This window comes from Pyrus communis, chromosome 13, assembly GCF_963583255.1.
Source record: "Pyrus communis chromosome 13, drPyrComm1.1, whole genome shotgun sequence".
Classification (NCBI taxonomy): domain Eukaryota; kingdom Viridiplantae; phylum Streptophyta; class Magnoliopsida; order Rosales; family Rosaceae; genus Pyrus; species Pyrus communis.
This window is the reverse complement of record NC_084815.1, coordinates 21,390,858-21,450,372: the sequence shown is the minus strand read 5'-3', so window position 1 is coordinate 21,450,372 and position 59,515 is coordinate 21,390,858. Positions and strand designations below refer to the sequence as shown.

Genomic DNA, 59,515 nt, shown 5'->3' with positions numbered 1-59,515 from the left:
AAGTTGAAAAGGAAAGGAAGGGACGTAAAGAGCATCAGACTCTAGGTTGTTAGAGATCAAATTCACTTTTCCCTTTCCTAGAACTGAAGCACCCTTGCCATTGGCAACAGATACATAAGAAATACTTGGCAGTTTTTGAAAATCATGCAAGGTTGTAAATTCATTTGTCATATGATCAGTGGCACCTAAATCTATAATCCAATAATCATGCATACTACCAACTTTGAGAGCAGTTGAAAATGAGTTCAAGATACTTGAGATGTCTCTTGATGTTATGCATTCATTTTCAGCCAAAAAACCTGCAAATTGTCCAAGTAGGGCGGTCTGATTGTTGTCACCATGGTTGATTGTCCCTTCATAATCACTACTTCCTTGTTTCTTGTGAAGAAAGGCTGCAAATTCATTGATTAATGCAGTTGGATTGGAAGTGAAGCTTGATATCCCATCTGTAGACAAGGAGACTGCATGATCTTCATGGTTTGCATGATCTGCATGGCTTGCATGGTTGGCTTTGAAAGGACAATGATTGGATTTAAAAGGAGAATTTTGAGAGAATTTTGAGGGGCCCTTCTGATATCTTGGCAACTTTGGTCTTAATTCCGGATGTAGAATCCAACACCAGTCCCTTAAATGTCCACCCGCATTACAATAGCTGCACTTTAAGTCTCTTTTTCCCTTGTAGCTATTTTCCTCGACACCCTTATGATTAGAAGCATAGGCCCTGACTTCTAGCATATTAGGCTTGGCTTCTATGTTCATGACCTTTTTGTGCAACTCATCTGATTGAATAGTAGCACAAACACTGGAGAATGAGGGCAGATCAGGATTCATTAAAATATGGCTTCGAAGATCTTTGAACTCAGAACTTAGACTCGCCAAAAGCTGGAAGATTTTGTCTTCCTCAGCCCTCTTCATTAACACCGTAGCATTAATGGTGTGAGGACGATAAACATTCAATTCATTCCACATGGTTGTTAGCTTTCCAAGATGTTGCACGAAGGATTGTCCTTCCTGCTGCAAGCCAGAAATATCTTTCTTCAGTTGGAAAACACGAGCTGAGTTGTTCTGGTTTCCATACATTTCTTTGAGATTCTTCCAAAGATGCATGGATGACTCAGCATAACTGAAAATCTCAGCAATTTTCCACTCCATTGAGTTGAGCAACCACGAAATAACAAGTTGCTCCTTGCACAACCAAGCATCGTAGCTTGAAGAAGAGATTTCAGGCATTGGAACGGCACCATTGACATAGCCGAGTTTAGACCTTCCCCCTAGAGCTAATGTAACAGCCCTTTCCCAAGGAAGATAATTAAACTCGTTTAAAAGCATTGAACTATTGGTTTGGATTAACCTCAACATCAGAAAAAACTAAAGGTATAGAAATATGGGAACTGTCTCATTCAATGTTTATAGAACTTTCTTCAGCCATGGTTGTGGAATGAAGAACAATTTAGAGAACTATCAGAAAGATATACAGAGACAGGCCTATTAGGGTCACTACTCTGATACCATGTTGTAAATTGAGAGTTTCGATATCCACTTAAATCGTAATGGTACAAGTGACCTAGACAGAATATATGTACAAGAGTAAAAGGAACCAAAACCTATGGCTCTTTAATTTACTCTTAGACCTAAACAGCTAGATATAATCCCTTGAAATAAGGGCAACAGATAACAAGAAGAATCCCTACAAGCTAAAAAAGAGGACGCCATGCCCTGAACACTGATGCCATGCTGCACAGTGCACAGTGGGTGGATACAAGCCTTAACTTTAGGTGACCTTTTTCTTCCAACAGGGATGAATTGTGAGAGTAGCGACAATCCTTATATAATTAAAGGAACGCTCAATTAAACAAACCTGCCGAATCTTTAATATTGTGAAAGTCAGAAACACTCTTTTAAAATACGATTAACCAAACGTTCATTTACCTTTACTTTAAAACTAATTATTCTTAAAGTACAGCAGAAAACAAATTTTTTTTTTTAAATACAACAATTTCAAACTGGCCCTTAGTTTAAAAGAAATTTAAAATGAGGCACCTAATGCAATTGATGGTTACTTCTTCGTCCAAATTAAGATGTCTCTCCTATCTTACGAGACTTGTGACAAGTGACTTCGAACACCGGCCAACGCATTGGTGATAAAAACCAAATTGAGGGGTATACGATAGAAAATGAATGGGTAAATTACACTTTCATTCCTCAGGTTTGGGGTCTATTTCAATTCCTTACAACATCTTCAAAACATTTCACTTTCATACCTTAAGTACTATTTTATTTCAAAATAATACATCCGTTACATTTTCCATCCATTGATCCGTTAAGCGCTGATGTGGCCATCACGTGGCTGCCAAATGTGTGCCTCGTGGCAAAAAAAAAAAAAACAATTTTTTATTTTGTTTAAAAACCCTAAATCTTCTAAATATATTAATTTAAAAAAAAAAAAAAAAAAAAAAAACTGAAGTTAACCTTCCCGTCGTCCCCCCTCCCGCAAAAATCCCGGTTGTTCTCTCAAAACCAAAAACCTAGAATAATCCCCCCCCCCACCCCACCCGTATCCTCCCCCCTCGCCGCCCGCATCTCCCCCACCCCAAAACCAGAAACCCAGAAACAATTAACACCTCCCCCCCACCCGCGACCCTCCCTGCGCACCCTACCCCCAACCCGCGACCCTCCCTCCCTCCGCACCCATCCTCTTCCCTTCTCTACACACCCCCCAACTCCTTAAATCCACATCTATTCCACAAACTTGGCGATGGTGAGACGGGATTGAAGTTAACCTTCCCGTCATCCCCCCCCAATCCCCGTTGTCCTCTCAAAACCAAAAACCCAGAATAATCCCCCCCTCACCCGCGACCCTTCCTGCGCACCCCACCCCCAACCCGCGACCCTCCCTCCCTCCACACCCATCCTCTTGCCTTCTCTACACACCCCCCACTCCTTAAATCCACATCCATTCCACGAACCCGGCGATGGCGAGATGGGATCTGGATTTTTTTTCTTCTGGGTTGCAGGTAGGGGGATCGGGGGAAGAAGATGAAGATGGGGAGAAGAGGGGGGAAGACAGTTTTTTTTTTCTTTTTCTTCTTCTTCTTCTTTTTGGGTTACACGGAAGAAGATGAAGATGGGGGAGATGGGTTTAGGGGTTGCGGGGAGAAGACAGGTTTTAGTTTTTCTTTTCTTTTTTTTTTTCATTGAGAAAATTCAGGTTAAAAAAATAAAAAATTATTATTTTTACCACATGGTAGACATTTGGCAGCCACGTGACATATATGTGACAGCCACATCAACACTTAACGGATCAATTGATGGAAAATGTAACGGAGGTATTATTTTAAAATAAAATAATACTTAAGGTATGAAAGTGAAATGTTTTAAAGATGTTGTAAAGAATTGCAATAGACCCCAAACCTGAGATATGAAAGTGTAATTTATCCTTAAAAAAATAACAAAAATTAAAAATACACAAACCCATCTTCCTTCCCCGAGCCCTTTCTCCTCTTCACCCCCACTCCCTTTCTCCTATTCACACCCGCCGCAAGCTCGACTCCCTCCACGGCGGCAGCCTTTCAAATATCTCGTCTTTCGGCGACCTGGGTTTGCCGTCTGTGGCCAAATCGGTCGGTTCTCAGTTGACGTCATGATCGTCCTCGCCCAGACCTAGGTTTCGAAATCCATGAAATTTCTGGAGCATTGTTATCGACAAGGGCGTCCACGAGAACCCTAGCGAGGAATTTGGAATTTTAGGGTTAGAGAAAGAGGTGCAGAATTAATGGGGGAAAGAGTGGGTGATGGGAGATAGAAGAAGGGGGTGGGCTCGGATGGGGAGGATGAAGATTGGGAATTTTGGTTTTTTTTTTTTTTTTTCAGCCACTTTCATCCCTTCTTCCTTTTCATCGAACACCTTCTCTTCATCTCTTCGTCTTCCTTCTTTTTCTGATAATTTCCGTTTTAGTATATTTTTTATTTATTTAGATGTGCTTGTTTCTTTTCAGTATTTTGCAGATGCTATCGAGCAGATTAAAGTCTATTGTTTCCACCAAACTGACCAGTCTAAGCTCCATGGAAGAGCTCAGGGCCGTACGGATGGTCATAATACTATTTCATATTTTCATAACCATAAAACCCGTTGATCATTTTCGTCGTTGTTCTTGATCTGGGTTGTATTTTTCAATTTTTTTGGTTAGGTTTCAATCAAATGGGGTTTTTGATTTGGGGTTTTTGAATTTGTATACAAGTGAGTGCGAAGGGGGTTTTTTATTTGGTTTCAATCAAATGAGGGTTTTTATTTGGTTCAATCAATTGGGTTTTTTATTTGGTTTCAATCAAAGGGGTTTTCCGAGCCTTCAGTCTATCCACGCTCATATCACCGAAATGGGGTATACAAAACCAGACGCCAAGCAGATTTTGACGCTCAACGAGAAGTAAGTGATGTCGCTGGAAATGGCATTAGAGGTGATTTATCGGAGAATTCTACGTCATGAGGTAGTAGATCGGAGCAACATTTGGAGCTTCTGGGCCGTTCGACCTTCGTTGAAGAACGGAGCCTTGGAGCCGTCAGGAGGGGTGGTGCGCTGGTGATTATGGAGATTGAAGGAGACAAAGGCCCTGTGGTCCGGTGGAAGAAGAGGGGGTGGGCCCCTTTTTATTTTGTTTTAATTTTATTTTGTATTTAAGTTTTTTTATGACATGACAAATGACGTGTCCAATTTTTGGAGGGAGTGGGCTGATGTGTAATGAGGTCTACTACTGCCACGTCAGCTCTTAACGGATTATAAAAAATATAACAGATGTATTATATTAAAATAAAATAATACGTGATGTATGAAAGTGAAATTTTTTGAAGATGTTGTATGAGGTTATAATAGATCTCAAACCTGAAATAATAGAAGTAATTTACCCTAAAAAAATGAGAGAAGAATCTTGAGATTAATCCACAATCAAGAATCTGTAAAATTGATAATCCCTATAGGGGGCGTTTGTTGCGTCGGACTATCTCAGACTGGATTAACTTCAAGGACTAAGCTGGACTGGCTTAGACTAGACTAAACCGGACTAACTTAGTGAAGCGTTTGGTGCAGTATTGGACTAAGAAGCTAGATAATAACAAATTCTAATATTATATTATTTAATATATAAATTATTAATATTTTATTATGATCTTATCTTTTTCTCCATCTTTTCCTACCATTTCCGTCCCACTCTTTTCCTCTTCTCTCATCGTCCCACCCTCTCCCTCTTTTTTTCCTCTTAGACCTCTCAATTCATGTCTCTTTCTCATTCCTGGTCAAACTCCTTATTGATTCCAGTCTCTATTTCTCTGTCCTCCCCCTCTCTCTAGCTATGCGTTGTTCAAACGGAACCTCACGGCTTCAATTGGATGAAGTTAGCACCGCCAAAAAATTCATCACCATCCCTGGACCGAGATCTTAGCTTTGAATGCTCGAATCTGTCATGGATTTGAAGAAGCCCATACAGGCCGAGACTTCCAGGCCATTTTCCGGCCACATTCAACCACATTTTAGCCTCGATTCAGATAAAATCGTAATCTTGTCACTCCCAGCTTCAATTTGGTATATTTTATATGAAAGTTGGTTGTGAAATGGATCTGAAAGAGAGTCGGAAAGTTAATGATTGATCTAGGTGACCGGAGATGACGAGGAATCTGTCGGGAGTGGTCGTTGAGCATGACGAGGACGAGAAAGAGATGATAGTCTTAGTTAGTCCCATGGTTATTGGGGGGTCTCGCTAAGACCTCTTAGTGAAGGGTTTTGTCCATGCTAGTCCCCTTTAATCTCATTAATGTTAGTCCCAGCATGGAACAAACACAGTATTGGACTAATAGCTAGTCCAGTCCAGTCCAGTCCAACTTAATGAGGGCAAACAAACGCCCCCATAAAGTCTTCTTTGTCGATACCATATTGTCAATGGAAATTAATTATTCTCACGACTGGTGGCCGTGGTACCACTATTTCCAAGAAAGAGAATGCTAGCAAAAATACTCGTACATATAATGTATACCAAGTCAAATTAAATATCAAAAATATCAAAAATATATATGACAATATTTGTTAATTTCTTGTATATTCATTAATCTTTAAAATGGAATATATAAGAGTCACAATTAATATTATATATGCACTTCGTCAATGTGAGACAACAAACTACTATTTACAATTTTAACTAATATATAACTCGCCACATGTATGTGATAAATTTTTAAGTTTAGCATTGATATTGTTTTCAATTTAATTATCTATTGTACGTGTGAGATTTTATCACAAATGATCTCTGTGTACATTAGGTGTGACCTCTCACGTTGATCATTTTATGGACCCTACATGGTTCGGGAATGAAGAAGAAATTTACATGATTGAATAATTAATTTAGATTTTTCAAGATTAGTGTTAGTCACACTCTCTTTTTTACCTCTCACACACCATTGTTAACTTTGTCTATTAATATTTTTCAAATCATTGGATCTAACAGCCGAAAATTGAGAGGGTATGTAGGAGGCCCTTGCTCAAAAAGTTAATGGTTTTTTTTTAGGGGCTAAAAAGGTTAACGAATTGCCAATTAATACAACGGTCTAGTTGTATTCCTTTTCACTTGTAAGTGAGAGGTTTTAGGTTTGATTTTCGTCAAAGACGAATTTGAACTACATTATTGCTAGTCCATTATGAATCTAAACTCATCTTCCTCATCGTTTGTTTAAAAAAAAATTAATAATAAAAAATAACGCATTTGGCTTCAACCTAGACTTTTTAGTCCAATAAACTTTCGTTCTCTGTACCACCTCAATAAGCTTTTCCACACTTAAAAGCTATCCTAAAAGAGAGACTTAGGTGAATTTATTCCATATTGTATATCTTGGATTGAGTTTTTACAACATCAAGTATTGTTCGCCTTGGAATATCCACCATCCAAATCAAATCACTGAAACACATCAAGAAGCAGTGCCTAACCAAAGATTGTTCACTTTGATACCATTACACTTTAGATTAAAAACCTTCAAATTCAAATCACTTAACCTATTGACTTATTAATGGAAGAAGAGCATCTCAAATTCAAATCACTTAACCTACTGACTTATTAATGGAACAAGAGCATCATATGATTTCTCAACTAAACATCAACGGACAGCATCTGGCGGTGCTGGAACAAACTGGCTGTGTAATCCACTTCTGCTGGGTGAAGGTGGCTTTGGCAGGTTGTTTGATCTCAGGCTGCGTCGGATGGGCAATATTATAGTAGTTGTCTTGCTAAACGTATTTTGACATCCAAAGCAACCTTCTTTTGTGACCTTTCTCGTGCCATCTTTGTTGTCAACATGCGATATCAAACTATAATGGGGATCACCACCTTCAACCACACAACAAAATCACACCAAGCAAGCAAGAAACTAATTGTTACCAGATGATCCAGTCGAGAAAATAGCGAAGCATAAAAAGAAATAACCATGAGGAAGAGGAAGATAATATTATTTACCATGAGGAACTAATGCACAAGTTGCTCGGAGATCCGCCAAAAGAAGAAGCATTAGTGCTGCAATTACCACCAACTTTCCTGGGAAACCATTCTTCATCACTGGAAGCCAAAACGATAACCGAGAAAAGTCCATTGCGTAACGCAGGGAGAAGCAAAGATTTTAATAGACTTTGGATGAGGAAGAATTCCATGCTTTAATATTTTCAATAGTTGACGAATTTGTCTTTCACACTTGCAAGGATATCCTAAAAGAGAACTGATCATGTGGAACCTTATTAGTCTTGGATTTGACTATTTACAAGTAGGAATTTTTTTTGATCTGTCATATGAACTTATACACTTTTTCAGTTTGTCATATGACCTAAACATTAAGTGATTTGTCATATCAACTTGCGAAATTATTATTTGTCATCTCACCTTAACTCTGTTAAGTTTCCAACCAAAACAATTCATGTGCAAGGTACATGACTTGTGTTCAAGATTATTTCAGACATTTCAACATCTTACTCTCCTTGTAATAAATTGCCTTTGAGGAAAATAATTCTAGGATTTGAGGGTTTGCCATTCAAAAAGGGGAACGACCTGGAGTCACTTCTCTTGTGTTTCGAAGTGAAGATGACTAAAAAAATATAGTCATTACAAAGCCTCCAATCTATGGTGAGGTTAGATGATATTTTAATGTTGAAATGTTAGAAATAACCTTGAATACAAGTCATGTGCAAAGCATGTGACTTATTTTAGATGGAAAATTTGACGGAGTTCGGGTGAGATGACAAATTAATGATTTAAAAAAGTTGATATGACAAATCGCTTAAAAATTTTTTATATGACAAATTGAAATTGAAAAAAAAAATGTATAAGTTCATATGACATTTTAAAAATGTTCCCTTACAAATATTAAATTTTAATTTTTTTAGGGGCAGAATTAATCATGATATTAAATGACTCTCTGAAACTGCAAAAAGTATCCAATCTTGATTTTAACAGAGTATATGAAAATCTCACAGAAATCTGAATGTATTCAATTAGAACTTGAAAGAATTTATAAAGTATATGTGTATTCAATTAGGAATTAGGCTCTGTTTGGAAACAAGTCCATAAAATGAGAAAAATATCTCTCAATGACTCCGTCGCTCTACATCTCAAAAAACATGTACCTAATATAGCAGGTGGCAGCTCTTCCCCTTCTTCTCCTCCTAGCTCTTCATCTCTTCCCCATCTCGCCCAGCCTTCCCTCCCCTTTGTCTCTCTTGGCTTGCTCTGATTTTTTTAGCACCTTCTCTCCTCTTCTGGTTCCTCCTCAACCATTTTGTGATCAGCCGTGTCCAGATCAAGGTGGTACCTATCTTAAGATCTCTTCTTTGTTTTGGGTCTTGATTCGAGCTTAGGGGTGGATTTGTGGTTGTTCGTGGGCAAAGCCACCATTGTCAGCTTGATTTCATGGTGGTAATCCTGTCCTCGAGCCAATTTTGTTGCTACGCCACATTGTACTTTCAGAACTGGTAGTTTTGCCACCCTGTTCAACCAGATATGGCAGCAATGCCACCTTGGGCGACAATATTTGGCGGCTCAGCTGTCCTGTATGTTTGGTCACTGCAAATCTCTCCAAAAGTGATGACGATGCTGTTTTACATTCATTATAAAATGGAGCTGATGGTTGATTCGTTGTTTCTCGGTTTAGATTGGTTTCAGTTTAGTTTGGTGTAGTTGTTTATGCCGCTTAGAGAGTGAAGTGCTCTCACTTTTTGGTGATAACTTTTGTGTTTCTCAGTATTAGTTTATCTTGTCTGCCGCTATTGTGGTAGGTTTATACCCGTGGTTCCCAGTTGTTCTTGTTCATGTGGTGGCCATGTAGAGACTTTACCCTCTTTGTATCTTTTTTCAAATTATTTCCACATCATTTTATTGATCACTTGATTAAAAAATAAAAAAAATAAAATAAAAACTTTAAAAGTGAATGATTTTGAGAGATTTGAGAAATTTTTGTAGTGTATTTTTAGTACATATAGGAGTGTATTTTTGCTCACCCCCACTAAAGCACTGTGATCTCAACCCCCACCCCCTGGTTGATTGTTATTAAAAGGTAATGTTAGGGAAACCAAATTTCTAAATCAAATTTTGTAAACTATATAATGTGGATGTTGATGATTGAATTATTACTTAAGTGTTGATTAATGTTCTTATTTTCTATTGATGACACAATATTTAGTTAGCAAATTTGATTCAAAAATTTGATCTCGCTAGCATTATTTATTGTTAAATTAGTTTGGTTTAATTACACTCATCGAAGACTAAAGTCAACCTTTTCAAAGTCCAAACAGAAACAGAATTGCAGGTAATTCTTATTCTGCAAACCCCACTACTTCTAAGTCAAGTTTTTGATACTGCTATTCGCATTTATATGGGTGGCTAAATGCATTGCACAAGGACTTCATAGACTTCGACGAGGGAAATCTCTTTCACCTGAGCCTTATGACCCACAAATTCAGATCTTTGAAATTTGATCTAACGGCTACAAACAGGAGATCTCATTAAAGTTATAATAACTTTAACCGTTGAATCAAATTTCAAAGATCCGAATTTATGGGTCATGAGGCTCAGATGAAAGGATCCGGAGAGGATCCCTTTCCCTCATCGAAGTCTATGGAGTCCTTGTGCAATGCATTTAGCCACTATATAAATGCGAATAACAGTATCAAACACTTGACTTAGAAGTAGTGGGGTTTGCAGAAGAAGAATTACCTGCAATTCTGTTTCTGTTTGGACTTTGAAAAGGTTGACTTTGGCCTTCCACCTTTGGATCATGGATTCTTTTCTCCCAATTAGGGGTTCCCCTAAATCCTATAATTATAGTCTATAAAATTTAGGTTTTAACCTATAAACAGTTTTTCTGCTCTAATCTTTCTGGCCTAAAATTTTAGTTCCAGATTATTAAAGAATGAATTTAGACTAATTTTTTTTTCTTAAAGTAACTTTTTAAAAATAAAAAATTATGTAAACGATCCTAATTTAATTTTATGAACATTTTAACCCAAAAATATTTAGATTCTGACAAATAATGAAAAAATCACTAACCGACATCAGGAAACTTGTTAAACACTATGAAAAAAATATGAAACAAATGAAAAAAAAACAAATTAATTACTTTAGCTGTTAGATTTAAATTTGGACCGTTAAATCCAGGGCTAAATTTGGCTTCCATTTGAGTTTTAGGTTTTACGCCACATTTTAGCCTTGGGTTAGGTTGAGTTTTGGGGGGTGAATGGAAGTGGAAATTTGAGTTTTAGCCCAGGGTTGGAGAAAGTCTTAGGGCTGGGCAAATACATGCGGTTACCCATCCATTTAAACTTCACAGTTACGGTTATGGGTAACCGTTTAGATAAATACACGATTATGGGTATAACTGTTTACCCTTGAAATTTAAATGGGTAGTTATGGGTATTAACAGCTGTTATAAACGGGTAACCATTTACCCATTTATTTTATGGGTTAAACAACCCAAGAATAATGTCTTCTAAACAGTTTTCGTAACCCAAGAATAATTAGCAAATATTATATTACCTTCATTGGTAACAGTTAAAAATATCTTTCGTAAACTATTATTTCAATTATTGGAATGGTAGAAGGATTTAAAAAATTAAAATACGGAAATGTATGATGAATGTACCTATAACGGTGTTTAATTGTAATAAAATATATATATATATATATGACAATTTTTTTTTTTAATTTTCAAGTTTTTAAAAAACATGTAGACGGGTGAAAAAGGGGTAATGGTAAAAAAAAATGATAAAATGGTTAAAAAGGGTAAATGGGTAAACGGGTATTAAACGGTTATGGTTAAATGAGCATGCAGTTATGGGTATGGGTATAACCGTTTAGGCAATTACCCAACGAGTAAACAGTTATGCAAGTATGAGCATAAACGGTTATGGATAAATAACCGCAATTACCCGCCCGCCATAACCATTGCCCATCCCTACCCCCAATATTTGTTGTTCTCTATCGTACCCCTCAGTTCGGTTCAATCACCAGAGCGCCGGCCGGTGTTCGAAGTCATGTACCAGCTTTAAAAAAAAAAAAAATACCAATTTGGAAATAACATTGTTTTGCTAAGTTTCAATTTAAATGCATACGGAAAATAGAATGTGTTGGTACATTTCAGTTCAAACGTATCCGGAATGTGAGAAAAATGTGAGAAAACTCTTGAGATTAAACAACAGTGAAAAATCTAAAAAGTAATAATCCCTTATTTAGAGAAAGAAAAAAGCTACTGACATGAGAGAAGGCATACTAATTTAGGATTTCTCTCATCTTAACTTGTTTGGCATGTCGCTCATTTTATAGAGATTCTTCATTTTATGCATTAAGATTTCTTGAGCATGCCGGTTTACAGGTTTGTCTCTCATTCTTGATGTGCGATTTTCTTTTTTGACTTAATCTTTTGGATTTTCCTTTTTTGTTTTGTAGTTTGTCTTGTAGGTTTTTACCTTTTAGGTTTTATCTTAGAGGGGTTTGGTTCTATGTCCACCCCTCTTTTTCTTGTATGTTTTTTTTTCAAAGAGGGATAAGATGTATGTCCCCCCCAACCCCAAAAAAAAATCCCCTCCTTTTTATTTCAAGAGGGATAAGGTGTTTGTCCCCCCCCCTCCGGTAAGGTTTATGACCCCCCCCCCCCGGGGCTAGATGTAACTTTTTTTTTTATATCAATAAATTTCTCTTGTACCGTTGAAGTTTTTTGAAAAAAAAAAAAAAAAAAAAAAAAAAAAAGAAGAGAAGAGGCGGCACACAAAGTATATACCGAAAAATTAGTCGAACACATTGACACGCTTTGAAGTTTAAATCGAATAAATTGACATGCCTTGAAGCTTAAGTCGAAAGTGGCTTGCGAATGGTCTGAGAGCCAAACGGACTTGCAAATGAGGCAACAAGTTGAAACACTAACTACCCTTGCATAACGACGTGTGTTCAAACTCCGTCGTTGGCTAATCTAACATATAATATAATAAAATCTATCGTTTGACAAAAAAATAAGAAAATAAAACCTCCATAGGTTCTAATAGGTGCTAGTCGGACTGCGAACATGACGTAGCGTCTTGGCAGTTTTATTAATTTTAACTAAGTTTATTATATAACATAAAGATAAATGTCTACTTATACTTAAAAAAATACATAATTGTATTAAAATACATAAATTGCAAAATGAAATAACATATAAATTATAAAGTACTAGAACAATTATTCAATAAGTCTCTTATAATTTATTAAACAAATAAAAATAAAAATTTTATGTTCCTTGGCGGATGTTTAGACAGATCTAGACACTCTTTTTTATTTTTTAATGCCTATAGAATACGTGGCAGTGCCTTACTGCCTAACGCTTAGAACACTGAATATAAACATACATAGCCATCATCATATAAGAGGTGGAGGAAAAGCAGAGCGGTCCTGTGACTTTGGTGCGTTTTTAATGGGTGAAGGCGGCGACGACGTAACGATTAATCTTAGGCTGCGCCGGACGGGCACAATTTTCTTGCTAACAATCTCACTTTGATATCCACACTTTACTTCTTTTCTTCCAATTATCTTCGTCAAGCCATCTCCACAGCCAACGTGTGATAAAGTATTCTTCTCGTTGCCTTCAGCCACAAGAAAATCGCAGCAAGAAAGAAAATTGTCAGTCGCAAGAAAGTTATCCTTTAAAACTTACAATAAACCGAAAAATACCAACAAAAAAACATCAGTACCATGAGGAAGTGATGAAGAGGTTGCAGGAAAAACACAGAGAAGAAGATACAATGCTGCAACAACTAAAACCAACTTTTCTAGAAAACTGCTCATCTTTGTAAATTGCAGGAACAAGAACTTGTTGAAGCCTTCAGTATGAAATTATTTGCGAATCCAGTGTTCCTACTTAAGGAGATTGAAAATCCTGAAAGCAAGCAGACTTTTTGCGAAATGACATTGCAACATAATACAATTATTATTTTATTTATTTTTGCCTAATTTAATGATCAATTTGGTACAAATTGCATTGTTTAAGGTTTATGTTTAGAGAATATGGAGTTGACATCTACTTTCACACACTTTCACACACGTTTACCTGCTCCCGTTGCTTTCAAGGAAGGCAATATCAGTCACCATATAGTGACACAATTTGACTTGGATTTTTTAATTAAATTTAAAATACACCTGGCACAACTGAAACGATAAAAACCAGCACATTTGTGTGACAATTCTGATAACTTTAGCTTTTGTCGAAGAAGTTGCAAGTGGTTATATATATTCTTCTTGGAAAGCTTTATACTCTCATGCTACCGAAGTTTTATCGTGATTTTTTTTTCAATAAAATTACTCTCATGCTACCGAAGTTTTACGAAGAAAAAAAAACATAGATAGAGCCATCGATCATCACATGATAAGTAGTAGAGGTATATAACCACCCCTTGATTTTGGTAAGCTATATAAGAGCAAACAATAATTAAACTTTTGCGTTTATATAAATTTCTCATCTAATATCACATAAAAGTACTGTTCTAAAAATCCCCGCCTAGGCGCTAGGCGGCTGACCACTGCCCCGATTAATGCCTAGGCGTTTGAAGATTAAGAAAGGGTGCATAGACCTGCTAAGGCGCCCGCCTAAACTACCTAGGCACCCGCCTAGCTTGCGACTCATTTAAACAAAAAATAGATAACTTTCATTGTGCATTTTATTTTTTTCAATAATTTGTAAGAGACTTGTTGCATATTTAAATAGACACACATTATAACTTTTTCCCTCATGTTTCATTATATTCCAATACTTCATAATATATATGTCATTTTATTTTGCAGTTTATGATGAAATTATATATATTTTAAGTATAAGTAGACACTTATCTACATGAAATATAATAGAATTACTTAAATCCGCCTAGTCCGACTAGGCACCTGCCTAGGTCCCACCTAACCGTCTAGGCGCTAGGCCCCAACCCACCGCCTGACTAGCGCCTAGCGTCTTTTAAAACCTTGCATAAAAGTATAACTTTCTCCTTTGATTGAGATACGGTCAATGTAACATTACTCGTGATCAAGAGAGTTAGGATCATTGTATAAAGGCTCGGTGACGCAGTAAAAAACCAAAGAGTCTCGGGAAGATGAGAGATAGATGACTTGGGAATCACTCAACCAGGAGTAACGGAATTACTCACTCCATTAATCGTGGATTCGCTCAATACGACCGAGCCTAAAACTTGATTTAAGAAGGAGAAAGCTCACTCTCTTCTTGGATTAATTTTAATTACTTGCACTTACACTTGGAGCTCTTTTAAATAGGGACATAGCTACATTGATTTAATTATAAAAAGAAGAAATATAACAGTTACTAGGCAACTCCATTAATAGGAGAAGATGACAATAGCTTTGAGAGATGAAAAGTCAAGAAAGCCTCAAATATATTTGTTCTCCATGCATTGCATCATTCTCATCTTCTCGAAAAAAAAACTCGTTCTCAAGTCTTGTTTTTAATTTTCCACAATATTTCGGATGACCTTTCAAATTTCTCAATAACAGCCACAATAGAAAAAGCAAATTTAGAGTTGTCAAGTTGTTCCATCCCACAAAATATTCATTTGAACTTCACTTCCACGTATGTTATTAGCAAGTATAACTCAGCTCCTTGTTAATAGAAATTGACTTCAAATCAAGCACATAGGGATTTCCAAATTATTGTTTGTTGTGATTAGGGTTGGAGGGATATTGAGGAACCACAATCAAATTCACTGATTCTTTTCTTCAAAAAATTTCCTCTCTAGATCGTCAGTAATGAAATCTTCCCAAACGCAATCACTTTACACATGCAATGTTTTTACCTTTTATGAAGCTGTACGTAAAACGCTTCCACAAATGTACTCATATTAGGTGGATAACCCCAATCCACAAAGCCTTATGATCTCCTAGCAGCAGATAAACCTCTTGATGAGCCACATCAACAGTACACTCGTCATCATCAACGTACTTGTCATAAACTGGTGAAGAATTCAAATCGACTAAGCTAATCTCTTCAACCATTTTATATTCAAACCAATTGAAAATATCATCGATGATCTTCTAACCTAACGGAAAACCTACTCTGATGCTACTTGACACAGTAAGAACCCAAGGAGTCTCGGGGAGAGGAATGATAGATGACCTGGGAATCACTTAATCAGGGCCAATGGAATCACTCATGTCGTTAATCGTGGATTCGCTCAGCACAACCAAGCCTAACACTTGATTTAAGAAGGAGGAAACTCACTCTCTTCTTGGATTAATCATAATTCACTAAATTGACTGTCTTGCACTTGCATTTGGAGCCCTTTAAATACGGACATTAGCTACATTGATAGAATAAATTTAATTACAAAGAGAAGAAATATTATAGTTACTAGGCAACCCTATTAATATCGAGAGATGAGAAATCACGAAAACCTTAAATATAAGGGCGCTTTACTAGATTTCTGGTGGGCGAGGTGGATTCGGCGGGGTGACTGGTCTTAGGCTGCGCCCGATGGTGACTATTGTATTACAATGGCTACGAATCTCACTTTTGAATCTACATTCAACATGCGCTACGAAGATTTTGTCATGATCACCACCTTCAGCTGTACAAGAAAATCATAGCAATCGAGAAACTAATTCCTACCAGATGATTGAGTCAAGAAAGTGAAAAAGCATCAAATGAAATGTAGTGTAACTATCTAACACGTTACATACATACATATCTCAAGGGAAGATACTATACAGTTAAGTACGATGAGGAAGTAATGCACAAGTTGTTCGGAAATGGGCCAAAACAAGCAACATTACTAATGCTGCAATTGTCACCGACTTTGCTGGGAAACAATTCTTCATCATCGGGAGCAGGAACAGTTACCTTTGAAAAATCCCTCAACATATTGACATGAAGTGAATGAGAAGTAAGATTTATAGACTACTTCAGCCTAATTTTTTCAAAAATTAGACTTCTACCTTGGACTTTTTTAGTCCCCCATAGCTTTCGCTTTCTACCCCTTGGTTAGTGCTTTCACGTTGAAATTTGCAACTTAAAACTACCTCTAAAAGATAATTAGTGGAAGTTTCTTTTCATCTTCTCTCGGATAAAATATTTAGACTATTAAATGAGAGTTTTGATCCTCAGAAACACGAATGTATATACATTATTCTTCATCTTCATCCTTGTCTTGTGGATCAGTGAATGGTTGGTTAGTTTTTTTTATTCTGCCTTTTATTTTGGTGATTTCAATACTCTTTATAATTTTGTGCATTCTCTGTTAATCTAGAGCATTAATCTTACTTTAATTTTTCAATTTAAAGGCTACAAAACAAGAGGGTTGTGTAAAAGTCATTTCTCTTTTTATTGTTTGATACCAGTGATATCGGGGAAAGGCAACTCAAACTCAGGGCCTCACATGCATGGGAGAATGCTATCAACAAACTAAGTTACGCACTCCTTACCTTATTGTGCTTTTCGTATATGCCATGTGACAACTGGGGAAAACTAATTGAAGTTCAAAACTTTGGGGAAAGAAAAACGCTACTGACATGAGAAGGCACGCAAAGTGTTTAGCATTCCTATAGAATCAATTAGAACATAAAAACTGGTTAATTAAGGGGTTTTTTTCCTATTAGAACTCTATATGTGTTTTTGTACAAATACACACACACGATCGGGTCTTTTGAGTTCCTTGTGTAGAAATTGCAGAGATAAGTGGATTGTATACCAAAATATTAGTCAAACACATTGACATGCTTTGAAGTTTAAGTCGAGCGTAAGTGGCTTCCAGAATGGTTTAAAAGCCAAATGGACTTGCAAACGAGGCAACAAGTTCAACCACTAACTACCCATCATAAAACTTCCATAGGTATATATATAGCCTTCATCAAGACCTTTTCTGTGACTTTTGTGCGTTTTTAATGGGTGAGGGAGGCGACGACTTGAGGATTAATCTTAGGCTGCGCCGAACGGGCACAATTTTGTTGCTAACAATCTCACTTTGACATCCAAATTTCCCTTCTTTTCTTCCAATTATCTTCGTCAAGTCATCTCCACATTCGACACCCGGTAAAGTATTCTTCTCATTGCCTTCAGCCACAAGAAATCGCAGCAAGAAAGAAAATTGGTAGTTGTAAGAAAGTTATCCTTGAAAACTTATATTAAAGCCAAAAAACACCAAGAAGAAAAATATCATTACCATGAGGAAGTCATGAAGAAGTTGATGGAAAGACACCGAGAAGAAGATACAGTGCTGCAACAACTAAAACCAACTTTGCTAGAAAACTGCTCATCTTTGTAAATTGCAGGAACAAGAACTTGTGGAAGTCTTCGGTATAAAATTATTTGTGGCGAATCTAGTGTTCCTAATTAAGGAGATTGACCCTGAAAGCAAGCAGACTTATTGAGAAATGTCCATGAAATATTTTATAATTAATGGTTTTTTGCCTACTTTAATGAGAATTTGGTACAAATTGCATTGTTTAAGGTTTATGTTTAGAGATTATGGACTTGACATCTACTTCATAACATTCACTACTCCCCTTGACTTTGGATTTTTGAATTAAATTTAAATCACATCTGGCACAACTAAAACGACAAAACCAGCCCATTTGTGTGATAATTCTGATAACTTTAGCTTCTGACGAAGCTGCTGCAAGTGGTTATATGTATTCTTCTTGGAAGCTTTATCGTCTAGATCCAGTTCATATGCTGCTCTCTTGTATTTTAAGAGAAAGACTTTGTGCAAGATGTGTAATTTCATTTTCAAAGACTGACCAGAAAATCATTTTTGTATTTAACTTTCTCATAATTTGATCTCATTTGTCGATATGATTGATTATTTAGGGTATAGGATGGTGCATTTAGATGTTCCTTTTTAGGTTTTGAGTATCAATTTTTAGGACATCTAGACCTAAAATTAAAGGTATTAACTAATTCGAGACTAAAACCTAAAGTCCAAGCTCGAAATGATATACACCAGTACCGAGATCAATTAATCATGTCAACAAATGAGATCAAAGTTCAAGCAAGGTTCTAAAAGACGTTATTAGGCACTAGTTAGACGACGGACTGAGGCTTAGCGCCTAGACCGCTAGCCAAGGCCTAGGCAGATTTAAGTAAAATTATTATATTTCGTATAAATAAGTGTAAGCTTATACTTAAAAAATACATAATTTCATTGGATACAGAAGCTGCAAAATAGAATGACATACATTATTAATCAAATATTTCTACTTTACAATAAGTAGATTACAGTGAAATTATACACTTAAATGTCTTTAACTACTTGTAGAGTTGACAACATGATTTCGTTACATAATGAGATAGATACAAATAGGAGATATACCCACGAAGCTGGGGATTTGGTGCATTCATATTCCCTTTAAAATAAATCCTCAGTATTTCCAAGCATTGCAAGCTGCCAAACAAAAAACACAACAATAAACTCAAACCTACACAAATTTTGAAATTAAAAAAATATTGAATTCAAACTTATAAACTCAAACATACATAAATTTTGAAATTAAAAAAATATTGAATTCAAATTGAGTTTGGGTTGGAACCTCACCTTGTTTTGATATGGCCCATTCATTGTCCTGGCCCAGAGCCCAAAAGAAGAATCCCCCCAAGCCTAACGACTTCGCAAACCGGACCTTCACGTCCACGGATCGGACACCCATCATACCCCATCCAAGAGCTACCCGAATAAGAATAGTAAGACGCTGATTCGGCATCAAACACAACTGTTAAATTGGTTCTCTTGTTAAAATGAACCATTTGATGATAAACCAAAACACCATCCCTAGGGCCCACACCCAAAGCCGGTGCCCCGATCCCGTTCACTTTCGAGTCCTTGAGCGTCCAAGTCCGCCCGTACAAAGGCAGACCCACGATGAGATTTTTGGGTGGGACACCGGCTTCGGATTTGGATCCTATTTGAGGTAATTGGTCGGGATCCTTCTAACCAGTGTTAGTGGACCGTTGGATTTTTATCCAACGGTTAGAATTATTATAACTTTTAGAGGGCTCCCCTTTTTGTAGCCGTTGGATAAAAATCCAACAATCCACTAACACTAGTCAGAAGGATCCCAACCAGTTACCTCGGAGATGATCCAAATCCACCGGCTTCAATCCACGACCGGATTCTGTAACGAGTACTAATATTACTGTCGGGATCATCCAACGCAGCTTTCATCCCCGCGAAATTTTCCCATGACCCATGATAATCATAGCACATTGGGCTGGCCCAATCCAAATATTTACTTATTGCCCCGACCGGATACGATATCTGACCGCCGTAAAAAGTAAATTTTGATGCGTAATATACCGCGGAGGTTAAAAGTAAACGGGGCTTCCCGCTAACTCTAGCTTCATTATCTAGAGCCTTTCTCCATTCCTTGTACAACAAGGCAAGATTTGACATTTCCGCGGCATCCTTAGGAAATACCCAGACCAAGTCAACGCCGTGGAATCAGTATTTCCGAGCCACCTGAATTGTGCATTGTTATCACCGCCTCCTATGGACAGGAGTGTGGTGACAGGCGGGTTTTTGGTCCGGAGCGCTTTGATGCATTCGGGTATTCTCGCTTGGTCGAATTGGGTGACGTAGAGTTTGTAAGTGGAGGGTTCGGGTTGGAGGAAAGCATAGTAGATGTGGGTGAAGTATTGGGTGGCTATAGAGGATGGTGAGAACGAACTAGGTGATGGGAAATAGGCTGCTCTGATTCCTTTTCCAGATGGATAAAAATGATCCGAACTCGAACCCGAGCCGGAAGAAAGCACTGTGTGGAAGATTACAAGGATGAAAAAAGGCATCAGTTTTGGGGTACCCATTGCCCTACTTCTGAGGTACAGTATTCGGAAATGGTCGGCTTAATTGGGGTTGTTAGGTTTTGATTAGGGTTTTTCCTTTTTTTTTTTTTTTATAGAGGAGGGAGGAAGCCAGAAATGCGAATGCTAAGGAAATATTATCGACCAAGTTTTCAACATTTGGTTTTGTGTTTGGAAATTTGTGGTTGAAGTTTCAGCCTGGATACATGTTAAACTAAATTAGCAGCTAGGGTTTGAATATGGGAAACTAAATTAGCGGCTAGGGTTTGAAATTTGGAGGAGGAACATATACAGCCAAATTAATCTACAGAAATCGTGGCAAGAAAAATAGAAGTTTCTGCAGACAAATTGCTCGTGTCTCTATCTATAGCTGGTCTTAAGTTTCATTCAACTTCATGAGAGGAGAACTTGTATACAAGCTGCTGTACGCCTTCTCATCTACGATGCATGGATACGGACACAGATACGAAAATACGACATGACATGGGGATACATCAAATTTTTAAAAACGAAAACACAATACGACAAGGATACGACAATTAAATATATATATAAATATATGCAACACATTATGAAATAAGCATTCAAAATTATTACTCAAGTTCAAATTTATTTCAATAAACTCCAAAAAGTTAATAAAAAGATGATCCATCCAACAACCAACTAGTCTTCAAACTTGAAAAAGTAGACAGAACATCCAAATGAAAATTGAAAATAGAAAGTCTCATTCAACTTCCACATTCACGACGTCTCCTCCACTAACCAAAGTAGTCTTCAATAATGGTTCATCAGGTGAAAGGTTAACTAGCAATTTCAAGCATCCTGACACTTTCTTCACTCAAGTTATCAAGGTCATCTCCTCCAACATCCCACAATTGAGTAATACTTTCTTTGTAGGTTGAGCTATTCCTTGATAAAGACGAAGATTATTATGCACAAATACCAAATCCTCGGCTCTTTGTGGGGTAATCTTGTTCTTTCTCAGAGAATGAATAAAACTTTATGTACTCCAATTTCTTTCACAACAAGAGGAGGAACAAAGTTGTCAAGTAGCTCCAACGCTATGGAATGGAGACTAGGTGTAGAAGCTCCATAGACAATCCACCACATCACTGGTTCCTAATGAAACCTATCATTCATAGAATCAATAGCTCCAAATTATTCAAGCACATAGAGAAAGAGGCATACTCCACATTGATATTTCTTCTAATTTCCTCATTGAAAAAGTATCTCTCAAAGCACTTTTTCCCTTCAGTTGTAAGCTCAACATCTTGGCGTGAAGCAACACGACTAGTGTCTTCCTGAAGCCATTCTCAACTATAATACCTAAAATAAAAGAAATAGCACTTTGAAAATATCTCATAGAGCTAAAGATAAATTTAAAAGAATTTACAAGGAAATTAGCAAAATCATTACCTTGGATTTAACGAATGTCCTAAACAGTGAAGTGGCATGTTACTTTTAGTCAATCGCTCCAATAAAATACGATACACTGCATAAAGAAAACTGTTATTTTCATGAAATGCCTTGCACTTATTCCTATAGATAGTAGCTTTCACCTTTTTAATCATAGCATCCCACCACTCATACACCAAGTGAAGACAAGGTTTATTTGTGTTAGCCATTTTAGAATCTCATATATTGGAGTTGTAAAGAAAATAATATAATCAATCTTCTCCCAAAAATACTCTTCCAATATCTTTTGCTTCACCATCATTGTTTTAACCAAATCATTTTCTTTGTACAAAGCCCAATATGGACTAATCACCATTTGTTGTAAACCTTCCTTTACTTCCTTAAACTTCTAAGCATCACAAGTGTGGAAGCAAATCTGAAAAATTTTAAAATTAGGACAGCTCATAATTGAACAAGAAAATTAGGACATCTCAACAATGGACAGCAACTTTAGTTTGCAATGTTCATTAAACATAGGCAATCTCATGTTATGGTTAATAATAAAAAAATTTATGAACTAAGCATCACTAGCAATAGTTGAAATCCACTTGCATTTATCATACCAAACATTTTGTTTCGGTGAGCATATACTCTTCAAAGTAAGATTAAGAGTGTGAACAACACAGGGTGTCCAAAAGATCTTGAGATTGTGGGCTTCAATAAGTAACCCAGCAGCTTTACAATATTTTCATAACCAATTTCTTTAATAGCAAGTTGGCAATATAATGCTTGTCTTATTCACCTTCACAGTTAATTGCCCTTAAGAACATAGCCCGCTTTCACAAGTTGTCATAATATTAATAAGTGGTCTCCCTTTTGCATCAGTCCACCCATCACTGCACAGACTTACACTTTTAGTGCTCCATGTGAGCTTGATTGGTTGGAGGCACCACTCAATGTGACTCTTCTTTTGTTGCAGAAGAGTAGTTCTGAGTGCATTGTAACCTAGTGGAACATACACTGAAAGTGTAGAAGCACGCAAATATAAGTTACGATAGTGCGAATTTCTTGCAAGGTTAAATGATAAGCCACTTGTGTAAAACATCCTTGCAATTTCAACATCACATTGTTCTCAAGCCTCCTTGTTAAAAGCTTTACTGAGAGGCCCACTTGTTCCATTTCTCTTCTTTGGATCAAGATTCACTTCAGGTAGATCATAACCAAAAGAACCAGTATTGGGCAAAGAAACATGCATAAGAGCAGAACCCTTCAACTTACATTGGCACTTTAGAACTAACTTTTCATTTCTAGAAGAGTTTCATTAGTAACCTTGTTGCAAGACACGATCTCATTTCCAAACATTCTTAACTAATGAAACTTGACCCTAGAGTAGAATATATAAAAATATTATGAGAGATAAAAAAAAAAAAAAAAACGCATCAAGAAAGCATATATAAGAATATTATAATCTAAATTACTCCGGTCTACCATACAATAATATTATTACAATATGCAAAAGCAGAAAAGGAAAAGAGGGCTTTTCGTTCAAAGATGGGTTTTGGCCTCAGAAAAGCAAAATGGGAATCAGATTATGCATCGAATGGAGAATCACCGAATCAGTAAAGCAAAGGAATCAGATCAGGAAAACATCGAAATTATTATCAAAATGAAAACGAAAGCTTAAGGAAAGCATGGAATTCGAAACCCAACTCTTACCGGCAGTTGTAAAAGATACGACGCAGTAGTTGCAGACGGAGACGACAGATTAGTTGCAGGTGACAGTTAATGGTGAAAGTCTCTCCCAAGGAGTGATTTTTGAGATTCGAGTTGGGAAAAATAGGTAGATCCCAAATTTTGTACACAAAATCGTTTTGATTTTTTTTTTTTTTTTTGTTAAAGAATCATTTCAATTTAGTAACCTCCAATTAATCACGATTTTATGCAAATTAGTGTAATTATTTTTTACTTATTTTTTCTAATTATCCTCTGATTTTACTTTGAAACGTATCTCAAAAGTAGGATACTCATATCTCGACACTAGAATATGCGTATCCCATTAGTCAACAACGTATCCGCGTACTCCATTACGTATCGGGTGCTTTTCCTCTACGTATCCATATCCCCGCTTGTCAAATATGAAATACGTTAGCTTTTTCCCGTGTTCATGCATCGTAGCTTCTCATAAAGGGTGAGACTTATGTATATACATAACGCTCACGGGCGGAAGTCTACTCCACCCCTTGTGAGGAAGCTGCCACACTCCACTTCTTGTGAAAGGATTGCCATATACTAAAATGTCTTTGTAATAGGTGAAACTTAAAAATAAATAGAAAAAGTTGGACTTTGCTTTCAATCCAATTCAGATAATTCTTCGAAGGGTCATGTTCCATGTTCTTAATTATGGGGTAGCCACTAATTTTTCTCATCATTTAAAGCACACACTCGTGATCTCCTGCACCCATGAAATTGTTGACGTCCTCGTAAGACCACATCCATATGAAATTGATCAAGTCAATTTTCATATATTGTATAAGTATACGTCCATAGGGTCATTGTAGATACATTTAGTGGTGAATGGCGGAGAAAGCAACCAACGAAGACTTTGGATGCACATAATTACTTTTTAATGCTTTTAAATTTTAATCTAGACTGTTTATTTTAGGGTTCAATGGATTAGGGCTGAGTTCAATATCATTCGGTTTGGTTTTTGGCAAAACCGAAAACTGAACCTAAGTTACTGATCAGTTTGGTTCAGTTCGATTTTCTGTTAGTTTTCTTCAATTCAGTTTTTGGTCGGTTCTATTTTTTTCAGTTCGGTTCAATTTTTTATTTTTTTTTTCCAAAGTAAGAAAAATTCTCAAGATCAATATAAAAACAAGCATTCCAACTTGAATCAAAGACATTAAAATCAAAGTTCAAACATTCAAAGTTCAACCATAATCATGTCTTTCAAAGGGTTTAAATTGAGCATTGATCGGAAGCAGAAACATTTAACTTAGAAAATCTGCAACATATTGAGATGAAGTTTTCAAAAATTAGTACTTTGGTCTAATGGTATTCAACTTCTCTTGTAAGTGAGAGGTATTAGGTTCGATTCTCGCCAAAGATGAATTTGAACCACATTATTGCTAGTCCATTGTAAGGCTCAGCCCATCCTCTTGCCTACATTTAAAAAAAATAAATAAATAAAAAATTAGACTTCAATAACCTTGGACTTTTTAAGTCCCCCATAGCTTACAATTTCTACCCCTTTGGTAAGTGCCTTCACATTGAAATTTGCAAATTAAAACTACCTCTAAAAGATAATTACTGGAAGTTTCATTTCATCTTCTCTCGGATAAAATATTTAGACTATTAAATGAGAGTTTTGATCATCAGAAGCACGAATGAATATACATTACTCATCATCTTCATCCTTATCTTGTGGATGGTTGGTAGGTTTGTCTTATTCGGTTTTTTGTTTTTTGTTGATTTCAATACTCTTTTTTAACTTTGTGCATTCTCTGTTAGTCTTGACCGTTAATTTTAATTTAATTGTTTAATTTAACAGCTACAAACAAAAAGAATGTGTAAAAAGTATTTCCCTTTTTTTGTTTAATACAAGTGATAACGAGAAAAGGCAACTTGCACTCAGGACCTCACATACATGAAAGAATGCTATCAACCACTAAGCAACACACACACAATCCGGTCTTTTAAGTTCCTTGTACAGAAATTCCAGAGATACGTGGATTGTATGCTTGAAAATTAGTCGAACATGCACATTGACATGCTTGGAAGTTTAAATCGAGTAAGTGGCTTGCAGAATGGTCTCAAAGCCAAATGGACTTGCAAATGAGGCAACAAGTTGAAACACTAACTACCCAAGAATGATAAAACTTCCACAGGTACAAAATTATTAACAAAGTTATATTCGGCACTAATCGGGCAGCGGGTAGAGTCTAGTGCCTAAGCGTCTAGGTGAGACCTAATTTTAACAAAAATTATTAAAACATATGAATAAATGTCTACTAGATTAAAAAATAATAATAATAACATAATTGTATTGTATTGTAATATATAAATTGAAAAATATAATGACATGTAAATTTTAAATACCAGAACATATTGAAAATGTGAAAAGAAGCATATAGTGAGTGTTAATCCAACTAGCTATCATAAAAGTCTCTTACAATTTATTAGAAAATAAAATACAAAATGAAAGATAAAATTTATGTCTAAGTAAGAATCATGACCTAAGCTTTAGACGGATGCCTAAAGTAGGTCTAGACGTCATTTCTTATTTTTTAAATGCTTATACATTACCGTGACGTTGCCCAACTGCCTAACCGGTGCTTTTAAGAACACTGACTATAAAACATATATAGCTATCATCATATAAGAAGTGGAGGAGGTGCAGAGCCTGCCTGTGACTTGGTTGGGTTTTTAATGGGTGAAGGCGGCGACGATTTAAGGATTAATCTTAGGCTGCGCCGGACGGGCACAGTTTTCTTGCTAACAATCTCACTTTGGCAACCAAACTTCCCTTCTTTTCTTCTAATCATCGTCGTCGAGCCATCTCCACAGTCAACCTGCAATAAAGTATTCTTCTCGTTGCCTTCAGCCACAAGAAAATCGCAGCAAGAAAGAAAATTGTCAGTTGCAAGAAATTATCCTTGAAAACTTATATTAAAGCTGAAAAACGCCAACAAGAAAAACATCATTACCATGAGGAAGTGATGAAGAAGTTGCAGGAAAAACACCGAGAAGAAGATACAATGCTGCAACAACTAAAACCAACTTTGCTAGAAAACTGCTCATCTTTGTAAATTGCAGGAACAAGAACTTGATGAAGCCTTCAGTATGAACTTATTTGTAGCGAATCTAGCGATCCTATTTAAGGAGATTGATGACCCTGAAAGCAAGCAGACTCGTTGCGAAATGACACTGAAATATATTATAATTATTGTTTTTTTGCTTAATTTAATGAGAATTTGATACAAATTGCATTGTTTAAGGTTTATGTTTAAGATTATGGAGTTGACATCTACTTTCACAAACGTTTACTACTCACGTTGCTTTCTAGGAAGGCAATATCAGTCACCATAGCGACACAATTTGACTTTGGATTTTTTACTTAAATTTAAATACAACTGGCACAACTGAAACGACAAAAACCAGCCCATTTGTGTGAAAATTCTGAAAACCTTGGCTTTTGACGAAGAAGCTGCAGGTGGTTAATTATATGTATTGTTCTCGAAAGCTTTAATGTCTAGAACCAATTCATATGCAGCTTGTGAAGCCAAAAATAATCAAGAAAAATATGGATGGGACACGTAGATTTTTGGGTAAAAAAGATAAGATTACCTTCGAGGCACATCGGGATTTCTATGCATAAGCAGTGGGCAATCATCCCTCAATCAAGTCAAAAGTACCCAAAATAAGTATTTATTCAAAACATATTTCATCTATCCTCATCAAATCTTCTCCACAAGGTAACCCCAAATCATTCATTTCTAATTATATTAATTAGCTAATTAATTGATTTATTACCTAATTAATTTATTAATTAGCTAACAAATCATGAATCTCATCCAAAAAACCATCTAAGTAGCCGATCCTCTTCCTCCCAAAGGGGCCGGCCGGCCACACCCCTATATAAACACCCTCATTTTCTCCAAAACCTAAGTTCTACACTCGTAAAATTCTCCAAATTCTTTAAACATTTTTCCCTCAAAATTCTAACTTTGGCATCGGAGGTTCTTCAGTCAAAGCCCACCCCCCCCCCTAAAAATCGTTGTGGGCGCTTGAGACTCTTGGCCTTAACCTAAGGTGTTATTTGTTTTGTAGGTGCAATTTTATTCAAAATCAAGGAGGAAGAAATTTGTATCCACAAATTGGTGCTTTCATTGAGAGTTTGATTCACACGTTCGAAGAAGACTCTCACATTCAAAGTTTCTTGTTTCTCGTTCGTTCGTAAATTTTTCATACCTTCTTATCCCTACAATTTTTTAATTCTCTGAATAGAGGTGAGGAAAAAAAATACAATGATGGGAAATTTGGAAACCATGACGAACGGAACTTCCTACATTCAAAGATCCAGATCAAATGATGGAGGACAAGACGTAACCCTACCACAACGATCCATGAGGTTCAAAGCGATGGCAAGAGGATCAACTTTGCCACTACAGAGCACCACCACCATGGCAACCACGGGGACCACTGTGGCAGAGGGGAGTGGGCCAGCTTCATGGCAGCAAGCCCACGGTAAGCAGCGAGTAGCGAGGCAACCACAAGCCTAGGCCCACATCACTTTGAAATAGCCCAAGCCGCAACCCTAACAGCGCAGGCCCAAGCCTCGTCCACTTGGCGCACGACCCAATCTGCAACCCACGCTGCAAGGCAGCTGAACCAGGCCCAAGGTGAGCTGGCATGAGCCACTACCTCAGCAGCGCAGGCCGAAACAGCTGCGGCAAGAAAAACAGCCTAACACGCTCCCAAGCCCAACATGCACGCACGTCGCAGCCCACTCTAGTGGTGTCCCAAGCAGCCCAAGCCGATCTAAGACCAGTTCAACCATCCCAGCTCCAAATTTCTATGTCAACAATTGAACCAGGGGCATTTTCACCCAATTTTTCCAGTGATTTGACATTTCCCAACTAAAATCTCACACCCAGAGTCTACCATACTTCCACTACTCAAGGAGACGTATTCCGTCCAAGCTCTTCTAACCCGAATGAAGAACAACACTTGTCTCAACAAGTCATAAAGTTGATAAGCGCCCTCGCACAGCAGACGACCTTAGTAAATCAGCTCTTGCAGCATACCGAAATGCAACATACCCCTGACGAGGTGTCCCAAAGTAAGACAAAGGCCGACAAAAAACTCTCTAGTAGCGTTCCGACAAGCAGTTACTCGACCAGCCACAAATCGATCGTTCCAAGAGTGTACACTCCCAACTAGGCCCCCGAGATAGCGTATATTCTCGTCTTAGCCCGCAAAGGAGTGTGCATTTCAGTTAGGCCCACAAACAAACATACACTCACGGTTAAGGCCACACTCCGATAATCAACATAACCAACCTTTCAGGCAAAATGTTCATTCGCGGCAAAGCCCGCAAGGACCATCATCCACCTCACATCGAAGTAGGCAGCATAGTGAACGAAGAGAAGCAGTCACTCAATCTAGCTAAAGTTCAACCAGCAGCCTGTGAATTACCCGTTCGTCTGCTAGGAACATAACATATGCACCGCAACCGCGGTATAGATGAGCCGAACACATGGAAAAACAGCCTAGACCAACAGGTCACGACTGGGAGCAGCCGAAAGCTCCACTACCCCAACAAAGGCATATTCAAGAAAAAGTAAAGAGGCTCATGACCAAGCGATTGCGCGATTTCCAACGCAACAAAGCTACTGACGAGGCGGTCCGACGAGACATAACCAACATAATCGGGTCACCTTTCATTGACAAGATCAAGCAGACAAAACTATCCCACATAGGTTGTCGGATACAAAGATTACTTCTGTTCCAACAAATGCAGCAGCTCAGCCTAATGGCTTGTCGAGGGTAAATGAGTACCAGAATGACACATCAGCCCAACTACCAAAAATCGAGGGCAGGCCTTGTTCTTAACACTCTAGACGATTCAATACTGAAGCAACACATCACCAGTAACTGAGCATCATGGACTTAGTGGTCCAATTTCTCCTACTGCCCACAACCTGACCCAAGACAACCTCAACTTTGCTTTCACAGTTATACCTACCTGTTCCACGGCTCCCAACATCCATTGATCTATCATCATAGCTTATAACTGTGATAATCTTGCACCACGGCTCCTAGCCGTGCCGATCTTGCCCTATGGCTCGAGCTAACCAAGGCTCAAAATGGAACACGACGAAACACCTAATGATGATGCAATAATTCTGGGAACAACTCACTGCGCTTACACCCTTACGTGGGTTCCACAAGCAGTTCGCCAAACAAGACCTCGCAGGCTGAGGATTATTTCAGTTGTCCAGCAGTGCAACTTTCCTCAGCTGCATTCACGACAATGACTTCCATGTTCTCCAATGCGAGAGGGTAAACCAATCCTTTGACACTCATTTGGATCTGCTCTCAAGTACGAGAAGATAAACTAATTGATTTCCAATGCGAGAGGGTAAACCAATTCTCCAACACCCATATAAGTCTGCTCTCCAGTGCGAACGGATAAACTAATTGTTTTCCAGTGCGATAGCGTAAACCAATTCCCCGACACCCATATAGGTTTGCTCTCCAATACAAGAAGATAAACTAATTGTTTTCCAGTGCAAAAGGGTAAACTGATTCCCCGACACCCAAAAGGGTTTGCTCTCTAGTGCAAGAGGATAAAGTAATTACTCTCCAGTGCGATAGGGTAAACTAATTCCCCGACACCCATATGGGTTTGCTCTCCAGTGCAAGAGGATAAACTAATTGATCTCCAGTGCGATAGGGTAAACCAATTCTCCAACACCCATATGGGTCTACTCTCTAATACGAAAGGTTAAATTAATCACTCTCTAATGCGAGAGGGTAAACCAATTCCCTAACACCCATATGGGTAAGCTTTCCAGTGCGAGGGGGTAAACCAATTGCTCTCCAATGCGAGAGGGTAAACTAATTGCTCTCCAATGCGAAAGGGAAAACTAATTCCCCGACACCCATCTAGGTAAGCTCTCCAGTGCAAGAAGGCTGAATAACTCAAAAGATCGAATGCTTGAAGACCAATTAGGCAGTAAATGGTCAGGGGCAGCAGCCACTTTGCACTCAACTGTTCGCTCATCCGACACTTCATCTTCAGCAACTCCAATCTTGGCAGCTCTATCTACGACTGCTAAGAAATCAAGCTCAAACAGTTTCCTCATTTTTGGCAAGCAGCCCATGCCACGCCACTTCCTCGGCCCATGCCGAGCTAGTCCTTGGCTTCAATCAAGCCGAGTAGCACAAGCACTGGCCCCTGCCACGCCACCTCCTTAGCCCATGCCAAACCGACTCTTTGCCTTTGCTAACCGACGTGCCGCACCACCCCTACGGCTGCCCATGGCAACACCACCTAAGAAGAAGACAAGGAGAATTAAGTTTTTCTTACATCGGTGCGGTGAGGAGAAGACAAAAAAAATTCAGCGAAAGACGGTTTTTTGCACGGGCAAGCAAAGAATAGTGCTAGGGGAGGAAGAACAAATATCCTTTGGTTTTCTCTCTTTCTTGTAGGGACAGATAATTGCCCTCCAAATTTGATTTAATCCCATACTTAAGGTAAGCTTAAATAGGCTTGGGAGACGATTTATTTCCCTTTCGTAGAAGAATCTAATTCCAAGTCCAAGTGAGAATCTGCATTAAAGCTGGAGATTTCTACACCTGCTGCCCTTTCCTGCAAGCAACCTAGTAGGTGTGGGGGCATTTGTGAAGCCAAAAATAATCAAGAAAAATATGGAGGCAAAACATGGATTTTTGGGTTAAAAAGACAAGATTGCCCTCGAGGCATACCAAGATTTCTACGCTGAAGCAATGGGCAATCATCCCTCAATCAAGTCAAAAGTGCCCAAAATAGGTATTTTTTCAAAACCTATTTCATCCATCCTCATCAAATCTTCTCCACAGGGTAACCCCCAAATCAGTCATTTCTAATTATATTAATTAACTAATTAATTGATTTATTACCTAATTAGTTTATTAATTAGCTAACAAATCATGAATCTCACCCAAAAAACCATCCAAATGGCCGGTCTTCCTCCTCCCAAAAGGGCCGGACACACCCCTATATAAACACTCTCATTTTCTCCAAAACCTAAGTTCTACACTCTTGCAAAATTCTCCAAATTCTCTAAACACTTTTCCCTCAAAATTCTAACGTGAGGCTCTTGACCTTGACCTAAGGTGTTATTTGTTTTGCAGGTGCAATTTTGTCCAAAATCAAGGAGGAAGAAATTTGCATCCACACAACTCTCTTGTATTTTAAGAGAAATACTTTTTGCAAGATGTATAAATTCTTTTTCAAAGACCGACATGTCGGGAAAATTAGCCTCTGCTGTGTTTAATTTTGATCCCATTTGTTAATACGATTGATTATTTTAGGATATAGAATAGTGCTTTTAGAGGTTCATTTTTAGGTTTTGAGTATCAATTGTTTGGACATCAAACCTAAAGTCAGTGGCGGAGACACTAAGGGACCCTAACCCATCCTACCTTTTTGTTTTCTTGCTACTATTACAATGCTTCAGATACATATCAGTTTAATACTCTTAAAATTCAAGTGTGTTCTTAATCTAAACTCTTTTCCATTCCAGGCCAGCCTCATTTCTATCCATTCCTCTTATTGCGGTGCAGTCTTCACTTCCCCTCCTTATTCTATCAACTTTTCTTTAATTTGCTTTAGCTTATATTTTAAAAAATTTCTTGCTTACTCTTTACCTCATATTTGCAATGTTAGGTCGCTCTTTTAAAGTTAGGGTCTTCTAATTTTTATGCAAATTACTTTAATTTCCTCATATTCTGAGTTCAAATTACCTATGTATGTGAGAGGCCCTCCCCCACATGAAATCCTGACTCCGTCACTGCCTAAAGTCAAAGGTATTAACTAGTATGAGACTAAAAACCTAAAGCCCAAGCTCAAAATGATCTACACCGGTACAAAGATCGAATAATCATGTCAATAAATTGAAATCCAAGTTCAAGAGTACAAGTGAAGTTTTTCAACTCATATGTTAAGTACCATGAGCAAGTAATGCACAAGTTGTTCGGAAATGGGCCAAAAGAAACAACAAAATTAAGGCAGCAATTACCACCAACTTTGCCGGGTAACAAAGCAGAAACAATTAACTTAGAAAATCCACAACATATTGAGATGAAGTGAACGAGAAGTAAGATTTATAGACTACTTCTTCCTATTCAAAAATTAGACTTCAACCTTGGACTTTTTTAGTCCCCCATAGCTCACAATTTCTACCCCTTGGTAAGTGCTTTCACATTGAAATTTGCAACTTAAAACTAGCTACCTTTAAAAGATAATTAGTGGAAGTTTCTTTTCATCTTCTCTCTGATAAAATATTTAGACTATTAAATGAGAGTTTTGATCATCAGAAACGCGAATGAATATACATTACTCATCATCTTTATCCTTATATTGTGAATGGTTGGTAAGGAAAACACTGAGAAGAAGATATAATGCTGCAACAACTAAAACCAACTGCTAGAAAACCGCTCATCTTTGTAAATTGCAGGAACAAGAACTTTTTGAAGCCTTCAGTATGAAATTATTCGTACCGAATCTGGTGACCTTACTTAAGGAGATTGAAAACCCTGAAAGCAAGCAGACTTATTGCGAAATGACATTGAAATGTATTATAATTAATGTTTTTCTGCCTAATTTAATGAGAATTTGGTACAAATTGCATTGTTTAAGGTTTATGTTTAGAGATTACGGAGTTGACATCTACTTTCACACACATTTACTACTCCCGTTGCTTTCTAGGAAGGCAATATCAGTCACCATATAGTGACACAATTTGACTTTGGATTTTTTACTTAAAATTTAAAATACAACTTGCACAACTGAACCGACAAAAATCATACCATTTGTGTGACAATTCTGATAACTTTAGCTTTTGATGAAGAAGCTGCAAGTAGTTATATATAAATATAAATATAAATATATATATATATATATATATATATATATATATATGTGTGTGTGTGTGTGTGTGTGTGTTCTTGGAAGCTTCATTGTCTAGATTCAGTTCATATGCTGCTCTTGTATTTTAAGAGAAATACTTTATGCAAGACATGTGATTTCTGTTTGATAGAAGGAAACGTCGGAAAAACCTATTTTGTATTTAATTTTCTCCAACTTTGATCTCATTTGTTATGATTGATTATTTTAGGGTATAGAATGGTGGTTTTAGAGGTATCAATTTTTAGGTTTTGGAGAGTATCAATTTTTAGGACATCAAACCTAAAATCAAAGGTATTAACTAATTTGTGATTAAAAACCAGCTTTTTAGCCAAAATGGTCTCTGAGATTGAAAATCAATAAAAATGGTCCCTGAGATTGTCCATCATCCATTATTTTGGTCATTCCGTTAAAAACTCCATTAAGTGTCCTGGAGCTCTTGGCCAGAAATTTGGGCAATTTTCAAAGTTTCGTAAACCAAATTCGACCCATGATATATCAAAATGAAGATAGGAAAGTGTAGAACAAGATTATACCTATTTGGAAGCCCAATGGTTGCCGGAGATGGCCGGAAAATAGCCTGAAAGGTGACATGTTCACGGGAAAATTGGAAAACTCGCCGAAAACTGGATAAACTTTAAACGTTCATAACTTCTTCAATACTCAACAAAATCGAGTGATTCAAAAATGAAATCATACTTCTCGATGAGACGAAGAGAATGGTACCTTCCTTGATGGCTAACTCGCCGTGTTTTGGCCGGAAAACGGCTCGAAAGTGGCAACAACCACTTTCAGGCTATTTCGTTGAGTATTGAAGAAGTTATGAATGTTTATGGGGCGTTTGTTACACCTCCTTAGGAGGGATTGGCTTGGACTAGCTTAAATAAGACTATAATCATGTGTTTGGTAGGTTCTTGGACTAAAATAAATGGGACTTGCCCCAACTAAGAATCCTTCCACGCTTCGTTAACCCTCGCTATGTAATCCCAAGATTTCCCTTGGTGTTAAGGCAGACTTGAAAGGAAACGAGGCCAACATCCCCAATCCCCAACTTTCACTCCAATCTCTTAGTGCTCTGCTTCTTCTTCTGAGGCGCTGTCACCGTGGCCAAGTCGTGGGTCGCTGCACCACCCAAGTACCCAACCCAACCTTCAAAGAAACCCAGCAATAGCATTCAACCATCCAGAAGGTAAGCAAACAATTTCCATGGAATTTTATAGAATATTTGTGAAAGAATAACAAAAATTGAGGAAAGAAAAATTGGTGTGTCGGTGGCGACCTACTATCATTGAACAGTACACCTGAGAAACAAGTCAAGAGGTTAGCGATGAAAGTTGGGGGTTTTTAGGGATCGAGAGGCTAGCGATGAAGGTTTGAGATGGGTTTTTGAAGTCTTAATTAATTTGAGAATCTGGGTTGTCTTGGATAATAGTGTGATCTGGGTTTGTGAAATAAGCATTGATTGTTAGCTTGGAATTTCACAAATTCATTCGGAGGTTTGCATAATTTTCTTTTATTTTAATAGAAAATAAATTAAAATATAATAATAATTTATTGTTAGTCCAGCTTTTTAGTCCGACACTACACCAAACGCTTCACTAAGCTAGTCCAGCTTAGTCTAGTCTAAGCCAGTTTAGCTTAATCCCTGAAGCTAGTCCAGTCCGATGCAACAAACGCACCCTTAAAGTTTTCCAGTTTCCAGCGATTTTTCCAATTTTCTCGCGGACCTGTCACCTTTCAGACTATTTTTCAACCATCTCCAGCAACCATTGGGCTTCCAAATAGGTATAATCTTGTTCTACACTTTCCTATATTCATTTTGATATATTATGGGTCAAATTTGGTTAAGAAACGATTGAGTGATGAAGCTTTGAAAATTGCCCAAACTTTCGGCCAAGAGCTCCGAGACACTTAACGGAGTTTTTAACGGAATGACCAAAATAATGGATGGTGGACAATCTCAAGAACCATTTCTATTGATTTTCAATCTCAGGGACCAAAGTGATGTGTTATGCAAATCTCAATGACCATTTTGGCTATAAAGCCTTAAAAACCTAAAAGTCAGCTCGAAATGATCTACACTGGTAACGATATCAATTAATCATGTCAATAAATGAGATCAAAGTTCAAGAATACAAGTGAGTTTTTCAACTTATACGTTACGTGTCTTATACAAAAAAAAAAAATTTCCTCACATCTATAAAAATTTCTTTTAGGCTTTTTTTTAGTTTCACCCCATGGAACTTGATTTAATCTCACTTTGATCCTTGTAACACAAAAGTCACCACTTTACTCCTCAAAACTCAAAGTTCGCTTTATTTTGTCCCTGAAACTTAAAAGTCGTTTTTATAAAACTCAAAATTCGTTCCACATTGCTTAGATCTGTTAATTTCATATGTAAATTTGATTTGAGTGCGAAAGGCTAATCAATTTCATTTTTATTTTTTCATCCCTTCAATTTTCATTAAATTTAATATTCTCTGATTGTTGAATGTTAGTGCATAATGGAGATTTATAATCAAATTTATTGTACATGTGACATAGTCTTATTGAGTGTTTGGTTCCACATATATTTTAGGAGGCAACCTATAAGTTTTGGAGAGAACATAGAGTCTACAAGTCAAAATGAAACGAATTTTTAGTGTCAAAGAGTAAAGTTGTAACTTTTGAATACAGATGACAAAATAAGATCAAAATGGAGTTCTGGAAGCCGTAAATATAAGCCTAGCTCTCTTTTACATTCAATTTAAGCTTCACGTTTTCCTGACCAAATTTTCCTTTTTCCCAAACTTACTCTTTACTCTACTCCTATGATGTCATCCAGGCCACACCATGGTCACTATTCCTCCTTTATGCAAGGACATATTTACGATGAGAATTTACCGCGTTATGCATCGTAATTCGTTTGCAATGTATAGGGAAATGGTTCAGATTTTAGTTTTTTTTTTTTTCGTTGAAACGGAAATGGTTCAGATTTTTAGATCAGAGCAACTGGATAAACAAATTAAAAAATTAAAAAAAAAAATCAGAGCAACAACAGATTTTCTGTAGGATTGAAAAAAGAACCCCATGGCCAAGTGTACTTGTAAATGAGGCAGCACAGTTGAAACACTATCACTTCTCTAGGGAATGGCCTACATCCATATAACAAGTAAAAGAAGAGAGCAAACATTTAGCAATAGGAGGAGGTGTAGAATGACCCATCGATGATCGTTGACCTTTAGCCGGTGCAGGCGGCGAGGAAACCATTGTTCGTAGACTGCGGCCAGGATTTCTTCCAATTATCTTCCTCAAGCCATCTCTGCACCCAGCATGTAACAAACTCTCCTTTCTACCTTCAGCCACAAGAAATTACACCTAGCAAGGAATGTTGTTAGGTTAATACCGAGAAAGTGTGATCCTCGAAATTTTGATAAACTACAGTGATTGAGTGAAAATCCAACTATATCTCTACAACGCATGTAATGCAATATGCAATATGCAATATCAGTAAATGGTAAATCGTAAAACTGAATGACGTCATGCTTTGAGTTTTTATATTTACCGTGAGGAAGTAATGTAGAACTTGCAGGGAGAACACACACAAGAGGATCTATTGCTACTAGGTCTAAAACCAACTTTGCAAGAAAACTGCCCGTCATGGAATAACAAGAACTTGCAGAAGCTAGTCTTCAGTATGAATATACTAGTGAGAACCCTGAAAGCCAGATTTATAGTCTATGTTTAATTTCTTGAGTTATATTATCTAATATAATATATAATATTGTTGATACTAAAAACTATCAAGCCTACGTAGCGCGCATGTTGAGTAATTAATAAGCTAATTACGTCTTTCGGTTGTGTGCGGTCGGGGAGTAAAATATGTTGATGTGGCGTTGAGCGTGCTACTGACTTCTTGATCTTGCGATTACGGTCGAGGAAGGAACACGTCTCGGCCTTCGGATTCTAGAGCCTGAAGACAAAGCTGATAGTTCTATGAAGTTCAATTTCAAATTCGGCTTTCAAGGTGCGAAATGTAGTAACTTGGTAACACCTCACTTCAGCAAAAGGCTAATGAGATGACCTCTACCAACAAGGACTCAGAAATCCTTGTTGACTGAGACTTGAATAAATAACTATTCGGTCTCAAAGCAATGTTGTCTATCTAAACTGAAGGCGCTCCTTAGTCGGCTAATTCTACGGCTCCAGTGATGTTTATCCAAACTGAAGATGTCACCAGTAGCCTTCATAGTGTTGTTTATCCAAACTGAATATGTGTTAGCAGGAAGAAAGGGGAAGAAGAATAAATCTCAAGGTTGTTGAGAAGTTTTGCGTAGGATAATTTGTGTGTTGAATTGAAGGGACCCTATTTGTTGCAGCGCACCTTGTATTTATAGCATTCATATCTTCTGCTTGGCACGGCCAGATAATTTTGTAGAGTCCAACTACAACTCTAACTCGCAGAACTGAAATTGATCCATGTCAGAGTGCCATGGCATACCCTTTAGATTGTTATCCATGACTTTTCAAACAAAATAAAAGATCTAGGCTCATCACATCACATCAGAAGCCTAGCCCACCTAAGCTTCTTATCTTCTAATCAAAACTCCATTAGTAGCCTTGCTTTATCTCATTAAGCCGTCACTCATTGCCAAGACTCCCAATGCAAATTGTAAAGCTTTCTTTCCCCACGACGTCTATCTAGGTGCAACCATGCATGCAAAAGTGAAGTGCAATTTAATTGCAATTCAACTAATCACTTGAGATGCCATCTTCCATCAAATACCACTTTACATAGGAGTCTTAATGATGCATGACTTACGTGGCCAAAGCAATACCACAAATGCAATATCTTTGCATGTTGTTATCTGATGCCGTGCTTTAATGCACATCCCCATATTCCATCATCATTCAAATCAATTGGAATTTAGACAAATATTAAGTTTAAATAATTTAATATATTACTAAGAGACAATATCATGATTAAAATCACAATATTATTTCTCAATAATAATTGAAAATCATTTCAATCACTTTGTCATTCAACGGCCCAAAATTCTACTCATTCAACAATTTTGATTATTTGAATCGATGATGTAATTTTGAATCCAAACAAATATATAAACCAAATTGGCACAAAGAGAAAACCCAAGTTGACAATGTGGCAGGAGGTGGGCAGAAATTTTGGTCTAAAGGGTTATGATGAATAGAGCAGCCGATTTTGAAAATTTTGCTTTTGTCACCTTTTTCAATAAGGAGTCTCATTGTCTCTCTATCTTGAACCTTTACAAGGAAAAAGTAAGACGTATGAAGATATTTAGATATTGTAGATTTGAATTATGTCAATTGATCAAGATAATGTGCATCATTATTTTATTCAAAAAAAATGTACGCAATATGAAGATGGATAAATCCAAAATTCATCGTCAAAATTGGGCATAGAACCATTGAAGAATACAAGTTATATTTTGAGATGGATTCTTCCACTTGAATTACCTAGCTAATAATCAAATAAAAATGAGGACACAGGCCAACAATACATCTCAGACCTACTACTGCAACCACTAAAATAAACATCTCATTGCAATGAATTTATATTGTAATAATCCGATATACATCAATGTTTATTCAATTAGGCAAAAATTCAAATAGGAAAAAAGATGAAAAACAAGGATTAGCACCAATAAACTTCCTAATGTAAGCACAGGGCAGCATGATCTTCTTCCGAGCTTCGAGATTTGGAGGAATATCACCCGAGCCGTACGTGTAAGAGCAACGGAGCTATCTTCCATCGACTCTCAAGGCTCAACACGAAGAGCTTGTTGGTGACAAACGACGTCAAACCCAAATATTGGACTTGCAATGAGGCAACAAGTTGAAACAATAAATTTCATAGGAATGATCAACAAACATAGACAAAATTATAAGCGTAGATAGCCATCATCATGCAATAAGTGGAGGAGGTGCATAGCCACCGTGTGATAGATGTGGATTTTTAAGGGGTGGCGGTGGGGAGGATGTAACGATTTTTCTCAGGCTACGCCGGATGGGCACAGTTTTCTTGCTAACAATCTTGGTTAGACATCCAAAGCTACCTTCTTTTCTCCAAATTATCTTTCTCAAGCCACCTCTGCAGTCAACACTCAATAAAGCACCCTTCTCAGCACCTTCACCCACATGAAATCACATCAAGAAATGTTAATAGCAAGAATGTTCGATCCCTGAAAACTTTGATATATTGAAGCCAAAATAGTAAGTAAATATGTAAACACGTATCTGATCACAGAAGGAAGATAACATTACCATGAAGAAGTACTACTGATGAAGAAGTTGCAGGAAAAACACCAAGAAGAAGATATACCGTTACAACAGCTAAAACCAACTTTGCCAGAAAACTGCTCATCTTGGAAAGCAAGAACTTATAAAAGCAAGACTTAGAGATCTGAGCTAAGTAGTCTTTAATATATAATTATATGTATATATATATATATATATAGGTGTGTGTGTGTGTGCGTGTGTGCGTGTTTGTCTTAAATAATGTGGGCGGTGGCTCGAAAAGGGTTGTCAATTAATGGTTTTGTTTGAAAATTAATTATGGAGTTTGACCTCTACATCACCAAGAAATTTTGGTGGCGTTGTCCGACCGACCATGTCATCGCTCTCACACGAAAGACGAATCTTCACCTACTTCACGCGTTCACTCACCTTGCTTTAAGGAAGGCATTGTATCCAAAAACCCGTTGCATTTCCTTCAGAGTTTCTTCCAAAAACCCGTTGCATTTCCTTCACTCAACACGAAAAGCTTGTCTCCAAAAACCCGTTGCATTTCCTTAATCAATTTCCCATGTCTCAGTGAATCTTCAGCCTCCACACAGCTACCTCCTCGAGTCCTGGCTTTGAAAGCATCTCCGACATGAATTATAAGCCTATCTGTGTATTGCCTCTCAAGCTGTGAGAGTCCAAAGTACTCTCTGCCCACACCAATCACAGATGGGTCAAGCTCCCACCCATGAACCACAACTTCTGGGTACAGATCAAGAATCGACCTTGCCGTAGATCCCGCCCCGAACCCAAGAATGCCAATGGGTCCGGGAGGGATAATCGGTGGCAAGGTGGCGAAGACGCCGAAGTAAGTGCTTGTGAGGGACTTGAAAATGAAAGAGATGCTGTGGATGTTTCCAGGGTTGTCAAGAAGGAGGAGTCTTGAGCCAGCAAAGGGGTCATCGGCCCTTTTCGAGACCTCGAGGACCCGAATGTAGTTGTGCATGGACTTGAATTTGGCGAGGATTTTGACATCCTCGCGGGGATGCCATCGTCCTGGGTCTTGGTTTCCGGGTGGAATGGTGGGCGGGTTGGGATTTGGGCGTCCATGGGTGGAAGAGGAGTGATTTTGGCGGTCTTTTGGGGGATAAATGGAGGTTTGGAGATGTAGGATGGAAGTAGTTGGGGAATTTTTGAATTGGATAGGGACTTAACGGTCGAATTTGGTGGGGATTTTGCAGAAATGACATTGCTTTTTGCTCTCTGTAATCTGTTTTGCACTTAAACAGGGAGAAAAGCATAAAAAATGAAAGGGCGCGTAAGATATTATCATAAAATGGACTCCATTTTAATTGGACCATTTTTAACTTATTAATCCCTTAAAATGGAAAGACTTCACTACATCCGCTACCAGTCTACCATGACGTCCCAAATTAATAATGTCAATTTCTTATAAAAAGTTAAAACATATAAGTTTGCACTTCTTATTTGAGATGCCCACAGTTACACAAGTCTAGGTAAGTCCGTCTCCTTAAAAGATAATTGGAAATAAGAATTTACACAGTACGGGGTAACCCATCGTGTATTCTAAAAATTTACACGTCGTTGTATCATTGACACGGGATGTTACGGGTTAAATTTTCAAATTTTCAAAGAAATGACATGATTAGTACTACTACGGAGCTTTAAACTGTTAGATTTTGATCAATTATACTTGAAATTTTCTGAGTTCCCACATTAGAATAATTAGAACAAGAGTAAACCTTTTCAACTATCTAATCAGAAGGTTTTCTATTTCATATATTCGCCTGCTGCTGTCAAAGTATTGCAACTCTAAACAAAAGGGAGCAAAATATAACAAGGGCATCACTAGCTACTCTAATACCTCACTAGTTAATAGGATTCCCTTCCACAAATTCTGTGGCTTTAACCAAGCTCACTCTGCTCAACACAACATCTCGTGTCGAGGTGATACAGGGACATAACGACTAGAAGCTATAAAACTCCATCTGCGTCAGCACGAAGGATGACGATGATGATGCTTTTTATCTTCTTCCATCTCATCTTCGCCATCCCTACATTAACAACCACATCTCTGAACATTGGAAGAGGGGCAACAGTCAAAAGCACCTAACCTACCATATAATAAATAAATAAAACTTACCAAACATCCATAACAGTGTGCTGACGAGCAGTGGTGGGGAATTTAGTCCAATGCTTGTCGTCTTCAGGATCAGAGTCATAAATAACGCCGTTCCAAATGCGAGGCTTTGGTCTTTCGTCCAATTTCTCTTCCACCTGCATCCATTCAAACTAAGGTTATAAGAAACAAGGTGAATACGTAAAATCCGTTTAATTTTTCACTGATACGAACCTCTTCTGGAACTTTTGTAGTTGGTGGTGTTGTCTGGAAAGGAACACTGGGTGTATGAGGTATTCGAGTAAGTTGCTCTAGCAGTGCATTCCTGAGAGAAGACAAAAATAAACAATTAATAAAACTTAAATGATGAGAAAGGGACAACAGAGTTCACCGCTAGTTAAATATACAGTCCAGAATTCTCAATAAATGCTCGTAGTTGAAGATTCCGTTGCACCAGGCAAAAACAGTTGAAAGAAAAATAGCACAACTGTTGAATTACTAAAGGATCAAGGTACAAAGTGTCAAATCATACGATCTGCAATACCAATTACAAACAATTATTGGCATCTGAACTTAAAATCCAATATCTAATGGGTCAAAGTAATTACATGACATCCTGAATATTTCTGGAAAGAGAAGCTAAGCTTGGAGCTCAGAACACCAAAATATTTTCAAATAGAAACAAATCAAGGATGAGCTATTTCTCTTTTACAAGATCTCAGTTCTATAATTCAAGCATGGTGGGGCAAAGTATGATAGAGTTGAGATTGCTGGTGTCAGCAATCACGAATTAAACATTATAGCGTAAAACTAAAATGCAGTACAACAAAATCCACTAGCACCGACCGTCATAAGTAAGGAAGCAACAACCAGACCTTATTTTCTCCATATCTTTGGGCGTGTTTAGATTTTCCATGTTGGATGGGGCAATGTGAAGAGTGTAATCTGGCCCAAAATACTCATAGTATTCATTGTAGGGCAAATTATTATCAGGCTCCACCCCAACCGCCACTGCTGTCTGGTACAAAGTAATAGATGCAATCATAAGGATATTACATCGCATTATACTTGTTGCAAATCAATTAAAAGAAACAGGAAACGCAATTATAAGATGTTACAGTGATTGCCAAAATGGAGAGAAAGGCGTTAGAGATAAACCTCATAACACCAGCAACGAGCCACGTTACGGATTGTATAACCTCCACCACCCAACACCATCAGAGGAACATTGAAAGATCTAAGAAAACGAAGACAATCTGCATGGCCTCTGACAGACAAGTTGAAGCACCCCAACCTATCACCAGACAAGGAATCCGCTCCACACTGAAGAACAACTGCGTCTGGCTGATACATCTCCATGACTTTCTGGAGGATGGGCCGAAACAAACTACGAAAACTCTCATCATCCATTCCATCATTTAGCGGGACATTCAGGGCGTAGTTTTTGCCAGTCCCAGCCCCAACGTCTTTAATGTGCCCGGTGCCAGGAAAGAAATCCCCGAACTTATGGAAAGACACAGTCATGACCCTATCAGTAGTGTAAAATGCCTCCTCAACTCCATCTCCATGGTGCACATCAATGTCTACATAAAGCACACGCTGTACAGTGACGACAATGACCGGATTACATAAGTAATTCAATAAACAATCAAAAGCAATGAGGACATAGACGACAGCACAAATGAACAGAACAAACATCCCACACTTTGACCATACGAATAATCCGAATAAAAGATGAATATTTTCAGTCTTTCACAAGTAGATTTCATTCCGTTTGAAATATTATCAAATTCAACTTTACTGAGCTCCAAACAACTTACTACCGATTAAGTGCGAGCAAGCATAAAATTCATATAGTACAGTAACTGAAAATTACTCAATGCAAGTAAAATATGCAGTAAATATCATCAAGAACCCTAAATATGTAGCTAAGCTAATCGAGTTTCGAACAAAAATCATTGCTTCAATTCAAAAAGTAATAATTTAATTACAAAAAAATAAAGTAGTATTGATCTTACCCTGTGAACCTTGAGGAGCTCAAGAATGCCGAGCACAATATCATTGACATAGCAGAATCCAGAGGCCTCGGCCTTCTTGGCGTGATGGAGCCCACCGGCCCAGTTGACAGCGATGTCGGCGTCCTGGCGATTGAGCTTAACGGCGGCGCCGATTGAGCCGCCGGCAGAGGCCTGGCAGAAACCGAAGAGGCCGTCAAATACGGGGCAGTCCTCGCCGACGTTGAAGCGCTTGAGGTGGCGGGAGTGGACGGAATCGGCGAGGGTCTCGGGGGTGACGGAGGCGAGGAAGTCGACGTAGTCGTCGGCGTGGAAGCGGCGGATGTCAATGGGGCCGGCGGGAAAGGGGCGGTTGATCTCCATCCGACGGTGGAGGCCGTAATGGACAACTAGGTTGTGGGCCATGCGGATACGGTGGGGCTTCATCGGGTGGCCTTGGCCGTAGTAGTAATCGCCGACGGTGGGCTCGTAGAAGTAGCTCACTCGCCGTTTCTTCGCGTCTGGGCCTGACGGCAGTGACGCTCCGCCTTCTGAGTCCATCTCTGTCCCTCTCTCTCGATCGATCGATCGATCGACTCGAATGATTTGTTGGGGGGAGACGGAAATTGCTAGTGAGCAACGTACGACGAGTCGTCTTGTTCACAAAAGTAAGCGATGATGAAGAAGAAGAAGAAGAAGAAGCGGGTCGCGGGTAGCTAAGAGCCCAACGAGGCCTGCTTAAGAAAATAGAAACCCAACCAAATATGGTGGACACCTTGTAAAGAGAGGAGCTTGCCCCTTAAGATTGAAGATAAGTTCCTCCTCAATTTACTTTTTGTTCGATTCACATAACTTTGTGTTTATGATTGAAACCATTTATATTATAAATCACTTTTTAGATCATTTTTATAAATAAAAAAATCAATTAAACTAAGGTCGTTTAGTCATCGAAGCAAATAGATAGACGGTTCATAATACTGTTACTGAATTTGTCCATCTGTTTTCCTATACTTTGATAACTAAATGATCTCATATTTTATTGAATTTTTGCAAAGATCATCTTTATAGAGACTGATTAATAATATTAGGTGTTCGATCATAAGATTGAAGTTCCATTAATCGGCCATAAAGTGAATTGAGGAGGAACTCTGCCTTAACCCATTGAGGAGACAAATTAATTTCATTTCCAAGATGTGTTTTACAAGTGCTTTTATGTCATAAAAGTGATTTTTGAAGAAGCATGTGACAAATACTTTTGCATAAAGCACTTTCAAGTACACCTTTTATAAATAAAAAATTAACGTGTTTCTAATGAAAGCTCTTCTAGATGAGCACTTGTGAGGAAAAGTGCTTCTTACAAAAACAATTCGAAAATAAACCTGTAATTTTGTAAAGGGTTTACAGTACAGTTGCTTAAGATATGGCCATTCTTAAATTTCGAGCTCGGTTCTTCCTCTCTGTATCGCTTACATTTTTAAGCCGCATTCTATATTGTGAACAAAAATAGATTATTGAAGATTAGCCAACTTGGGCCATAAGTTTGAGTTAGGGTTCCTGTGTTTTTGAGCAAGCCTCTTTGCCCAATGATATTTTTGGGTTTTTGAAGACTAGGCTAGTTCCGATTTTGGTTTTCTTTTGTCATCCCCCCAATGGTACCGAAAAACAAAGTAATGCAATACCGAGCTCGTGTACAAGTATTAAAGTTTGATTGGGATGTAGAGATGGTACATTTTGTTTACTAAATTGTTTTGATATTTGAGAAATTGAAGAAGACAAGAAATGCATACAACGAGATACATTGCGGTCAAGCTCTTAAAGCATGAATCAAAGGATGGATTACACATTATTACAGCATCAATCGCTTTGTCTGTCAAACTGTCAAGTTAAATTTGTTACATGAGCATGCGGTGGACTCGTGTTTTGCATACGTGATGCCACATATGTCCATTTGATGGACTAAGATTCTTTCCGGATCCTTTAATTCTCAAGCTGGAGAGAAAGATGGAGAAGAGGGAAGAAGATGAACAGAAGAAGGTTAACAAAGAAGAAGATGAACAGGAGAAGGTAAAGATGGAAGAAGATGAACAAGAGAATGTGAAAGTGAAGGTGAACAAGATTAATTCCTGACAATTCGATTTTCGGTTGAATGGATAGGATTGAAGAATCCAGAAAATCCGAATGGAAAGGGATCCAGGAAGGATCCTATGGCCATTTTGATCTTTTAAAATGTCTTATTCATTGTTTATGTGGCGCATGTTAATCTACATGCCACCCATTTGGCCTCTAAGTTAAAAAAAAAAAAAAAAAAAAAGGACCAATATAATCAATTTTATGTGTGGATTCGACCCACCTAACAAATTAGTATATCTGAAATACTACCTCAAAGTTCTAACTTTAAGTATTCATAACTTTAAGAATTGTTTTTCCTTTGTTTAAAAGTATTACATACAGCGAGTGGCCCTTTATTACTACAATGGTGGAAAAATAGAGTCCTTGTATAACAACATAAGTTTAAACTCCGTCGGTAACTAATCTACCATCTAATCTAACAAAATCTATCATTTGACAAAGAAAAAATATTTACATACACTAAATAAAGGAGGTATAAAATGCATTCGACCCTAAACTAAAAGGGTTGGTCTGGAACATCATAATTCATAATTGATATGTTTAACTGATTGTAATATAATGGAATGGCTACCCAATGGAATTAGGAATTAATTGTTAATTAATAAATTAATCTAAGAGGCAAGCATGTTTTCACCGTTGACAATGAGTTACAAAAGTATACCTGACTTAATCATTTTTAAAGATATATAAATGTGGGATTACCAGGATAATGAAAGCACAAAACACTTTTTGTGTCATGAATTTAACCGACAAGGCAAGTTTAAGTCTACTGTGTCAAAAACATTTGCAATGCTTAATATGTAGTTCATAGCTAATATCTAATCAAAATTCATCTTCACAAGACACTTTTTCTGTTTTTCAAGCAAACCATTGGCGGACTCCATCGACCTAACATTTATATTATGTGATCTCAAGTTGTAAAATCAGGTGAGATTTGTTTGCTAACACTTTGGAAAGAAAAAAAAAAGGTATTTGTTAACACCAGTAATATATTTTCTTATGGTGTTACAGTGGACTCAAATTACAACGTAAAATTAACTACTTTTAGAGAATTTGAACAGCAATACTGTCTAATTTTTGGCATACGTGGTGCTATCTACACATCAATTTTTACTTCCTACGCAACCCCTGTTAATTTATGTAGTTTGATCTTCTTCAATTCATTCGATTCGATAGTTTAAAATTAAAAAATATGTATGAAAAATAAAAATGAATATGTAAATAACACTATTCTATACTTGCCATCATGTATATTTGTCCTATAATTTGAGCAAGCTAAAGCAGATTTTAATTAGTTAGAGGCGAAGCATGTGGACACACTAAAGGTGTTATTTAGGATATAATATTGGTGTCAAATCGAAATTTTGGTTATCAATTGGGGACACGAAATTTTAATCAGGGTTATCCCTTTAGCTTTGTGATTGGACATAAAGGGTGTTTCTTCTCAAGGCGCTCTAATTGCAACTTTTGACTTGATTTATAGTGGTGGGGATGGGTTCATGGTTCATGGGTCATGGGTGGACTCAAGCTAGCGGGTCCAAAGAATCTTAAAACACTATACATCTCATCAATACAGAAGATGAAACTTGAACCAAATTCCAACCCCAAATTAAAGTTAACTACAACACAATTATGTGATTAGATATAGTCCACTAACACAACTTGGCACAATGAGAAGGGACCGTCATATCTATATAACCTTAACCGCATTTTTTTCCTTCTCCTGCAGTAATCCTAATTGTACATGCATTGAGTGTCAAAACAACGCAATAAGCTAATGATTTTATTCAGCATCGAAGGAGATATATATTGGACTAACCCAAGTGATATACTATCTTATGGAGACTTTAAATGCGGTTCTTAACTATGAATATTCTTTAACTGAAATCTTGTTGATTTTCAATTTTTGATCGAAGTCCCTGAAATTAATGTGATAATTTATTTCTATGTATGTTACTATATTTTTTAAATTAAAAATTGAAATTTATAGTTATTTATGTTAATGAGATTTTAAATAAAAACTCATAATTTGTGGGATTAAAAATTTTAGAATATAAATTATTACTATTGTGTGTGTGTGTGTGTGTATTGTAAGATCCCACATCACCCAGGGAAGTGGATCCTGTAAACTTTATATGTATATTCTCATCTCTACCTAGCACGAGGCCTTTTGGGAGCTCACTGGCTTCAGGTTCCGTAGGAACTCCGAAGTTAAGCGAGTAGCGCGCGAGAGCAATCCTATGATGGGAGACCCACTAGGAAGTTCTCATCTGAGTTCCCAGAAACAAAACTGTGAGGGTGTGGTAGGGGCCCAAAGCGGACAATATCGTGCTACGGTGGAGCCGGTCTGGGATGTGACAATATGGTATCAGAGCCAATCCCTGGCCGAAAGTGTGATGATGAGGACGTCAAGCCCCTAAGGGGGGTGGATTGTAAGATCCCACACCTCCCAGGGGAGTGGATCCTGTAAGCCTTATATGTACATTTTCATCTCTACCTAGCACGAAGCCTTTTAGGACCTCATTGTGTACATTCCCATCTCTGCCTAGCACGAGGCCTTTTGGGAGCTCACTGGCTTCGGGTTCTATAGGAACTCCGAAGTTAAGCGAGTAGCGCGAGAACAATCCCATGATGGGTGACCCACTGGGAAGTTCTCGTGTGAATTCCCATAAACAAAACCGTGAGGGTGTGGTAGGGGCCCAAAACGGACAATATCGTACTATGATGGAGTCGAGCCCTGGTTGTGTTGGGGGCCCGGGCTGGGATGTGACATATAAACATGGGTACATTCATCAAAATTAACAAAAAAATTATTGTACCAAAACATGGGTACATTCTTCAAAACCACAAAAAAAAAAAAAAAAAAATGGTAGGCTTAATAACATTAGTAAATTTCTTCGATTAAACTTAACATGGATACATTCTCAAATCAAAGAAAAAGAATGTACCCATGTAAGTTTAAAAATCGATTAAAAAAATGGAATAGATTTTATATTAAAAAAAAAAAAAAAGGTACATTTTACATATAACAAATTGGTATATTTAAGAATGAGTACATTTTAAGATTAAAAATTTGAAAAAATTACATGAATGGGTACATATAAGATTAAAATTTTGAAAACTTGAAAAAAAAAAAAAAAAAAAAAAAAAAAAACCTTGGGTACAAACTTATTCTAATTTTTTTATTTATTTTTGGAAATGTTTTGAATTGAAAATTAGTTAGGAGTTTAATAAAGGTGTGAGTATTAAAATTCTAAATCAATTATTAATTTTTATTTTAAAAAATTATGTAACTGACATGTCACATCCCGACCTGGGTTCCACCACATCCTGGGCTTGACTTCGCCGTATCATGATATTGTCCGCTTTGGGTCCTGGCCACGCCCTCACGGTTTTGTTTCTGGAAATTCACACAAGAACTTCCTAGTGCGTCACCCATCCTGGAATTGCTCTCATGCAAACTCGCTTAACTTTGAAATTCCAATGAACTTCGAAGCCAGTGAGCTCCCAAAAGGTCTCAAGCTATATAGAGGTGGGCATGTACATATATGGCATAGAGGATCATCTCCCCTGGGGCTAGTTTGCACAGCTTTCGACGGCGAAGTACTATGAGTGGACCCCTTCTAAAATGAATGTTTTAATAGTAGAAATGCATAAATGAAAAATATGATTTAATGATTACGTTTTACGAAACGTTTTATATGATAACATACTTACTAAGGCAAATTAATCACTAGGATCCAGCAAAGTTACACTACGACAACCAAGCTGCACTCCACATAGTTGCCAATCCAGTTTTTCATGAACGCACCAAACACATAAAGATCAACTACCATGTTGTTCGTGAACGAATACGTTCTGAGGTTATTTCGACAGCCTATGTACCTAGTGGACAGTAGCTTGCCGATATATTCACCAAGCCACTTGGACAATCAACATTCCGTTCTCTACTTGGCAAGATGGGTGTTCTTGACATTCACACTCCAACTTGAGGGAGAGTATTGGAAGACAATACCGTTTAGTATACTTGGTTGATTCTTCTTGATCATAGGAGTAGATTTGATCCACGTAAATCAATGTAAATTATATTTTGTTTCCTTCCTCGAATAGGCTACCTTGTATTATATAAGTCTTGTGTGTTCTATTGTAAAAAATATAATGAAAAATATTCAAAAGTTTCTTCCCAGACTTCATATTCCTAGAACCCTAGCCGAGTTACTTCACAACAGGGCGTGGCATGACATGTAGAGAAAGGACAAGTTTATAATATTATCCCTCTTACATTAGTTGATACTTCAAAGCGGTTTTACCTGGAATGAAACAACAAAAATGGATTCATGAGGTTTCAATCAATAAATATTAATAATTAGGGACCGGATACTAATTTTTTCATTATCTTATATCTACTCTCAAAGTCTAGCCTATTATCTATTATCTTATATGTACTTTCTCTCATCACTGGACTAACCCTAGTGATATATTTTCTATAAAATGTTCCAAAAAGTAAAAGGAGTGGCATGAAAGTTTCATGCCCCTGATGGAGAAAGAATTAGCTTTCCTTCACGACAAGAAATAAATTTTATCTTTTTTCATACATTTTTATGGAGACAAGAAAAAGTTTGAGACCCATGGGCAAAGGACCTAATCATTTGGGGGAAGGATGAAGGGAAAGAAATGGGTTTCCATGGCTTTACTTTCACTATCATTTTGTGATCATCATCTCTTGAAAAGGAAGCTTTCTTGTTGGCCGACGGAGACTGTATGAAAAGGACTCTGCCTTTATAGTAGTTTCCATGAAGATGCAAGAGAGAGAGAGAGAGAGAGTACTATATATATAATTTCTATATTTATTTTCATATAAATTATTTTCCATACTTGTAAATACATGGTACTCCAATGGCCGGGACAATGAACCTTGTGGTTGTGATCCTAATTTGGGCAAAGCCCTACATGCGTAAATACTACACACAAACACGTGCATGTGGTACACACGTGTTCACATACATACATACGTACATACATACATACATACATACGTACGTACATACATATATATATATATATATATATCCATTTGATTAACCTTAGACCTATTTTCTCAAAACAAATTGTGTAATTAACTATATGAAACTAAGCTGGCTAATGGCTATAAACAATTATTTTAGGTGGCATGCATGCATGTCATCCCAAAGCTATTATCTCGTTTCTTTATTTTATAAAACTAGTACGTTGTAATTATTGTAAGATTGTTTCTTGGTGCAAAAAATTCGAGGATGATAATTTTGACAACGAAAATCATTGCAGTCTAATTTAATGGGAAAGCTTATATTAGCTGTTAAAAAAACTCCTAGAGGGACCCATCTTAATTATATCAATTGTAATTAGTGGTCCTAGCAGATTAATTAAATTGTTAATTATTGTTATTATTGTCATCATTAAATTAATTAATGTTATGTCAATATTTGTTGATCATATATCAATAGAATATGTTGTGTAGAGAAATGGTAAGGAGGCTCTTTATGGATTTTCTGTCACATCACAACTTAATGTCAATTTAAGTGTTAACATTATAAAATATTGTGTCAAAAACCCGAAGTGACAGAAAATCTGTAGAGAATCTCACTTTAAGAAAGCCTCCTTAGGCCATCTCCAACCGAAGGGTCCAGAGGGCCAGAAGGCCGAAAATAGCCCGAAAACCGTCTCCAATCGAGAGCTAGGCCAGAGGGCTGTGGAATTTGAGAGGGCTAGAGGGCTGGAGGGCTGGCTGCATGCAGCCAGCCAGCTCGGGGCTAACCAGAAAATAGAGCATTCATGTCGGTTATAACCAACAGGATTGTTTAAAAAAAAAATTTGAATACAATGGTTAGTCAGCTAGCCGTTGTATTCAATTTTTTTTTTTTTTTTTTTTTTTGGTTTTTTGGGCCCATTTTTTTTTTTTTTTTAATTCTTAAAAATTTTAATTTTTTTTTCCTTTAAATACCTAAACCATTCATTAAATTAAGTTCTAATTTTTTTAGTTTTTTGGGCCAGTTATCGTTGTAGTTTTTAAATTTAAGTTGTTGGATTTGAATTTAAGTTGTTGTAGTTTTTAAATTTAAATAATAAATTATGTTTGGCCCTCGGTTAGAGACAATTTTTCGTGATAGGGCTAAAACGAGCCCTATGGCCTTTTGGCCCTCGGTTGGAGAGTCAGAGAGATAAAACAAGCCATCTGACCAGCTATCGGTTGAAGATGGCCTTAGCATTTCTCATGTTCTCTATTGAAAAAGCTAATCATCTTGATTCGTATTCCTTTTTAATATTCAGAAGTTGGTAAACTCATGGATGCACTTTATATATTCACCTGCTCGATCATTCAAATTTTCACCTGGATGTATCATGTTTAAATACTCATTGTACTTTTTATAGACAAAAAGCATATTCAACTACCTTACTCATAGTATGCACCATAGACAAAATTTTCTTTTCCTTGGTGTTAGTGTGATTGCATGACCACCTGAGGATTATCAATTTTGTCATAAATTAGAAACCTCTTTTGCACACATAAAAATAGCATCCTCACTTAGTTGCTTTAATGCTACATAATATTTAGTGCTGGTGTTTTGGTTGTTAGATTTGATTTCCTAAACATTTAGATTTTCTATTTCTATCTCAATCATTTATTTTCGGAGGTAGATTGTCTGCCTTCCCATTTCCATGCTTTCCTCATACTCTCTTGTGATGTGTGGTCATGGTTAAGCCACGTCAACATTTTATATTAATTTTTTTATAAAAATAATAAAACAAAAAGTAATAAGAATATAAACTTTTGACGTGGCTTAACCAGAACCATACAAACAAAAAAGCATGAAAAAAGTATGAAAATAGGAGGACAGACAATCCACCTTCTTTATTTTCATACCACATGTGAACGTTCGTTTAAGAGAGAGTGTGTGTTTAATTTGCTCCATAGGAATAAGTGTCATTTCCTTTTCTTTCTCATGACTTTACATAAATAAAGATGAAATGACAATTAACCTGTCAGATAAATAGAAGCCTTACCACGTATAAGAGAGATGGTTACTTGCCTATTCCGAGTAACCTATCCCATAATCTCTGTTTTTTTTTTTTTTTTAACGTAAGAAAAAATATTTTTATTTTTATTTTTCTCATCATGTAAGAAAAACGAATATAAAAGATAATAGTAAACCTGAACTAGTGACATGAAATTTCTATCCCAGATGTGAAGTGGACTGGGAATATAAGGTAGATGATGTTGGGGACTATCATGGTGACGCCGTAGCCACACGAGGACGAGGACTTGCCGACTTTTGTAATTAAGGTCAAGGTGGTACAATTAGCAAAACAGTACACTCTACCAATATATTGCCGCCAGCCGCCACGAGAGAGAGATAAATTAAGAGATCCACAACCGCAAGAGAGAGATATCATGTCGGAAGTATATACATGCCCTCATCCTCATGATACACAGAAGATCAATGGATGATGACCATTTACACGCTTGCATTTGCATATATCTTTATCTTTTATATGTGGAGTCCAACTGTCCCTTACCATATCGCAATCTCTTGGTACGTGGTAGTGGAAATCTTTACATACCGACCGACGCTTTCTTACGCTCAAAATGCACGGTGAATTTTGAAGAAAGTTAGGATTTTACGCAGAAAATGTATGGTGAGTTTTGAAGAAAGGGTTAGTATTATAAAATTAATGGGTAATATAATAAGTAGTTCAAATTATATATAAGTTATTGCAAGACTTCTCTTTTTATTGATGTGAGACTCTTTCACCTTCACATTCTTACACAGCTCTCATATGTGGTGAATTTTCAAACTAAATACGTGAGCAATATAAAATGGACGACGTGGAACACGTATGGTCTTTGGACTTCACATGGACCAACTTGCTTGTATATCATGAAGAAAATTAGATTTATATTATAAAACCAATTAACAATATAAAAAATAACTCAACTAACATATAAACCCCCTTGACATGTTTCTCCTGTTAACAATATGTGACTCTTTAACCTTCACATCTTTATAAATTTCACTTGCACTTATTAGTGTAAGTAGCAACACATACGTATACACAAATTTCTCACACGTACAAGTGCTGTGCACATATACCCTACTCGAAATAGACAGGACCTACACTGTACGGTTTCATTTCACATACACCACTTGCATGCATTCACAAGTATTTTTCTTTCTACCCAATCTATAAAATTTTAAAGTCATGTCACGCGCAACAAACCAAAAAATGAAGTCTTGTCAGTTGTCATACATGCATGATTCCACGATCTATAATTGTCGTCGCCCACAATTTTATTTTTTTTCAGGCTTTTTGTGACGGTGATTGTTTCTCTCTTGAGCCTATAATGTATGATTTGTATTCCATTGTGTAGCCTTTTCTTCACTCGTACTCTTAGGTCTTAACGGATTCAACGTCTGACTTTAAAACTCGTCTAATTACATATCTATTACTTTTAGGCCACTGCACCCTCTCAAAATATATAATTTGGATTGATTTCTTTTAATCAGTGAATTTTTTATTCTTTCATTTGTTAATTGACAGAAGGACGAGTTGGTATGAGGTTAGGCAGCCATGTCAAGGGAAGAGAGGATTGAGGTTGTAAAACGTCATTAAAGTTGAAGGTTGGTGAAGGATCTCATAGGGGCACTTCCCAGCTTCTTGCATACATCGAGAAATTTGAACGGAGAAGATGATGAACAACGAACGGTCAGCGCAAGAGGATCCTCATCCTTGTGAAAAATAGAGAAATTTTTCATTGTGATCAGAATACGAGTGGTACAACACTTGTTTTTATATAAGTGGTGGGAAATTTTATTTTTTAAGCTATTAACTTTTTAACACACATATCCTACCATTTGCATAGTAACACGTAGTATATCATCATGTGTTCCGGTCACATTGAAAAATCTCACGTGAAAAACATATTAAATTGACTTTTTAAACACACGATTAAATTGTGAACCTTGAACGGCTAGATTTGAATGCCTTGACCCAAAAAGAGAGGATCCTCATCATTGTGAAAAATGATTATCGCCACCACATAAATCTTATTAATTTTGCTTTATTAGTTCGATAGATGCTCTGATTAGATCCACCATGTGCATTGAATCACTAGCTAATGACTTGTGTTCCCTCTTTCTTGGGACTGGATGGACCAGATGATTTAACTTGGGTCTTAATTGGAACAACTTTAAAATAGTTAAGTCACCACTTAAATCCTCAATTGGGCACAAAACATGCGTGAGAAGAGCTGAGCTAAATACTTAACTGAAATGGGAAAAGGAAAGAATATAGAGAACTTCAAATAAGGGAAGTGAGGAAAGAAGATTAGATCAACTAGCCTCATAATTAATTTAATTCATTTGGTTTCTAATTTTTAAATGTTTGATCATGAATTTTAAAAAGAAACTCACACTTTTCTGTATTTATATAAACAAATAAAAAATTAAGAGGTGAATGATTCTCCATATCTTTGCAAAAACAGAAAACTCAAAAATCAAAATGCTTCTAATTATTATTTCCATAAGTAAACATGTTTTAAGTTTATAGCTAAGTACTGGCTTGATTATATGGAAATGGGATCAAGCCATCTTCAATCGAAATGGCTAAACATATCGTCATCTAGAATTATAGCCCTACAAGAAATTATTTTTAAATGAACAGTGTTAGGTCATACTCATATACCATCTCCAATTGAAGGGGCTAAATATAGCCCCCTTAGTAATTTATTAGTTTTAAGTTTATATTTTAAATTTATCAGTTAATTTATTTAAATTATCGTTAAATGTTTTCAAACATAGTCATTAAATTTGAATCAACTATTGGAGCAAAGGAACTGAGCCCCAAAAAATAGGCTAATAGGGGGCTACACTTGGCTAGCCCGATACCCATTTGGGCAAATAATGACCTAGTGAGCTCCACAAAATTATAGTACATCCATCCATTAGAGATGAGTTTTTGGACAAATCAGGCCATTTTTTTTTGTTTTAAGACCTTTAAACCTATCCATTGAAAATGACCTTAGCCAACTTATACTGACTAATATAATAACCTTAGGCTAAGTTTGGTATTGCCTTTTTCACCAAAAACTGTTTCACTTTAAAGTTAAACAATAAAAAAATGTTTGGTAAATATAAAATATACTAGCTATTTTAAAAACAATGGCCACCAGATAGCAGCTTTTAAAAGTAGTCTATAGAGCAGCTTTTAAAAGTAGTTTATAGCTTGCTTTTAAAAGCTGCTTTAATAAAAAGTGGAGTTGAGCCTTTAAGATATTTTTAATTCATGGAATAAGCTTATGAATTTTAAACAATGCCATTATATATCCTTCTAGACATTGCATTTACATTGTTTTTCATACTCATAACATTTTAAAAAATACAGTTTATCAAACGCTCAACTGCTTTATTTTACAGCTGATTATTCTTAAAGCACAACAGAAGTAATTTATTTAAAAAGTACAGTAATTTCAAACTAGTCCTTAATTAATTTGGTCAATTTAAAAAAAAAGCTTTTTAGCCAAAATGGTCCCTGAGATTTGCATAACACATAACTTTGATCCCTGAGATTTAAAATCAATAGAAATTGTCCCTGAGATTGTCCACCATCCATATTTTTGGTCATTCTGTTATAAAGCTCCGTTAAGTTAAGGGTATTTTTGTAAAATCAAATTCTCCACTTTTTTTTTCACCATTTTTCTCTCATTTCTCTTATAACAGCTAGGATTTTACTTTCTGATTCCCTAAAATTTCCCGAGAAAACTGTCCTTGATTTTCTCGTTGACTACTCGTTCTTGTCCATCTAGTAGCTAGCCGGAATCACCGGATTCTGCCACAGACTGGAATTGCTACCATCCCAAATGAAGCTCTACAAATCCTCTTACTACTTAGTCTCCCATAAATTTGACAATACCCCAAAAAGCAGCGACCTTGTTCTATACACCGGCAACAACAGTGCCGATGAACCCCCTATTTCTTCAACCAGAAGAAACGAAACGAAAGCTTAGAGCTCGATCTACACGCAGTTTCAGAAGAAACCCATGTCCTCCAAACTTTGCATTTCACGAGTACTACTACATAATGCTCAGAAAAATCATCGTGGGCAAGAAGCACGTGAAGATTTCGTACAAATTTTTCGTCCCCGGAGCCGACATCAATGGCGGGACAATCGTGGATTCTAGATCGACCATCAAGTTCATGGAGAAGCCGATTTTCGAAGTTGTGGCGCAAGGGTTTGAGTCACAAAAGGCAAATTACACGATTACACGAGAGCAAAGGACTTGGAAACCAAAACGGGATTGAGACCCTATTTCGATATTTCGAAAGAGGAAAAATTGGAGTTTCCGGTTCAAAGGGGGTGCTAAGATGGAGTTTCCATTGACAATTATTTTCACTGGTTTCGTGCTTGGGGGTTGTATGCTTGACGATTGTTAGTGATGGGGTTATTGGTCCAGAGAGTAATGGTGGACCTGCCATTATTTTGGGGAATTATCAGGGGCAGAAAGTAATGCTGGACTTGACCCTTTTGCGCAAAAAGCTCAAATGGGTCATGGAGGACTCAATCGAATAACCCAAAAACGTCGATAACAACAACGGAAACATTAGGCTAAGGGTGGAAATTGAGGAGCTTTATATGTTGTGGAAGTAGAGGGTTGAGGAAAGGAAGCCCTTTCAGTATGTTGTCGAGTGCGAACATTGGAGGGACTTGGTGTTGTGTGTTGAAGAAGGGGCTTTGATTCCAAGGCCATAGACTGAGCTCATTGTTGATTTGGTGGGGATGTGGTTTTGGGGAATGAAAGGTTGAGGAAGGGTTGTGGGCTGATTTTACAAAAGTACCCTCAATTTAACGAAGTTTTTTAACGGAATGACCAAAATTATGGATTGTAGACAATCTCAGGGACCATTTCTATTGATTTTAAATCTCAAGGACCAAAGTTTTGTGTTATACAAATCTTAGGGACCAAAGTTATGTATTATGCGAATCTCAAAAATCATTTTGGCTAAAAAGCTTTTAAAGAATGTTTAAAAGAGAGGAATCTGTCAATTATGTGACGGTCCTATATCAAGAGTTTTTTTCTACACAAGCTATCCATCACCGTCCTCTTTAAAAATCTTTGGGGACCCAAATGAAGGGAGAAATTTCTTATGGTACGGAAGCATACTAAATCGATTTTAAAAGTTGGCCTAATAAAATTAAAATAAACTGAAGTACAGTCCAATTAAGGGTTGCTTTGATTAATTTCTTCTTTTTGACTCTTTCGTTGGACATAAGTGTTGCTTTAATTAAACCAGTAATTGGGCAGCTGCTATTGTCTTAATACAGATTAAGGGAAATTAGTTAATATAGAAAGATTTTAAACAGGTTGTGCTGAAATAGTCTTAAGTGGCTGTGCTGGTCTAGAAATTTTTGGAGTATAAAAAGACCAAAAGACCTTTATTTGGAAATCGTTATATTGCCCTTCACTCTCGTTTTAGAGCTCGTTTGAAAGTATATCTAAAATGATTAAAAAGTGTTTTTTAGGAAATGTTTATGGAACCAATCTTTAGTAAAAATGGGTTCGGTTGGAAGTGCATTTGAAATGACTTAAATCGTCTTTTATAGAAATGTATTTTGAACAAATTCTTAGTAAAGTGCAAGTAAGTCCTAAAAAAACATTTGAAGTGCTTTTGTAAGAAGCACCAATTACGCACTTCTTGTAAATACCCAAATATATATATATATATATGTGTGTGTGTGTGTGTGTACATATATTCTCTAAAAATGTTTTCAGTCATTTTAAAAACACTTTCAAACGACTCCTTACTCTCTACTCCCTCTTTTCTCTCTAGCTCTCTGGATGCTTCTCCTAGATCTCACAAAATTGAATATGAAAGTTAATCTCATTCATTCATGTGATTTGTTGATTTATGAATCGCATGATAGTGGACTAGGGGTTGAACATGGATTTGATTCGTCGAACAAGGAAGCTACCTACGATCTGACCCAAAGAAATGCCTCTCGTTCATTGATTTCTATATTTTAATTTGCTCCATTTTCTGTGGCCATCGGGAGCAGCAGATTCAGACCCATTGTGAATCCCATTTTGCTTCACTCTCTTTTTTTCTCACTTGGGTTTTGAATCTAATTGCTTCTATTAGATCTCACATAATTGTTTCGTAGGTTTGTTCTCCATATAGGCACATTCCACCAATCTACCAGAGTTCATCTCAGGAAAAATGGATCACTCGGACATACCAAGGAAGCTCCACCTCTATGAGTCCAAGCATGTCATCCGACGAGTTCCTGAGCTTCGCCGTCTCTCCAATATCGTGGCTGTGAAATACTACCAATATTTTTTTTTATAAGCACAATATTAACCATATTGTGAACACATAGACATAGACGCACTAGTGGAGCCAATGCGGGGGCATTGGCATTTCTTGACCCCAATAGGTTTGTAAATTTATCCTCGTGACATTTTTTTTTACCCCTATAGCTGCAGAGTAACAGCAGATGAAATATTGGGCATTGGAATATTATATATCAGTAGCTACAGATAAAATATTATTGAAAATCCATAATTTTCCATTAGTTAA

The 59,515-nt window shown here is 37.1% G+C and overlaps 2 protein-coding genes, 1 long non-coding RNA gene and 2 pseudogenes across 4 annotated transcripts; 1 reads left to right on the top strand and 4 right to left on the bottom strand.

Annotated features, from left to right (window-relative positions):
- Positions 1-18,897: 18,897 nt before the first annotated feature.
- LOC137712353 (class V chitinase CHIT5a-like) lies at positions 18,898-20,335 on the bottom strand (annotated as a pseudogene).
- Positions 20,336-38,867: 18,532 nt separating this feature from the next.
- LOC137713888 (uncharacterized) lies at positions 38,868-39,836 on the bottom strand. Its single transcript, XR_011065343.1, has 2 exons — positions 39,684-39,836; positions 38,868-39,547 (listed from the first exon to the last, which is right to left on the bottom strand). It is a non-coding gene; the product is annotated as an uncharacterized lncRNA (long non-coding RNA).
- A 258-nt stretch (positions 39,837-40,094) lies between these two features.
- LOC137712351 (uncharacterized) lies at positions 40,095-41,220 on the bottom strand. The gene is made up of 2 exons (XM_068451445.1): positions 41,202-41,220; positions 40,095-40,778 (listed from the first exon to the last, which is right to left on the bottom strand). The coding sequence occupies exons 1-2, from the start codon at positions 41,218-41,220 to the stop codon at positions 40,132-40,134; spliced, it is 666 nt and encodes a 221-aa protein (XP_068307546.1). The 3' UTR covers positions 40,095-40,131.
- Positions 41,221-41,321: 101 nt separating this feature from the next.
- On the bottom strand, positions 41,322-44,417 carry LOC137713425 (histone deacetylase 6-like). Of its 2 annotated transcripts, none has more exons than XM_068452716.1 (6): positions 43,800-44,417; positions 42,940-43,380; positions 42,657-42,799; positions 42,016-42,106; positions 41,806-41,939; positions 41,322-41,736 (listed from the first exon to the last, which is right to left on the bottom strand). In XM_068452716.1, coding segments are annotated over exons 1-6 (1,347 nt in total). In that variant the 5' UTR covers positions 44,337-44,417; the 3' UTR covers positions 41,322-41,735. The 2 variants fall into 2 exon arrangements, with proteins under 2 accessions (XP_068308817.1, XP_068308816.1); XM_068452715.1 differs by having other exon boundaries at positions 41,322-41,716.
- A 1,359-nt stretch (positions 44,418-45,776) lies between these two features.
- LOC137712350 (uncharacterized) lies at positions 45,777-57,509 on the top strand (annotated as a pseudogene).
- The last annotated feature ends 2,006 nt before the right edge of the window (positions 57,510-59,515 follow it).

Excerpts from the sequence above, each read along its gene's own strand:
- LOC137713425 (XM_068452715.1), bottom strand. The coding sequence starts at position 44,336 with ATGGACTCAGAAGGCGGAGCGTCACTGCCGTCAGGCCCAGACGCGAAG. Across the intron at positions 43,381-43,799 it reads AGCTCCTCAAGGTTCACAGG|CGTGTGCTTTATGTAGACAT; the intron begins GTAAGATCAATA and ends GTCACTGTACAG. Across the intron at positions 42,107-42,656 it reads AAAGATATGGAGAAAATAAG|GAATGCACTGCTAGAGCAAC; the intron begins GTCTGGTTGTTG and ends GTCTTCTCTCAG.